Source organism: Diplotaxodon limnothrissa, linkage group LG11 (assembly GCF_057381915.1).
Source record: "Diplotaxodon limnothrissa isolate DT_005_m linkage group LG11, D_limnothrissa_male_GT1.1, whole genome shotgun sequence".
NCBI lineage: Eukaryota > Metazoa > Chordata > Actinopteri > Cichliformes > Cichlidae > Diplotaxodon > Diplotaxodon limnothrissa.
In genome coordinates this window covers 24,858,810-24,930,898 of record NC_140606.1, presented here as the reverse complement: position 1 = coordinate 24,930,898, position 72,089 = coordinate 24,858,810, and the positions used below count along the sequence as shown (strand labels likewise).

Genomic DNA, 72,089 nt, shown 5'->3' with positions numbered 1-72,089 from the left:
CACGTGAAACATTTCCCAGTCCGCGTGATCAAAACAGTCCCGCAGCGCAGACTCCGATTGGTCCGTCCAACAGTGCACCGCCCTCCGGGTTGGAGCTTCCTGTTTCAGCTTCTGCCTGTAGGCGGGCAGGAGCAGGATGGAGCAGTGATCTGATTGGCCGAATGGGGCGTGGGGGAGGGCTTTGTACGCATCCCGGAAAGAGGTGTAACAGTGGTCGAGTTGCCGGTTTCCACGTGTGTTGAAAAGGATGTGTTGATGGAGTTTTGGTGAGACTTTCTTCAGGTTTCCCTTATTAAAGTCTCCGGCTGTGATAAACGCTGCCTCTGGGTGTGCGGTTTCCTCGCTGCTGATCGCGCTGTACAGTTCCCTGAGTGCACGGTCAGTGTCGGCTTGTGGGGGAATGTAAACAGCCGTAATAATCACTGCTGTAAATTCCCTCGGTAGCCAGAATGGCCGGCACTTAATCATCAGGTACTCCAGGTCCGGTGAGCAGAAGGATTTGACCGGGTGCACGTTCGCATAATCACACCAGCTGTTGTTGATCATGAAACACACACCACCGCCTCTGCTTTTCCCAGTAAGATCCTGTGACCTGTCCGCGCGGTGCACAGAGAACCCCGGCAGTTGTATTGCGGAGTCCGGTACTTTGTCCGATAGCCAGGTTTCTGTGAGGCAGATCACGCAGCAGTCCCGCATCTCTCGCTGGAATGAGATCCGTGCCCGAAGCTCGCACAGCTTGTTCTCCAGAGACTGCATATTAGCCAGTAATAAACTGGGTAACGGTGGTCTGTAAGTGCGCCGTCTCAGTCGAACCAGAACGCCAGATCTTCTCCCTCTGCGTCGGCGTTTGCGGCCTCCAGGGCCAGAGAACAAAGGCGTCTCAGGTGAGATGAATGGGGGGTCTGCAAACGGAGCGTCCGTGTTGCAAAACTTGAACTCCGGAAAGTTATAAGAAAGACCGTCTTTTATGTCCAGTAAGGTTTGTTGGTCGTACACAAGGAGACAAGTGCTGCTCGTGAAAAAATAAAGGAAAAGTAAAATTAAACACAGAAGAAAGCCGTTGCTTGGGGGAGCTCGCGACGAGGCTGCCATACTCGGCGCCATCTTGATCATAAGACTTTATCATGGAAAGTTCAAATCCTAATAGCGCTGTAACAGATTCTCATTTATCGGAGCGTATGCACAGAAAACACAAAGACCGTGGTTCACTTATTCAGAAAGATGGATTAATGAAAATGTCACTGGGAAGTTGTACTTATTTACTGAAGCTAAAACCCAAACATCAGGACCTCTCATGGCTCTTATTAACATGCTTCTTGTGTGATCTGATTATAAGTGGACACCTCTAAATTTAGCTGTTAACTAACTCTGGGAAATCTTTGGAGAATTAGACTCAGGCTTTACAAGAAGCCAGCAGGCTTTTTTTTTTTTTTTTAAAGAGTAATGGCTGCAGGTAGCTGACCTGGTGCTGAACACCAAATGCGCTATTGTTTTTCACCACCTGGATCCACATCAGTTGAGTAGGCACCCCAGATCACCTTCAGATGTGATTAGTAATTGGATCACAGTGCATCTTAGCTGTGTTCACACCCGTGCCACCGCCGCGCATGCTGATGCCAGACTCGGCGCACTTTTTTCTTCTATTTAGGAGCCGCCTCTTCCCAAGTTCGGTCACTTAAATTTGTAAGTATAATTACGCATTAATTGTGCTTACAAATTATTAAATTAATGAAATATTACAGCAGGACTCTCAAGCTACTAAACTCTATTCAAATGTGCGATTTTTGCCTTTGGTGTCTGTTGACAGGCAGCATTAATCCGACTACAGGGTTTAAACTGCCATCTTACACCTTTTTATGATGTTAAAGATGCTAATCCCCCCCTAGTTTTCTACAGTGAATTAATGCGTTCAGCCAATCAATACCTTTTTTCTCTCGCTTTAGCAGTAGCTGCTTGGCTTGCAGTGAATGTGTCGTCCTTGCAGACATGACTACTGTATGGCGCACACAATGCATCTGTCAGTCAAAGCGAGCTAGACGTGCGTGGGTGAGCGTGTTCTCTCATTTACCCTTTTGTGCACGCTTAATTATTGCATCTGCTAAATATATGCTAGCTTGGATTATGACATATGATAAAGGATTGAATGCATAAACCTTAGAATGCACACATAAACATGACATGCACATCCGATTTCTCTCTTTGCTCTACACCTGATGAGCGTGTTTATGTAGCAGTGCTGAGATTCCTGTGGTTTGCTGATGTTCCATCATACCGTTCCCTCGCAGTGAGCTGGCACTGCGCCACAGGGACGGTCACGCTAGTATAGACCCTTTGAACTGAACCGAATTTACTTGAAACATGCAAGAAAAGGGGGTGGAGAAGAAGAAAAACAGAAAAAAGAAAAGGAATTAGGAACAAAGACTCAAAGAAAGAAAAAGCTAATGAAAGGTTTTGCCCTCCAGATGAAGACCAGCCAAGTTAGAAGTTTCTGAAATTTGCCATTTTTTTTTCTGTCATCTGTGCTAGCATTAATGATTAAAGGCTCGGATTGGGTCCCGAGATAAGGGCGCGTGACGTCCGCAGATAATGCTCGTTTCAACCTTCTTTTTGATTTTGAAGGTTGTACTTGAGGGGCGCTTGACATCTTGACACGCTGACATTTAAAAAGAGTGGGTGTTAGACTTCTCTTTGGCATTTTATATTATTTTTTAGGAGAGGGTAGTATTACATTAAAGCTAGAATGTGACGAGGGAAAAATATGACTCTGGGCCTGATTTGAACCCAGTCCTGCCTCTCGTGTCAGCGCTGGAGTAGTGCCAGACTTCATAATGCAATGCCGTCCTCTCCAGTCACACTGCACCTCTATCTTTTCCTCCAGTGACAACAGAAGTCAGTCCTGGTGTTGTGTTCCTCTCGCTGTTATCTGTTTGAAACCCAACCCGAGACTTCCCGCAAGATCCAGCTCATCAGCAAGTGCTGATAAACTGATTCTCAGCGATTAGATGTTGATTAGTTATTTGCAGCAAGTTCCAGACTAGCAAAAGGGACATCAAAAGAACTAGATGAATGCCAATGAAACAGTCAATTATGGCGCAACAAGACGTCCAAGAGCATGATGGAACCTGCAGGCTGTGTGCATTAGTTACTGTACCACTGATGAAGCAATGTGACATCTTGTGTGTGGGCCCGTGGCAGCTTCAGGCCTGCAGAGGCTGTCTAGTTCAACTAATGAGGATGGAGAGAGAGGTCAGAGATGATAGCCAATCTAAATAAGGACCTTGATATGACTTTAACACTGTGTCATAGTTTGTTACTGTGTATGTGTGTGTGTGCTTGGAGGTGATGTCCTCCCACCTTCCTGCTGTTATGTTATGACTAGCATCCTCGCCCCAAGCCCACTGTCAACAGGAGGTGTCATCCACGCAGCTCAGCCATCAACACACTGCTGGCTGGATTTGGAACACTGACAAAGATGGACACACCTTCACAAATACACATATATACAATATGTATGCAACTGCATATCAAATGTTCTCTTTATTAGGCATATTCTGCAAGCACAAACAAATAGAGGACATGTGCATGCTCCCACGTGCATACATGCTTCCTGCTCTGTCGCTTCTCCCACTGGCTGTTAGTGAGTGTCCATGTTATGCAAACTCATAACAAAACACTGTCAAAAACTGTGAGTGTATGTCAGCTCACCTGACAGGAACAGCGGGCCATCTTCCATCCCATTTTCACTCTGTCCAGCTGCATCCATCCTGAGACACGCTCTTTACCATGGCTCTTGAAATTCAACTCAAGGTGACATACACCCACTTAAGAGGGCTGCCGACTAAAATTTTATTTGGGTTGTGCTAGAGCACCTAAAAAATGTTTCTTTATCTGCACCCAGAAATTTCAACCCTGCTTTCTGGCACTGCATTGTTATTCCGCGTTGTGTTGTCATGAAGAGGATGCTGTGGTAACACTGTGATCTCTGAGCTGATCTCTGTTTGACGATAACAAATGATAAAGGAAAAACACTCTCTAATAAGCTGCCCACTCCGGCTTCTCTACCACAGGAGGATAGTACAAAAGAGCTGCGAATGTGCATGGACAATGGGTGCGGAGCTAGCAGCAGGCACTAGTTGTTGGTTTATTACCTGTCAATGGTGTGTTCATATTTACTTGGGGGTTGTTGTCATATCGCTTACAAATGAAACAACCTTATGACCCTGCTCAGAACTGATTTCACACCCCTCAGACTTTAGAGTCTATATATATATATATATATATATATATATATATATATATATATATATTTATTTATTTTTGTCATCGTTAGCAAAACCAGACCAAACAAGACTTCTCTTTTGATCTACGACCTCAGTAGATGCTTCCAAGATTAGTTTATGGTCTCAGTTTTACCATCATTTTGTAAACTTGTAAAATAAGATAAATGCTAAACCAGGATATACTTAAGGTAATGCCGACCTTGTGATTGACAAGTCACTAACATGTGAGCATGCACTGCTCTTGGTTTCTTGGTTAATTCAATCAGTCTTCTAAACCCACTCCATATTGTAAACACCCTTAAATATTAGTAGGTAGGGAGGAAGAAACCCCTTTTAATAGGAAGAGACCTCTGGCACGTGTCAGAACCAGGTCCATAAATTTAAAAAGAAAAGACAGCAAAAAGGAGCCTATAAAGAAACAATGAAGAACAAAAACGTGTCTAGTTTCAAAACATCAAGATGACAACTGCTAAAACGCTTCAAAATGCTTCAGGCTTCAAAACCTGTCTTGACAAACCAATGTCACTATGGCTCCGTCCAGTCTTTGCGAACATGGTATCGGAACAACACATGACATGTTAAAGGTGCTGGGGTTGTACTGTATGTACAGTAGGGAAAAGTACAGAAAGTACAGCTAAACCGACATGAACAAATGTCACTGATGCATGCAGTACTGCACTTGTACATGAAGTATGAAGCTAAAATAGAAACCAAAGGAAAGTGAGTCAATCTTAGAGGCCAATCACAAACTATAGAAACACCTGTGAGTCAAAGCCCAGAGGTTGGTGAAGCAGAGCAGAGAGGAACGAAGGACTCAACCACACCAACTCTCAGAGCAGGCAATCTGTGAGAAAACATAACTATCCATACATTTAGGCCGACCTGTTTAATATTCTGTTTAATAAGCGAGCCTGTCCGACCGATGAAAACATTTAGTTGCTGTTGACACATCTTATTTCATAGCAGTCTCGAGCCTTGATTAATATGGACACTTTTTCTTGTTTCTGCTTTGTTTCCTTGTTTTCTCCTGACCTGTCGTGATTTTTATTTGGCCTCATGTTTTTTTTAATTCTTAAACAATTACACGGACACACCGCCTATCCCGGCAGATATGGAGCGAGAGGCGGAGTACACTCTGGACAGGCTGTCAGAGGGTTAACGCAGAGAAACAAACAACCACACGCTCTCATGTCCACACACGGCCAGTTTCAAATCGCAGAATAACCAAACACGCGTGTCTTTAAACTGTGGGAGGAAGTTGGAGTACAATGGGAGAAATGTTGGCTTCCTGTCTATACTTTAATAAGTTTTCTCTGGGGTTTCTTTACTGCGCAGCTCTCATTGATTGGGAGAGCCAGCCTCAATTCCTATCTATACTTTAACGCTGGGCTTAGCAGCCACAGTGGAGTTGTTAAGCACTATTTTGCCTGATTGTTAACCAATACCGCCGAGCCAACAGTCCTCACTGTGAGTGCGCTGTCAGGAACAGGACCTCAGCCCCTGTTTCAAATGCACACCAGACGATGGGCTGATAGAAAAGAACGCAAGTGGCATTCAAACAATTCCCAAAGCTGTTTTTCTAGTTGAAAATATTTTCTGGGCAGAAGGAAAGGATTTGAAAATGTTCTGTTGCTACATCTTTAGTTTGATGATAATGGGTACATTTATGTGTAGGCAGTCACAAATGTACTGTATTCAGCATCTCTTTGGTGAGCCAGTGTTTACAGTACGTTTGCAAACACACTGTGGGGGTACGTGTCAGTTTCCACATGAAATGTATGTTCGCTCCTCGTAATAACAAAGTCCCGATTCGGTACATCCATATGCTGCCTTCCTGGCTTCCCCTGTGCCTATAGTCTGTCAGCTGTTGTTATTTAAGCCTGCAGGCTCCTGTGATAGGATCATTTAAGACTTACTCGCATCAGTGATAGCGAGAGTGACACCTCCCATTATGTGTCCATGTATGAAGCTGTGTAAAGCTTTGTCACATTTATAGCCATCTCACCTTGCAGCCCCCGTCTTGAAGGCATGCACCGCCACATAAAAAGGCTTTACAGTACAGTGTAGGAGTTAAGATTGTTTCCAAAAGTACAAGAATGTGATTTTTTTCTTCTTCTTCTGATACTGAAAGAGAGCACTGACTTTTTCTTTTAGACGCTGCTCCTGGTATAATAGCCTAATTGAGGCAGGAATGGAATTTTCTGTGCGTACGGTTGTGAGACCTGCTGGTCAATCATAGCAACTCACATAGCAACAAGACCTGCGTAGGGCAACTGAAATAGATGAGATGAATCAGTAGCAGTGCTTTACTGTTGGCATGCTGTATCCTGGCCATAGCAGCGCCTTTGTGATCAGTGCTTGTCAGTTTTTCCCCTCATTCTGGGATGGACCACATTGCCAAGAAAAATAACAGTATGAACAAAAGAACCCAATTACATGTTGGTATAATCCAAAAGCGAAAACAGTGTTTACAACATAGATATGGTGCTGCATTTAACTGAGAGCACTGCCTTCACGTCTAAAGCTGGATACGAGCTAGAACGGACACAAACAACAACAGAAGGAGGGCCACTAGCAGCTTTGCCCCTGGTCAGTCTGTATTTGTACATTCCTGATTGCCCGCCATGTGTACAGATGTTCCAGCTGAAGGTTGTTGACCTGGCCACATGGCGTGCTCATGGTCCGCACCTCGGGTCTTTTACACCGCAGCCTGAAATTAAAACCTGAGGGCATTCTTCACAGATTGATGAGAGTTCACAGAGTGTGGTTGAGCCTGGGGGTGAGGGTGGCACAGATGCGTACAGCTAACGGGCACGCTTATGCGGTCGGGGAAGGGGACGCATTCATACACAAACACAGATGGACAGGTACAATGTGATCGCAACCTGTTCAGTCACCCTCACGCAGCCCAGAAGCATCCCTCATCGCTCTTTTCTAGATGGGGTCAGCGTGTCAACTAGCTCACCCTGGAAAAAAAGGGGGAATTAGGGACATTGTGAGTGTGTGTAGTTACATTTTTTGTTAGCATGCTCTAGGCCTTGTTTGTATATTAGGCCCGAGTCCTGCATCACTCATTTCAGCACAACACATCAAAGAGACGGGAGCCAATGCCGCTGTACACTGACCATATATGGTTCTTCCTTCATCATCCAGGCACTGGTTTAGCCCATTAGAGAAAGTAGGACAGAGCAGGGTCCTGATGACCATATTTGGCCGGGTGCTCTGTCCCCTGCAGCCATCTTGCCTGCCTCCACCGCATTGTGCCAGGGCACTGCTGCTCAGTTCCTTCCTTATCGTTGCAGATCCCATTTTCTTCTCTTTTCCTCTCCGTCTTATTTTCCACCGCCAGAACACAACCCTCTTCGTCCCCCTTTCTCTTTCTTCTCCCTCTTATCACTCCTTTCCCCCTCCTCTCTCCGACTCATCCTGTTACTGCTCTGGTTTGTCTTTTCTCCCCAAACCAGCTTCTTCCGCTCATCCACCTTCTCCCCGCTTCACCCCTCTTTACTGCTTCCTTTGTTCTTTCCCTTTTCATTGCTTCCTGTGTTCCCCCTTTTCTCTCTTATCCTTTCCCAGCAGGAAGCAGTGGCATCCAGGTTTACTCCGCCGGCTGTGCACAGAGAGCTGGGTCTGCTGGCCCCTGGCCTGTTCTGGCTCTATCCCTGTGTTCCTAATCAGCCCCGCTGCGTGAGGCACACATGTTTGCAGATTCATTAACGTGCACACATTCTCACACGTAAGCACGGACACTTTGGTGATGGATGAGTTTTTGAGGGTGTTAAGCCTACATCTGCACACACCCACATCCATGTGTTTGTTAATGCATGCGCACTTTCACACACTCCCGATTTGTGTGGGCACGTTAGCACACACACACACACACACACACACACACACACTCCACCTCCTGGCAGCGGGTTTGATCGCCTGGAAAATGAATACTAAATGCAGGGCAAAATGGCTGGCAGGGATCACCTTGGCTGTGTGCAGCTCACCTCCTGCTCTATACAGGCATGAAACTGGAGCACCTCCATACCTGTCTCTCCACTCAGGATATTCTTGGACCTCACAGCTTGGTAAGGAGACACAAAGAGATTTTTGCTTTTGTTAGTAATTTTCCAGTAAGTAGAGAGGATAAAGGCTCATCATATGCCCTGGCTGTGGTATTCCCTTTGAGCTGTCAGCTTTTCCTTTTAGTGCCTCAGACGGGAAGGAAACACATCAGGCTTTGCTGTGCAGAATCTTTAAAAACACACTGTACACACGCACAAACACCCGCATATAATTTAGTGTCCCGTGCGTGTAAGCAAGCACACGACCACACACACATACACACACATACACCTCAAAGACTAAGGAACTGGTTGTGGACTTCGGGAGGTCCAGAGAAGGTCCACTGCCGGTTCAGATAGAGGGGGAGGAGGTGGAGGTGGTCAACAAGTACAAGTACCTCGGGCTGTGGGTGGACAATAAACTGGACTGGTCATGCAACACAGAGCACCTGTATAAAAAAGCCCAAAGCCGACTGTACTTCCTCAGGAGGCTGAGGTCTTTTAACATCTGCAGGAAGCTCCTGAGGATGTTTTACCAGTCGGTGGTTGCTGGAGTACTTTTCTATGCTGTGGTGTGCTGGGGGAGCAGCACAGCAAAGAGGGACTCATCCAGGCTGGAGAAACTGATCAGGAGGGCTAGCTCTGTGGTCGGCATGAAGCTGGACACTCTGGTGACAGTGGCAGAGAAAAGGACATTAAAGAAACTGATGGACATTATGGACAATGCCAGGCATCCTCTGCACACGGCCATAAACAACCAGAAGAGTCTGTTCAGTGACAGGTTGCTTCTCCCCAAGACAAGAACTAACAGACTTAAAAACTCCTTTGTCCCACACGCCATCAGACTGTTTAACTCCTCTCTGGAGGGGAGAGGGAGGGGAAACAGGAGGACAAAGGAGGGGGGAACAACTAAGCTGTAGTGCCTCTTCACCTCACTGTACAATACCTTGTGCAATACTTTTTGTAAATAGTCAACAGTGCAATAGACTCAATACTTGAAATGTGCAATTCACTTGTATTTTTATTTTTTATTCCTATTTATTCTATTTATCCCCTTTGTATATTTTATTTATATTTGTCTCTGTATTTATATGTGTGTGTGTGTGTGTGTGTGTGTGTGTGTGTGTGTATATATATATATATGTGTGTGTGTGTGTGTATATATATATATATATATATATATATATATATATATATATATATATATATATATATATATATATATATATATATATATATATATATGTATGTATGTATGTATGTATGTATATATATATATATAACAATTCTGTAACTGTAACTTCGGTCGTTGCTGTGCTTTTTGGAAGTCGAATTTCCCAGAGGAACCCACCCGAGGGATTAATAAAGTTCTATCTTATCTTCTATCTTATCTTATATGCAGAACTGTTTAATTTCCCCAGTCACAGGAGTCAAAGGCAGTAGCTAGCAGAGGAGTGGGCCAACTGGGAGCAGGTTTTCCTGAAGCTGATGGAGATCCAGACACATATTCACTCATGTGGCTCTGGAGTGTAGTATTTCCCTCAATTTGTTTTCAGGAGTATGCCAGTCACATTTTAGAATGATTGAGTTTTACCTTTCTTCTGTTCTTATAATTGTAAAACCCAATTTCAACTTTGCAATATCACTTTATTCATGATTTTCAGTACAGCGTATTTACCAGTTTGAATACGTGTGCTCGTCTCTTCTCTTTTGTACCATTTTCACTTCCTCTTCACTAAATGCTCCACCTGATCAATGGGTGAAATCTGGATGTACGGAGGTCCAACACACAGCCTTTGATCAGCTTCGCAGACCTCGCCTACGTGTTGTAGCAGTTTAATGTCATCAGGGGCCAGTGACACAAACAAGCGGTCTGTGGGCTAATCTTGATGTTCGGTATCTTTTCGTGGTTCTGCTGCTCGTGTGGAACTCCACTGTTGCTCCTTTTCCCGCTCCAACCCACTTTTCGACCAGTCAGTATTCGACCTACGCATAGCGTCATCTACATCGAGTTACGTGCTGCTGGATCCTTGGAGGACTGCACTCTGGCATGTTTGCATTCCTTGTATACCCCTTAGAGGAGGCAAACACCTACTCAAACATACACAAACACAGCACCTTAACACAATCATAACTCTGCTTTGAACTGATTTGATCATAGAGTCCTGCATGTTTGAGAAACACATTTTGTTCTGTTTCCTCCACACTTACACTAAAAATACCTTTCCACACAACTTGAAAATCACAAAAAAATGAGGCAGTTGTAGCTTATCAACTTTTTCTTAGGTCTGGACTACATTAGCAGACTAACTTTAAGTCTTAATATCCACCAAGCAACCAGCATCCCGTGTAGGGTAAGGATTGTTTTTTATTTTAGCCATGTGCCGAATATACAGATTACTAAATTCGCAGATGTTACATTTCAGTACAAAGCCGTTAAATTTCAGTTTTTTATGCAAATAAATTTAAAAAACAGATGAATGTTAGTCAAACCTGTTAAAGCCTGGCTCATGAGGCAGAGTAAACAGAAAACTTTTACATTTCTTAACATAAGGGAGGAAACAGCATCACTGACTTCATGATGTGTGTTATTTACAGTGTTATTGGTGTGTCAGTAGATGGTGTTTGAATGTTAGGTGTGTGGTGTTAATCAGGCTAAAGCTACCCAGAAAAATAACAAGGCGCTGGGCGAATGGATAGAGCGAGGTGAAACATCCACCTCTTAAGTGCTCCAAGGAGACTGGGTTAGGGGTAGACTACCTCTACCTTGAGCCCTGGATGGTCTGCCAGTGTGTTGGTGGATTTTAGGAGTTCAGTTATCTTTGGAGAGAGCATCTGTCCTTTGGGTCCTTTGGCTCAGGCTTGTTCTGGTGCATCCAGAAGATGCTCAGTTGAATTCTGATCTTGAAAGTTTGGAAGCAAAGCCGACGTACTGGGCTCTTTGAGACTGCTGCCATTGGGGACATGTAGGTGGTCTTCAACAAGTGGTACGAGTCAAAATGAAAGACCCAAGGTTTCCCCAGAGGAAAATGTTTTCATTTTTGTGTTTTATCCAAATTAATTCTTTAAAAACAGGTGAATGTTAATGAAACATGTTATGACTCATGGGGCATGGTAAATAATGGAAGAGACACAGCTTTAACTAAATCTTTCTAATTTACCAAATGAAGGAAAAAAACATAATTGACTTCATGAGGTGTGTAAGTCACAGAGTGTCAGTCATTAGAGTGTTTGGATGTTTGGTGTGTGGCGGTCTGTAAAATCAAAAATAACCAGGCCGAAGCGAACGAATCAAATAACAAGTGGCTGGGCGAGTGGAGAGAGCAAGTGGCTGGAACACTCTTACATGTGAGTACTCCAAGGACATTGGTTTGAGGGTAGGCTACCTCTGCCCTTAACCCTAGGTGGGATGCCACTGTTGGTGGATTTTGATGCTCAGTTGAATTATGATCTTGAAATTTTGGAAATGGGACTGATATCTTTGACTTTTTGAGGCTGCTGCCATTGGGGAGCGCCATAGTCACTGACATGCGCAATAAGGTGTAGTCCTATGAGTCTGAGTAACGTCTGCATACATTCAAAGACCCGAAGCTTCCTAAGGGAACAGTAGATTGTCTCAAGAAGAGCGACACTGTTATCTCCACCTGTCAGTGGGTTTAATATTGCAGCTGATTGCTGTCAACTAAACAAAACTAGCACACTTTGTGAAAATATCCCACAAGTATTCCTCCAAGCCTTTTTTCTTCTTTCTTATTTCTGCATGTGTGGCAGGAGAGTAGCATGGCCACTTGGATGGGGTGTTTACAATGCAGCCATGTCTGTGTGTTTATATGCGATTATGAATCTTTTTATGTATATGAGATGTGCTCGTAGTACGGTGGGAATGTGTTTGTGCCCGAGTGTTTGTGTTTGTGAGCGCGTAGTGTTATCAATCCAGACCAGACGACAGAAGCCCTTTAGTGGAGAGTTAGTTCAGTTTAGCATGAAGATGAGGTTTGGAGGCTTGTGTGTGCCAGTGTTACTTTTCCCGTGTGTATGTGTGTCACTGACTGTGTGTGTGCATATTTAGGTTATTTGTGTGTGTGTGTGTGTGTGTGGTCTTTGATGTCAGCTGGTGGCTGCTGCTGTTTGCAGTGTTAGGTAATCACAAAACACAATCATTCTGATCTATTCCTGAACCTCTGCCATTATATATAGCATTCTCCTTATCCACCCACAAACCCTCTACATTTTTCTCTCTCTCTCTCTCATACACACACTAATTTTGTCTTTTTTTCCCTCTATTTTCCATCTCTCCTCTGCTCTGCCACTCCTCATCTCTGTCCTCCATCTCCTACTCCCACACTCTCTCTATCTCTGTGTTTTGTTATGTTTTGCTGCTCTGTGTTGTGTGTCTCCGGGCTCAGGACATTTTTCTTGTCATCTCTCTTTTCCTCCCGTTCCCTCAACCGCTGCCCCTGAGCCCCACGCACACCCCACTGCTAACGCCCCTCCCACTACCCACCCTTTCTGCCCCGTTTCTCCCTAGTCACCTTCCAACATCTCCTCTCTACCCTTCCCGTCCTCCTCTTCCCCTCCTTTTTTGCCTTCCATCACATATGTGCACGCTGTCAGAGGGGGAGTATATTGATTGCACGCTTGGCTGACAGTCACACTAATGGACAACTTAGTGTGTGTGTGTGTGTGTGTGTGTGTGTGTGTGTGTAGTTTAGAGGGGGTGTTTAAACAGCAGTCTTGGCAATAACTCACCAGACCAAGCGAATGGCCATCGGGCAGGCAGGTGGACTGAGCAGTGCCGCAGCACACGGTGTGGCTTGACAGGCTGCATTTGAAAGCAAGTGAGCCAAATGTAGGGCAACTTTCAAATCACACCCTAGTTCTTCTTCTTCGGGGGGAATTTGTTTTTGACCAGACGCGCCAACGTGAACACACTGGCAATAAAACAGACGAGTAAATTCAGGAACTGCAGCAACCCGTCTTCCCTGGTGTCATTTTATATTGTTTTACATTTATCTCAGACATGCAGGATATCAAAAGTGCCGTTTTCAAAAGCACAGTGCAGTTTGTTTTTGCCAGATTCTGAGCCATGCTCCGCTATAATCACCACTGCAGCATGGACAGCAACAAAGTGTAAGACGTACAATGCAGTTAAAATGCTAATATGGGCAATTCAATTAAAAGTATCTCTTTTCCATCGCCTATAACAGTGTTCGGTGGTGTTTTGTGTCCACTCTTTTATGGATTATTATGGAAACAGAGAGTGGGTTTATTTTCTCTCTGGCAGTTTTTGGACATGGCCATGATGATTGCAGAGCCTAATGCAGCAGCAGCTGCTTTGACAGTAGAAAAGCTTTTGATATATGGTGCTGATCTAATAGAGAGAGAGACTGTGACATTTGTGTTCTGCACAGACACGAATACTGCACATGCATAACTCTAACTGTGCTATGAGCCCTGCATGCAAGCAGCGTAATTATATGATTTCTTTACATACTAGCAAAATGCATGCATCATTACTAACAAACCGCATGTACGTGTTATCATAATTGCCGCTGGCATAGCGTGGAGCACGTACGATGCATAAATACTGTCAATTAAATTATATTGTGGGACTGTGCGTTAGAGCACATATTACATCACTTTCATCCTCATACCTCATGCTTTTAATTCATGTCATTTAATTTGTATTCAAACGTGGGAAGATACAGCTGTTAGGCGTGACAGCGGTGATAGTACACCACGAGTAGTAATTCAGATAAATAAGCAATTGAGTAAACACATTTCTCATGCATAATTAAGTTTAACCTGACCTAGATCAAGTAACATGAATGAGTGATTCTAATTTGAGTTGCCAGTTGTAAACCTTATAAACAATGAATGTGGACATTCATAATTCTGTAGTAAGCTGTGGAACTTCTAAGGCTAATGTACCATGGGCTAACTTAATGTATTATGCATCCACTCACCAGTGCCTGGTACTGATTTACTGAACAATGGAGCAAACAAATGCTAATCCCGCATTAAATATGGTGCTCTTGCATAAATATCCTAACCGACATTGCTTTTAGCATATGCTATGATCTATTAGCATAGAGGGATAACCAACAATTTAGCATGAGAAAGCTGAGCAGAATGTAGTGCAGCGCTGTTTGACCACTGAATGACAAAATGAATCACTTAATTAACCTTGTGAAGGTTACACTCTGGTCATGGAGACACTTGCACAAACACACAGTCTGAATGTGACCTGCATTTCTGCTGCAGATAAGCACAGAGGCGCTTTCTTTTCTTTGTGTATTCTCTGGCTGGATTCAGAGGCAGCCACTCTGCTGTGGAGATGGTTTGAAGAGCAAATTCGTCCCGCTGGTGAGGCACATTAAATATTAACTTGCATGAAGAGGATGATGTGGACAAAATACTCATTTGCCTAATAATTCTGCACTCCCTGTATATTTTATTTTCAGAAAAGGGGCCGCCATTACCAATGAGGTGAAAACACGAAGGAAAGAGACAACGCTACTGACATCGTATTAAAATGTCATCCTCTTCCACCTCACCTCAAGCCTCTCCTGACTTGGCATCAGGGCTCTAACACATGAAAATGAGCATACCCATATGGAAAAGATATATATATAAATATATAAGTTTGTATCTGTCTTGTATGAAAAGCATACGAGAGTGAAAACACATATAAGATCCCTTGAAAAATTATATAATGAAACTTGTATGTTTTGGATACTTACTAAAAAAATATATGAAAGTAATGAGAAAGTGGCCACTTTCATGAGTAAATCATATATGGTTTTACTATTTCTTTTCCATATGGGTAAACACTATTTATGCACACTAATTTCCAATGTTGTTACTTATTGACAACAGATTAGACATGACCCTCCCCTCAGTTGTTGCTGAACAACAGCAACGCCTGGTTATAAGCTAACATTATGCCAGCTGATGTTAGTCTTAAGTGTCCTAAAATGACACTTAAGACAATAAAACAAATGGCAGCCAGAGTTGTTTGTCCTATAGCAGTCACCAGTATATAGGATTGAACTCTTGAATTAAGGATAAGAAAACAGAACAGTTGAATGCAATCTGCAATCTAGTGAAAATTTAGACGTGAAGTCCTGGTTGTCTATTAGCAACCAGGACTTTTAGAACGATTATTCACTTACTTCTTTATTACTGTTGGTTGCAATGTTGCCTCATAGCAAGAAGGTCTATGGTCCGTATCCACCAGCTGGCTGGGGCCTTTCTATGAGTCTTTCTGGAGTTTGCATGTCTATGTGGGTTCTTTTTGAGTGCTCTGGCTTACCCCGATAGTCCAAAGAAATCCCTGTTAGTTTAAATGGTGACTGTAAATTAGTTGTAGTTGTGAATACAAGTGTGATTGGTCTGTCTTAGCTCTGGTGTACCTCCCTGTGGACAGGGTCAGGTGGGAGTTGCTGGTTCAGAGAATATTACAAGATAAAATAGGAAACAGAATGAGACATTTTGCATCCTATCTTTGCAAATTACATTAAGAAGAAGAAAAACTGGGAACCATGGCCCTGATGCTCTCAAGAAAACATCACAAGCTAATTCAGCTCTACGTACTGTTTCCTTGCAGATAGAGACTCAATTTGTGCATGCTGTGGAGGCATTTTTAGCCTTGGTGGAAATTACTTTTTCCTACTGCTAATATTTATTTCATCATATAATTAATATATAGAACATATTATATTTGTTTAACTAAAAACCTTGCATTGCCTCAAATACTTTGCACATTTATTATGTAACACTGCTGAAACCTGATGCCTAAAAAGCTGTTTCCAACGCACCGTAGCACACAACATAAGTGGATGAATCCTCAAAATATCTTCACTTTTGCTCTGAGTGTGGCGTCCTTTTTTGTTTCCCAGCTGGGTCTGAGAGGTACTGAAAATGCCTCCTGCTTGGGGCATCTGAAAACAAAGTGCAGAATGCTGCAGTCGGTAATGCATTTAGCACAGATGGATACACAAATAAAGAGCTGTTTATGCAAAACGGATGCACACCAATGTTTTGAAAGTGTCCAGTCACTCCATATTTCAGTATTTTGCTGAATCTCGCCGCCTCCCCCCTCTCCCCCCCTCTCCCCCCTCCCCAGTCAGTTCCTGTCAGACCTAATAGTGTGATGTCTCGTCTTGAATGGAGATGACCAATTTTAGACTCAGTCATGGGTGTTAGAATCGTACAACATGTTCAGGACACTCACAATACATTCAGGCAAAAAGATTATTATTAGGAGAATCAAATTTTTATAAATATCGACCATTAGCCCCCGGTTAGACCACAAATTTGAAAACGTAATTACATGCCTAATTCAATGCGATTATTATGTATTGCAGATGATTAACCAGCTCAGCAATATCAATCCGAGCAATTCACATAATACCAAGTTTCAATTCATATTGAACAATTAGAATCTGGAGCAAGTAGTCATAGTACATACACAGCCTCAGGATTAGCATAATAAAATATGGTCAGATGAAAGCAGTTTTTGTGGTCAGTAAGTACACATATTAATGTATTTATGGGCTGTTAGGCTTGTAGAATAAAATAACAAAAAAAGGGTAAAATCACTTGATTAAAAGGATAATTTATGGCGCAAACTGAATACTGAAAAGTCATTATTTTTTGTGTTGCCTCCTCCAGCTACGTAGCATTTTCTATGCCACAATCTGACAAAGGACATTATTATTAAAAAGTATTTTCCTGGCATTTCCACTGTTCTGGCTGCAGAAAGAAAGACAACATGGGAGAGAAGGAATAACATCACCCAAGGTCAGGAGCTCTATCCATACCCATGTGTTTTCCAGCAGGAGACACGATGAAAAAAAGTCCCTCAGGGCTTCATTGTGTTATCCAATCGCTTCTGTGACCTTTTTAAAATGGATGGTGCAGTTTTTTTTCTTTTAAATGAAATGGCTCATAAAGAACTTGATCAATTATGTAATCCAATACAGCCACCAGCTTTTTTTCAGTTATCTAAGCACATTTGGGGATAAAAAGTTGAGTCATTTCATTTTTGCCTTTATTTCAGAGGTGGTATTTTTAGACTCAGGTTTTGGCGACAGCGAGATTTTTCCCACTTTGGTAACACTAAGGCCACAGTCAGTATTATCTTTTAAGGCGCAGACTTCAGATTGTCGCTGAGTCAACACAGATTGGCGATGTCTCGAGTCGCATGGCATTATTCACGGCTTATATTCACCATCTGGCGCTAATGCAAAGTTCTCAGCTATTTTAGCAGCAGCTTCAAAAGTAAAAAATGCATTTTTCATTCACTTATCCTCAGGCACAAACTCTCAACGCAACTCGAAAACAATGTCGGACAGAAAAGAAAATCATGAAGATAAGACGACAGATAATTACTGCATTTGTCTTTGTTAAATCTGATTATTTTTTATTCATAGCGCAGTGCCTGCTTCTAAATATATTAAAATAATGAGCTAAACAAGTAAATATGTGGCGAAACAAAAAAAGCTTTGATTCTACAAGGATGTGGAGCTGGTTGGGAAGTACTAGGACAAATGGAAGTTTCTGATTAATTGCCGTTCTTGCGCTCTTGCTAAATTTAAAGTCTCCCCCTTCTGTGATCGTTTAAACGATCAAGTCAAAGGCTGTAAAATGTTAAATGTCACAGGAAGACATTTCATGGAAACCGAAGATGTTTTTACATTGCCTTACAGGCTGTTTGAAAGTCTTTCATAATACCAGCAGTGATTAAAAAAATGCCCTTCATCTAACTTTGAGATGATTCAAGTCTTGTTCATTTATTACAAGTCCAGGCACATGCTTCTTTTTTCCTGGGCAAAGAAATAAAATTCTCACAGATTTCTTTGTAAAATGCTTTAAATGAAAGAGGTGGCTGAAAAAGCATGATGTAAGAGTTTGCTTTCTTACAGGATTTTAACCCTGGCGTTCCACATCGATACTTGGACCTTGTAAGAGAGCACGATCATTCCTGTCCTGAATGGGAACACTGGCTTGCCCTACATATGTGGGTATTTGCATAGTTACTTTGCATAGATGCAAGTGAATCCTTTTCAGATCCTGAACCGAGTCTGCGAAGTGCAGTCAGAGAGAATTTGTCTCTTGCCCGGGGCAGCTGAAAAACAAACCAAATTTGAGCATGCTGCTTTCTGCAGAGCAAATTAGTACAGACGAAAACACAAACCAGAAGCCCCACATGTAAACTTGAATCACAAGAGCACTTTTGCAGCACTTGGTTTCCCCTTTGACTTTTCCCTCTTCTTTTTCTGTTTTAGCTTTCTCCTCTCCTCCTGGTTGCTTTCTGTCGGCGATGAGAGTACGACGGCTTGTCCTGATCTCACACGACCAATTTTAGATTTAGCTGTGTGAGACAAAATTACACAAGCATCTGAGTGGACATGCAGCAAGTCCCGGTCATATATATACTACACACACCTGAGTCGAACACAATGTGCACTCTTGTTCCTGGTCACGTACTAGAAACACATTCTTTCTGTTTCTGCCTCTCACTACTAGAGCGTAATTACTCTCTTTCTCTCTCTCACACTCTCTCTCTCTCTCTCTCTCTCACACACATGCGCACACACACAACCACACACACACACTGCAGCAGCAAAGCAAAGCCCCGCTTCACACGACCAGTGGTCTCTGACTCCCCGATCTCTCATTTACTTGTTCCATCACTTTTCCTCGCTTCTCTCTTTTCCTCTCCTTCGCACTCCCCCCCCTCCTCCTCCTCTCATCCTCGACTCTGTTGCCACGGTAGCAAAACCTGACAATGAGAGAGCGAGAAACGGAGAGAGAGAGAGACAGAGACTGAATGCCATCTGAGTCATTTTATCCTCAACCTGTGTTGGATGTGTTTTTGTAAATCTTGTGTGTTGTGTGTGTTTGTGCATGAGTTAGCGAGAGAGTGAGCGCGGTGCGTGGGTGTCTAAGTGGGAGAGCTGCGTGGAGTCGGTTCAGCGGTTCATCGCAGAGCTGTGGCAGTGCGATGGGCAAACACACCACCTTTGTCTGTCTCACCGCACGTAGCCGGGCCATTTCCGATTTCTATTTCATGTTCGCCGCACGTTGTAATTTTAAAGTAATATCCTCTCAGTCAGACACACAACATTTATAACTCTGATATGCTTTTGTGATGCAACACACTTTCGCTGGCTGTACATAATGTTACATGCATCAACATCTCCGTGTTAATACGACGTCTTCGCGACACTGCATCAGCTCAACTTATGCTAAATCAGCTTTATTTGTATTAAACTGTCATGACATACAAATATCTCAATGGGTTTACATGCTGACTGTGGTGCTCGCACAGCTCTCTAAGAAAAAAATACTACTGACACACACACACACACGCATATAGAGGGAAAAAAAAAATCCTTTAGCACATGAGCAAAAAGAACAATGAAAAGAATCCTCAGGAGAAGCAATCCAAAAAAGACATCCCTCCTCCGTGGATGGCCGGCTGTGCAGTAAGGAGCAGCAGTTGTGGAAAAGGCAACTACTATAAAAATAGCACAAAATTATAACAGTTAATAAAAATTCAACGCTCAAGACATTTCTACCTCAATGATGGGGACACACTTACATAAATTCCTATAACTAAACACGTAAAATCAGTTTATGATGAAAGCGAAAAGATTTTATATCCACTCTGACGTCCACCCAATAGCCTCCACTGATTTAAACTGACAGCGCTCTATTCTTACTCAGACATTGTTCTCTTCACAGTGCCCTGCGCAATAATATCACTCTTATACATTCCAAGGCTTTGCTCTGAACGCAAATTTTAGCTCTCCAAACAAGCCAGGGGGCGAGTGAGTTCAAGGAGAGCTCCCTAATTGTGATTAAAGTGCTGTGCTTACATAAGCCACAGTTGCAACAAGTGGGAACTGCACTGACAGCTGGATACAGTGAGCCGCGCATCTTTTTGCATCGTTTGTGGTGAAAGCAGTGAACTGAATGTCACACACACACAAACTCACGCGTGCACACATGCCTTGGCTCTGATCTGAACAGCAGGTGGTACATATGCATGCAGGAGGGCTGAAATGTAAACTTGCTGCTGGCGCATGCAAACAAATAAAACGAAGACGCGCATCGGAACTCGGACAAAGAAAAAACAAATCAAATGACGCACTTACGCGTGAGCAAGCAAACACACACACACACACACACACACACACACACAGAGTTTTGTTTGAGAGTTTGGGCATGTGCGTGCAGCTTTCGGGTGCCTGTGTGTACGTTTGTGCGTGACATACTCAGATGTGACAGTGTCACAGGAGCACGGTGGTTCCCCAAGCAGGCGGTGTCACCGACTGAGGGCCTCTTTGTCAAGGAGAACACTGGGAAGAATTTATCCATGTTCAATGAACAGAGAGGGAGAGAGAGGGGGGAGATGGGTGAGGGGGAAAGGAGAGGCTGTAACAGAGAAAGTGCACTGTCGAGATTGAAGAGACCGCTGAGAGCTAAGATGGGGAACGAGAAGAGAGGGGTCAGTAAAGAGACAGGGGTATAGAGTGTTCCTGAAGATGAGACAAAACAGATCGAGGCTGAGGGAGAGGAGATACAGGGATGTGGGAGAAAGCAGAGAGAGAGGAGAAGGTGAAAATGAGAGCTCAAAGTGTCTGCAGCACTGCTGAAAGAGGACAAGGTGGAGACATACGAAATATATGGAAGTATCTGAGTGACTTGCGTTGGCCACAATAGTGGAAATACCTGATGCAGTCAAGAAAGCCATGCAGTAAATCCTGCTAGTGGAATAGTGATGATGATGATGATGATGATGATGAGGGCTTGTTTTGCTTTCTTTTTGCCAATCTGCTTGATTATTTGTTGCCTTCACATTTAACAGAAGCTGGGGTAACATCTTCAACTTTTTCGTTTTTTCTGATCGACAGCCCAAAATCCATTTACAGTCAAAGGAAATTGCGAAAAATCAACACTCGATTTGCTGGATCCTGCAGTGGTTTGGCATTTATTCTCAGAAGGGATTATCAAGATTGATTAAAGATCTGCAGAAAATGAAGTTGCCTTTCTCAGAGACTGTCAGCACAGAATTGCCTGTCACAAATTTGGACAGTCATGTGTTAACGGTGCAGGATGAACCGTGCCCTTTCAATTGCAGCATCATGAATGGCTTTCTTACAGGAAGCTGCAGGAGTTCAGAGATTTCATCAATGCAATGACGAAATAAGTGTTTGCTTTTTAAAACCTGTAAGCCCGGTCGATCCTTCGCCTCAGACTGTGGGGTTTCAGTTGCCTTGTAAAAAAAGGGTTTTAAAGATGTTAGCAGAAGTTGATGTTTTTGCAGAAGCTCTAATGATAGGGTTGATTTAACACATTTTTTTCAGATTGCAGTTTGCAATGTTGATCTCAAATGAGAGAAACTCTTAGCATAAAACAAAAATTTAGCACCGTCACTTTTATTTCTGCACTATTTCAAATTTGAATGATTTACTATAGCTGTTCATGTTATTGTGCCCACTGCCTTTGTAAGGTTTACTTTGCATTTGGAGTAGTTTTAAAATATGAGTGGAAGGCTCACTCTTTGTTATTCTGTGTGGCCAAACTAATATAACCTTTTATCCACCATTCTCCAGTCAAGTAAACATTTTCAAAAATCAAACTTCAGATAGACGGCTCACTGGTAGGCAGCGTCACATGAATAAATCATGGTTTCTCAAAATGTTCAACTTCACCTTGAAATCTTCAGCCTAAGTTTGAAAGGAATGGCAACGATAATGTTAAAATCCTTAGAAAGAAAAGTGCATTTCTGAAAAGAGGAAGAGAGAGAAGGACAAAGCTAAGCTAGAAGAGAAAGTCAGAAATGGGGAGATTAGAGAGGTGCATCCAAGGTAAAGTGAAGGGGTCCAAAGCCAAAATGCTGAGTCAATGCGACCAAGAACATGTGCTTCTGCTTTGATATTAGATGCGACACAAAGAGCTCAAGACATAATTCTGCCAAGAGGGCCAAAGTGAAGGGTCCCTAGTACTTTTCCACCCCCACTGTACACAAACTACTCACACACACACATGCACACAAACACACACACATTAACTAGACCGACCACTCAGCTCATTTTTGCTGTCCTGGGGTTAACGAATGCTCTGAAATGGCCTGACCGCGCTCATTCAGGCACGCTAGCCCAGCTGTCTGCAAACCGGCCGGCTCTAGTCAGCAGTGACTGTTAATTGTGAGAAAAATGAGCAAAATAGCACTTGTGTCCCATAATGGCTGGCGGTACAGTCTCCTTAAATCCACAGTCACTGAAGCCGTTCGACTTGCAAATTCAATTATAGGAATGATTCATCCTTCCATTATGATAACTGTCAGATTTTCTTGTGTCATACAAAGAGGCAGAAGGGGAAAAACAAATCATTCGCCAGCCCACCCCCTGCTGAAACCCTTCTCCTTCTCCTCTCCCCCCCCTCAAGCTGTATTTCTCCGTCTGATTTCTTTTTCTCTTTCTTTGCATTCCTCTATTTTTCCCCCCAACTCCTCCCCTGCTATCGCTCATCCCGCTTTCTTTGCCTTAGTCTCTGTTCATCTTCTCTTCATCTGCCTGGGGGTGCGAGGCGAGATAGCATTCCCTCGTTTTCTGATTCTCTCCATACGCCCCCCCACCCGTCCCTCCCCTCTCTCCTACTCTGCCATACAACCCACCCACCCCTTCTCCCTCGTGCTCTCTCTAGATAATTAAGATCTCTGATTTTACGGTTTTCTCTTTCATAATAGGCTCTGCAGACACTATAAGCGAGCCGCCAAGTCTGCAGCATTTACACACAAACAAAAAGAAGCACACACAAATATGCATATGTTTTCAGACAGACACACACACACACACAGTAAGATGAATGCATGCACCAAACAACTAAATCTCCAACTGGAATGAACGTGCTCCACTCAAACTCTCCATTTTCCCCCTCTCTCTCTCTTTTATACACTGTCCTGCACACATGCACAAACACACACATGCACACAGAAAGTCAGGATATTTATATATTTTAGCTTTTGTGTATTTGTCAGCGGTGCCAGCATGTGGGGTGACTTACAGCAGGGTGCAGAATGAAAGCGAGCTAGGGGAGCTTGAAGCAGTGTTTTCTCTACAGCTCAGACTAGTCTGGCTCTGCTCGGCCCTCTTGCTGCTTCAGCTCCCTGCAGACTGACACCCGACTACTACAGGGACTCATCCATGTACTACTGTAGCAGTGGAGCTGGTACGGCCGCCAGAAACACAGCCCTCGCAAATTAAACACGGCAATAGTCTCTCAACATTTGCTCTCTATTTCTTTCTGACTGTGTGTCTCACCAAATTCCCCTCATCCTATTCTGCTGCGTTGCAGCCGCTTATTTTCTTTCGTTCACCTGCAGTGATGGAAGAGGTGCTCAGACCCAGAATTTCATGCCACAGTTATTGCGGCAAAAACCATCATAGGTAAAATGTATTGTTGCAATGATAATCAGAATTTCCTAGAAAACCATGAGTGCTAAAATACAGGTTCATACTGTTTTCTCTGGATTTCTATCGCCCGGCAGTGAATTGTATGTTGCACCTAACATTACTAACATAAAATGCACTTGAAACAATAGAAACAAAAAGAGGGATTTAAAACATGAATTTATGTGTTTGAATTAGGTGTTTATAAGTTTAAATGTATTGAATTGTTTGTATAAATGTTACTGCTGCACACCTATAAAATAGCGCTGTATAAGCTACATCCACAGTAACTAGAACTGGTGACCTTAGTTTTGATCACTGTTTTTCTCCTCTGGATTATTAAACATAAAGCTGTTTATAATGTCAGACAGTAATCAGACTTGTTGGTAATGTGACAGTGTTTCACTGCTGATTATTGACTATTGTAATATCACTCATATATTGTCAGTAAAAAACCAAAATTCTAATATGGAAAAGAAATGTAAGAAAACCTTTGGCATTTTTAACATTTAATATACAATCATGTAAGTTTTCACTGGACTCTGTGCAGGTCTTTGAAAATCTAAGTACATCCTTCTGTAGCTCTTAGAATCACTTATAGCAGCAATAGCTTGAATTCATTGTAACTATTTTTACATTAATTCAGGTCTGTGTGATTTGACGGTATCTGTTTGTGTGAGCCAAGATTTAAATTCGGCTGAGTTTTAGCTGTTACGGTCGCTCATATGACTTTAGAACATTTTGGCATTCAGAGGAGTTCGTGGTTGAATCAATGACGGTAAGGTACAGAGGTCCCGTGGCTGCAAAACAAGCCAAAATCATCAGCCCTACACAACTGTGCCTGCTAATTGGTATGAAGTGTTTTTGTTAAGGTGCTGTGTTTTGTTTCTGCCGACGGTGGTGGTGCTGTGGATTACGGTTAAACATCTTCCACTTTGGTCTTGGCTGTCCAATTGTTCCAGAAATTTTGTGGTTTGTTCAGATCCAACTTTGCAAATCTGTGCCGTGCTGCCATGTCCTTTTCAGAAAGAAGAAGCTTTCTCAGGTAACCCTTCCAAACAACCACACTTGTTCAGTCTTGGTCTTATTGTACTGTCAGCTCTAACTGTTAACATGCTCACTGAGGCCTGTAGAGTCTGAGCTGTAGCTTTTGGGCTTTTTTGCTGTTTCTCTGAAGATTGCACATTATGACCTTGGAGTGAATTTTCTGTGATGTCCACTCTCTTTAAGATTGTGGCTCTGTGTTAACACTCACCTGAATGCTTTGATCGGTGACAAAGGGCTGCTGCTTACTATCCTAATTCCTGTAGACTCAATAAGAGTGTACTTAGTTTGCTACAGAACTGCAGCTATGAAATTTTTTATTTTTCACGACTGGCCTCTTCGTCTTTTTTATCTTTCAGTCACTCCCTTTAGAGGTCCCCACAGTAGGGTGCCTTCATCTCACCCTATCACTAGCATGCTCTTCTGTCACATCAGCCCTCTGAATGTCCTTCTTCATTACATCCATGAATCTTCTTGGTGGTTTAGCATTACCATCCAGTAAATCTTTTCTTGTTATCTTTCTGTCTTTTTTACACAACTGTAATTCTAAAAATAAACATTTTGCTGTATAAAAAACTAGCAAAAAAGAGGCTGCATTAGTGGTACATGAGACATATGACTCTTTGTCGTTTTTTTCTACTTCTTTTGTCTTTGGGAAATAGTAACCATATGCAAAAATGACCTTTTATGTATGATAGAATATATTTTATTATATGCACCACATTAGAGACTAGTTTTTGACATACAGTGTGAGTAGAATTTTAATGGTGCGGTTAGGTGAGATAATTAAAAATACCCACTTTAATGTTGGGAGCTTATTCTACAGCAATGAGTCATATTTGTTTTACAGTGTGTTACACATTTTGTTTGATAATTATATTCCTTAAAAACAAACTATTTGATGTCAAACACATGTAGTGAAAGGAAAAACACACATTTCCCTTTAAATATAGTGCAAGTATGAAGTAACTTAGATTAAAAAATACTTGAGAAAATTGGAAGTACTTCAGATTGATACCTGAGTACAGTCCTTGAGGAAATATACTTTTTCACCGCTGCCTTTCTGTCTCTATACTCCTCTGCGTCTCCTCCTGCAGAGACACTTTCCAATCTCTTCTCTCTGTATTCAATTTTGCTCTTTTATTCCCTCATCGTCACAAGCCTATTCCCTCGGTTTGATTTTTTTCTCTTATTCTCCTCTTATTCTACTTCTATCGCAGATTTCCATCTTCTTCCTCACTCCCACTATTCCTCTCCTTGGAGTACAGAAACTATAATCTTCTCTGTCCAATGCTGTCAATAGCTCTCAATAACAATGAAATAGCACCAGTTCCTCCCCATCACTGATGAAGGCATAGCCTCAGTTCGGATCTTATTCGTCATCAGGGCAATCTGCTTCTTGGTAATAGCCAATCAAATGGCTCCTGTGAAATGCAGCGCTCCCATGATAGGTTCCCCATTGTTTTGATTGACTGCACCTGAGGGCCCGCCACTTCGGCTGGCCTCGATCAATACCCCATCACGCACACGAGGAAAGCGCACGCTCATACTTGCACTGGAATAAACACAGGGACACGCACACGTGCACACACACAATTTGGTGAAGAGTAAATTGAGAAGGAAACCACTGGTACGGCAAGCAAACAGAATACAATAGTAAAAGCCAGCAAAATGGAGTACTTGCAGCACCACACACAGTTGCGTTACAGCAGTGTGCCACGCTGAGCTCGTTGTGCGCTCAACTTTGAATTCGTGCACACAAACATGATGACAAGGAGGAACTTTAAACTGTTGGTGAACTACTTACTAGTTTCCATCTTTGCCGTGACACACTGTGTTGAACAGGAATGATTTATGGAAAACAATGAGATGGAAAATTGCTCCCATATTGTGCCTCTTATTCTATGTTGTGTCACACATACAGATGGCCTCGCATAAGCTCTGCCTCTGTTCACTTTGAACTACAGCGACCATAATGAGAGCGGCACAGCCATCTGCACGGTATGGTGTATGTTATTAGTATTACAAACATGTTGACGCGCACATTTGCCCACCCTTCGATTGCGAGACATGTAAAGTCAGGCAGGATGAATGGGAGGTCGGTTATTGCATAAAGAGCAAAGAAAAAGCAGAGGAAAGGGGAAGTGTGGCTGGTTCAGAAGACTGTGAAGATAGATTCAAAGCAGAGGGTTGCAGATTTTTTTGATGTTCTTTAAACATCAAAGTCAAACGAGTGTTGGAAAGGTGAGTGAGGTAAAAAAACAAAGATAACATGGACATCTCAAAGTGAATATGGCTATTAAAAAAAAGGACAGAGGGTGGAGGCGTTTTTATTCAACAAAGACAATCCTCGTGATCTGTGTCTTTGATGCAGACACAGTGTATGCTCCAATAATACCAGCTCACCCCTGCATGCATTCGTCAGGGTCTCAGGTCAGCCCCTATGAATCCATCAGCCCCCGTTCTCAGCTGCAAGGGTCAATTCAAGGTCCTGAACCTGAGTGTCCCTGCTGTCTGTCAAGACCTCAGACCAGTGAACGAGATGCTTGAAACAATCCCAAGTCAACACCCTCTACCACCATAACCTCCTCACCAACACCCCCCTCCCCCTCCCCCTAGCCTGGCTGTCACACAGCACTCCTTCCCCTCTCCTCTGTCTTCATCCCTCCCTTCATCTCTCCATTCTTTCACACCGCCTTGTCATGTTGTCAGTCAGAGCAAGGATGTGTCACTCCTGGAGAGAGCTGCTTAGCACCACTGGAGCTCAGCTGAGCTCCGTTTCTTTCTTTGTGTTTGTGTGTCTGTTTGAAGGTTGTGATGGAGGTTAGGTTACAAAAAAAACACGTAAATGCGTATCTTGTGTAGTGGGGGTGTAAGGAATATACATACACTGTTCAAGGCAGTTGTCTTTGTCATGAACTCTGTGTTTCTAGCGTATTGACATATCTGTGTGTTTGCATTTGTTTGCGCTTGTGTATATATGTGTGTATGTACAATAAGGATGTGCATGACTGACTGCGTGACATCTTGCGTGTCAGCTGTGATGTTTTCTTTGAACTGCCTCTGGAGATCCCTTCAAGGATGCATCCTGTCACTTCTAAACGGCAGCCTTTCCACAGGAGACGTGAATAGAGCTGTGTGTACTGTATTTTATGATTAGACAGGCTGTATGCATAGGACTGGGCTGCCTTGTGAAGTGACAGTGAACATCTTCATAGCTGATTTTTTATTGTATGTGCTGTCGAATTACAGGTGCTTCCACTCCGTGGGAATCTGACAGTGCAAATTGAAGATGAGCTAAATCATGACAATTTGAAGAGAGACCTCTTTAAAGCCAGGACAGTGATTTTTTTTTTTGTGAAGTAACATGTCGTGTATTCCTCCACTCCTGCAGGTGGCGGTACAGGCAGCCAGCAGACCATTCTCCATGAGGAGCAGTAGAAGATGCCGGCTCTGCCAGCACTGCTGCTGTCAATACACTTCCTCTCCTTCCTGCTAGTCACCATGCCGCCACGCTCCCTCAGTCAGGCCCCTCTGCTCTCCTCTGTCCGCATGGGTGAGTGGCCACCTGTCCTGCCATATCCACATAAAGGGGTCAAACAACTCTCATCAAAGACACACTACTTCTTCTTCTTCTTCTTCTTTTTTGTTGTTCTATATTGTTGTTCTCTATATGTGGAAATTACACAAATTCTATTGTTTTCTCAGTATTTCTGAGCTATTCGAAGGATGCTGTCAATCGGCACCACACCACAACTCATCCGTGCCCAAAATTAATATCATGGCAAAAGGAAACTTCTTGAAGAGTGTTCCATCTATCTATGCATCCATGTATCCATCCATCCGGTTCAGTTCAGTTGACTTCCATTCAGTTCAATTCATGAAGTGCCAAATCGCAACAGTAGTCACTTCAAGCCATTTTTTTTATATTGTAATGTAAAGACCCCACAATAATACAGGGGAAAAAAAAGACAATCAAAAAACACCCCTTTAAGCAAACACTTGGCAACAGTGGAAAGGAAAACCTAACAGGAAGAGACATCCGCTAGAACCAGGCACAGGCAGGGCAGCCATCTGTGTAGAGTTGAGGGACGAGAGAAGGGACAAAAAAACCACACCATGGAAGGGAGCCAATGATTAATAATACTAATGATTAAATGCAGAATGGTGTGTAAACACATAACGAGAGATCCATCCAATCATCCATCCATCCATCTTCTTTAGTACCTACTTCCATAATGCAAGAGGAGGTATACAGCCTAGAGAAGTTCCCAGTCTATTACTGGGGCTAAAGGTGTGCCAGCATATGGTAAATGTGTAAAGTAATGTTATCATCCATGTACAAATGTGTGCTGAGGCCTTGATCCAGGTTCATAGTTAGTAAAGGTACACTTGGTTGCTTCCTTATTTCCCACAGCAGATGGATCCACATGGGCTTGGGACCAGCATTAGGAGTCCACTAACCTGTGACCCTCTGAGGCTGGCTTTGTGTCTCCCTCCAGTCTCAAACCAGGCACCACCTTGAGCCACTTAGATTTATCGTTAATAAAACAGCATCATATTCAGTGAAAAAACCCAAATGATGATAATATGTGTCCTCTCATGTAGCGCTCAGAAGCAAATCAAATAAGCACATTTCCCAAAATGTTTGATTTATGATGTTGTTTGCATCTGGCACACATACTAATCTGAACGAGGACGAGTACCTCATTCCTTTGGCAGTCGGTGGCTGTGATCCCTTTATCAGCCCCACTTGTCCACCCACTACACATTCCCACATTTACATGAGGATGGATAATATTGTTAACTCGTCTTCCAGCTTTACGCCTTGTTATGTTTTTAGCTTTCTCCTCACCTCCTCACTACTCACTCTCCCACTCTCCACTGCCCTCCATCTTCATCCATCCATCCATCCTCTCCTCTACTTCACCTATCTCTCCCTCTCTAGCTGCAATCCTGGATGACCAGTCTGTGTGTGGGCGTGGGGAGCGGCTGGCGCTGGCCCTGGCCAGGGAGAACATCAACAGCGTGATGGAGGGTCCAGCTCGAGCCCGCGTGGAGGTGGACATATATGAGCTGCAAAAAGACTCCCAGTACGACACTACAGACACCAGTGAGTGGTGTGAGAATGACCACTGTGGCAGAATCACATTCCAGCAAACACTATTGTCCACTGGGACATAATGCCCCACAGAGAGTGAAAACTGGGGATACAAGAAGGTTTTATTGGTAGTCTTTAATATTAACAGTAATAGTGACAAATAGAGAGAAGAACCAGGAGCAGCAATATTGCAGTACTTTAATTCTAAAACACTTCAGAAATGTGCTGTTATAGAGTTATAAATACATAAGATTGCATTTTCTCAAAAGCTGCCTCTTTAAAAACAAAAACCTCAAATGATACATAGGGTGATAAAACACCAGCACTTTCATGCAATTAGGAGCCAGTAAGGGATTTTGCTGATTAGTTTACATGTCATTGGAGACCAGTAATGGGCCACTAAGACTGTCTCATTAAAAACAGTGGACCTGTGCCCTCCAGTAACAGCTGGCGCTGTGTGCTGTGCAGACCATGATGAAAACAAATCATCAAATACTAATACAGATCAGCAGTACAGGCAAACAGAACGCAGCAGAGAGGCTGCTTCATGAAAATTGTATTGATATAGAGAGTGTGCAAAGACAGAAGGAAGCACTGCTGAATCCAACCACTGAAGAGATAGAAACCCTGCTCCTATTCTAATCGGTCAGCGACCCTGCCACAAGCTACTGGCAAAATGTCTGTGTGTGCTTGAGAAGGGTTGTGTACATATGTGCATGCTTGAGTTGCAGGGGTGTGTGTATGTGTGTGTCCTTGACCAATGGGCAGGAGACTCTGACAGGCTTGTTTGCTCAAAGCATTTTTTGGTCTCTGGATCAGAGAGCTCGTCATCTTACGGCTACAACTGAGGTGCGCATGCACACACTCAACCCACACAGGCCTTTACACATGCATGCACACACAAACCCTCTCTGCAGACGCTTATGCACATTCACACACAGGCACAATATGAGCATATACTGTAAGCTCGCACATTGGAATCAATTAATACAACAAGCTAATACACAGTAAAGGAAAATAATCACAGTTTAGTCATCAGGCATTTTTGATGTGTCTGTGAATAATTTTTAGATGGATTCACAAAAACATTGTCATTAAAAAAGAGCTTAGCAGGGATTAAGAGAGAGAGTACAAAAATCTGTCAGTAGGTATTTTTTAGCCTCTCAGTGGATAGCATTCCCAGTGTTGCTTACACAATATGGACACAAGCATTGGGCTAAACCTGTTAATCTTTGAATTTAGGTGGGGGTTTTTTGCCACAGGTGTATAAAATCAAGCCCTAACCATGTATTCTGCCTTTACAAACATTTGTGAAAGAATGCATTGTTCTAAATGTGGTATTGTAAAGATGCTACCTTTGCAAATAGTCAATTTAGGAAATTTCTTCCCACTAAATATTCCAGGATCAGCTGTTGCAAAGTGGAAATGTTTAGGAACCACAGCAACTGAGCCACAAAGCAGCACACCACGTAAAGTTACAGGGCGGGATCGTTGAGTGCATAAAAGTCAAAAAGCTTTGCTGACTTAATAACTGCAGAGCTCCAAATGTCCTGTGGCGTTAACCATTGTCTGTCACGGTCACTGCTCAGCACAAAGTTTTGATTATAAAGGGAATGTTTAGGAAATAAGTCTAAATCTCGGCTTTGTTTCCCATATATTGAGCTATATGTTCAAAATGACATTTAAACCTCGAACAGATTAGCGAACCCTGCATTTATGTGCTCCCAGGAAATTATATATATTACACAACCATTCTCAAGCTGTTCTTTGACTTCATGTGCTTTTAACTCAGCATGTGAAAACCAAATAGAAGCTAAAATAAGATGCAGTCATTTTTATAAAAACAATTTTTTAAATACATGATTCCAAGAAAATAACTACCTTGGCTGAGGTGTTGTCAAGGTTACGGCTAATAAATAACTCTTCCAACTAACCATGGTAACTTTGTATGGATGCAAAGTAAATGTTACAAGTGTATACCACACTAGAAATTAAATGTTAGCGAGAAAGTTGATATTTATTAAATTCGTTTCTTTTTTTTAGTGTCCGCAACACATTTACTCTCTTCTGCCATGTTTTTATTTATGGCTGTGCCAACTGTTCTTGTGGGTCACTCGTTTTATGGGGTTTATGTGCAGGCATAAAATAGCAACTTTTTTTTACACTTTTGCTTTGATATCTGGGCTCATTCTGGGAACTCATCAGCTAGTCTGCCTATGTAGTCTCAGGGAATGATTGCCATTCCCGCTGTGAGGATAGCGGATAGTTTGAGACTTCCTTTTTATATGTGGTGGTCATTTTTTTCCTAATGCTGTATCCCATAGTGTAGTGGTTTACGGTGAAAGGTCCATGGTTTCATCTTGGGAGGAGAGAAAAATCCCTTGGGAGTTGTATCAGGAGAGTCATCTGGTGTAAAAATCTGCCAAATCAAGGATGCGCAGCTACCTGCTGTGATGACCCCATGTGTGAATAAGGAAGCAGCAGAAAGTGGCTTTTAATGGAACGTTAAAGAACGTTAAAGAATCCCCAAATGATAGTTGATGGCTTTAAGATTGCTTTGCGGCAATCTTTTGTCCTCTACGCTTACTCAGACATGATTGGTAAACAATAAAAGCCAGAACGCTTCAGATTGTGTATGTTCATATTCTTTATCGAAACGATTGTGTGAGCTGTAGAGAAGCTAGAGTGGAAATTTTCCTTACATTTCAACAGATTTTAAACCAGTTCAGTTATTTTTGTCTTTGTTAGGTGGGAATTCAGATGATAATTATGATCAGTAATACTTCCAGGTCTGTCCATAAGTGAAACTGTTTTTTTCCCTTTACGTTTTATGTATATGAACCTAGTTAGTGTATTGTAGATAGAAAACTGTAACAGGAAACACACACACGATAGACAATATAAATGTAAACATGGATACTGAAATTCAATATGTCAAAGGAATGTGAATTATACACTAAATACACAGTTATAGTGAAGACATCTGTTGGGGTTTGAAGTAGTGAAACCAGCAGTATGCTTGATTGTACTGCAGAAATAGTGTTTGCTTGAGCCATTCCTGAGCATAGAACTCTTTGAGTTAATCGTCAGATAATTTCATGAATACTTAATGTAATAGACAAATGTGTAAAGCTGTTTCTCCCACACTAATGTCCTCCTCCAAACAGGATTAAAATGCAGACTGGCGTTTGTTCATCGAAGCCGACCACCAGTCTGTTAGTATTGTTCTGATTCCAGGGGTACACTAGAGTTGTCTTGAAAATCATTAAAGCCGTTAAAAATGACTATCTAAACAAGTGAATAATAGCAGCAGGCATCCTGTGGGCTGCCCTGTTGTAGTCCTTGGAGGATTTCCCTCAAAAATAAATCAGATTATAATGAGGCAGATTGTGCTGCAACAATACAACGAGTGGTTAAACTGAAACGGTAATGCGTCCTCTGAGTTCTTGGTTGCATTTAAATTTCCACGCTTTTCCCCCTGACTGCAGCCCCTTCAGTATGCTAACGCAGCACTGCCTTCAAAACAAACCAGAAGAAAAGGTGTATGTCTGCTTATTCACTGTTTATCTCCTTTTTTGTTTTGTTCCCTTTCAGTGTGTCAGATTCTACCCAAAGGCGTTGTCTCTGTGATAGGTCCCGCCTCCAGCCCCGCCTCTGGCTCTACTGTCAGTCACATATGTGGGGAGAAGGAGGTGAGGGGTGGAAGATAAACATGTCTCATAGCTTTTCCCGTCCTGTTTGCTACCATTGCTGCTCATGTAGGTCTGATGAATGTTGACTTGCTTGTTCTGTTCCTTCTGATATAATTAAGCTTCACCCACTACTTCGTGCTGCTTTCTTACTTCTTTTTATTAAATGCATTTTTTGGCGTAGGTCCCTCCGTTTTCTGCCCTTCCCACCTTTCTCATCTCCGTTCTCAGCCTCTAGCTACTCAAATGAATCATCCTTAATCACCACAGATCTGTGTTTTCTTGCCTTTCTTATTAGTTTCCTCTCCTCTCATCAGATTCCTCATGTAAAAATTGGACCCGAGGAAACTCCTCGCCTGCCGTACCTGCGCTTTGCGTCTGTTACTCTGTACCCTAGCAACGAGGACCTGAGCCTGGCCATTGGAGCCATCTTGCGCTCATTCAGCTACCCCTCAGCCAGCCTGGTCTGCGCCAAGGCTGAGTGTAAGTACATGCTGCGTGTTGTATAGTTAAACAGTTTATTATGTGTGACTGCGTGGCTGTGTTTGTATTTAGGTGGGTGTAAATGCATCGGCAGTGTTGCTGCGTGCCCGATTACCTCACGTACTGTATGTGTATGTTTGTGTGTATGTGCAAATTGCTCTGTGGGAGTGTTGGCAGATTCACTGTTACACTGTTTGGGCGGATATGACTGTTTGGCGCTGCTGGACATTCATTTTTGACAGTCTGGTCATGAAGTTCTGTCTGTTGTCAGAGTTCAGAACATGGCTCATGCTGCAGCCCTCCCAATTATTACTCATGCTCTTGCACACTGTCTCTTATCCACCTCAGAGGGTTGTTAGGCCAAACCAGTATAATAAATATTCTTGTTTAAAATGCTTTCCAGTATTGGAGGAACTTAGGGGACATTTGATTTAACTTTGCCCGGCACTCAGAGAGCTTTAACATCACAGGGGATTCAGGGCTTAGCCACTCGCCCTATTTATTTTCATTTTGAAAGAGTGTGTTATTGATTTATAATGCACTCCCCAAACCAGAGCCTAAGGAATTAAAGCGCTTGGCAGGATGATGACTAGTATTAATAATAGTATTGTGGTATTCAAACACTTTGTGATACAAACACTTTTTTTTTAAATAGTAGAGGTGTAATGGTTAAAAAAAATAACAAAAGAAACCCCCGCGGTCTCTTGCTTTTCTGTTTTCCCTTTTTCTGATAACCTTCCTGTTGCTGTAGACATAAAAAGTTAAGTGCAGCAGCTCAGTGCAAGAATGTAAACGCAGACAAAACAGAAGGATTATGTGACAGAGACACCTCGGGAGGAATAAGTGACAGTTGTGGCAGAGAAGAGGAGGAATCGCTTCATCATTATAGTAAACTGAAGGTTTAGGAAGCTGTTGTTTTCTTGTTGGTATAAACAGCATGTTTGTAAATATATGATGGGTAATAGTGGTTGAGAAAAGGCTCACGTGTCCTGTTCTTATGTTGTTTGTGCTAGTTAGCCGTGTGGAGGTTCTGTGGCAGTCTGGTAGAAGCCTAAATGTTTAAAGATCATAAGAACATAAACTCAGTCTGTTAGTTTTGTTAATATATAACTCATACAAACATGATAAAATGTCCTCCTCCTGGATATGAGCTGTATACTATAAACTTAGCAGGCACTTTATTAACTACACCTGTTAAACGATTGTTTTTTTTTTTTTGTTTTTTTTTTTTTTTGGCCTGTCCCGTTTGGCTCTTTTGCCATCAGAATTGTTGTCTAAAGGCAAAGAAAGATGCCCAACGGATTTACTTTACCAAACTGACCATCCCAGCCTTGCCGTAATGGTCCATTTGATTCACCTTTTATTGTTTATTTTATTTTCACTTACTGAATACGGGACAGACTTGACTGGGGGAAAGAAGGGGAGAAAGAAAGAGGGAAAGAGAAACAGCTGAGAAGAGGGACGGGGGAGAAGGGCAAAAGACAAAAACCAACAGAACGGGCAGAGAAAAAAAAATGCATATATCAATCACCTGGATCACCTGCTGAGAAAGAAAAAAGAAAGCAAGCAGAAGAGAACAAGAGTAATAGAATAAACAACATCACAATGATATATGGGAATATGACAGTAAATACTAAATGTTAAACATTATTGTGCAGCACATAAGATCAACAGAACACAGTGTGCTTTGAGGTAGGAGCCAAAAAGGGTGTAGTTTGTGGGTGTGATCACCCGTGTGTACACCTGTGAGCATGGACGCGCTTGTTTTTTGTTTTTTTAAAAGGTTCCTTCATGTAATAATCTGCTAGAGGGTGTGGGGGGGCCACAGCCCCGTCCTCCAGGGCGTGAAGCAGGTGTGGAGGAGATCAAAACTCCAGACATCCAGAGGCCCCCAGAACACAAGAGACCAAGGAAGACCAACAGAGGGGCAGCTGCGCCACTGTCCCGGAAAGAGCTGAGGAGAGTCCCAGATGAGGGCTCACTCAGCAGCCGCGGAGCAGAAGCCAGGGGGAGTTGCAGTGACGCGCCCGTGAGCTCCGCCGGCAGCCAGCTGCGCCTGAGTGACCGAGCCCCAGGCCGAGAGGCCGGGGGCACCCCACCTCCGAAGTGGCCCGAGCGAGCCCCAGGCTCCAGGCCCCGATAAGCGGCCGCCAAGGAGTGAGCCGGTGTGTACCTGGACGCCCATCCCCGGACACAAAGAACCACCAACGCACCGATGTCTGAGGGGGTCCGCCACTGGCAGGGGAAGTGGTGGTAGGGGGAGATAGGCCTCCAAACCTTGGAGGGCCTGAGATGTCCCCAGAGAGGTGGCGCCTGACACCCAACCTGACATATAGACACAGACATACAGGCACACACAGATACAAACATCCATTCCCACCCTCATGCTCTCATATGCACTTACTCCACACTCAACCAACGTGGAGACATACATAAAGAGACGTTGTACACACGATCACACTCCCCAAGCATACTCTACAAACCGGGTCTAGGTGCCCCCGCCCCTGGAGGGGGGAACTGCACCCAGACCCAGGTGGTGTTTCCCTTTTCCCTGCGGTGGGGAGAGGCAGACCGCCCCGACTCCGCAGCAGCAGGAAGGCTCCACACTCCAGACCGCAGTCGGACGGCCAACTCCTCCTCCTAGTCCTAGCCCCCCTGCTCCAGCAGGTCGCAGAGAACGGGGGTGAGAGAAGACTCCGAACCTCCCTCCACCCGCTCATTGTAATGTTGATGCATGTGTGTTCTAAGGTGCATTTAAAACCCAGGAGGGCATGGAGCTACCTGCCAGAGAGCAGCAGGTAAGTGCATGGTCCCTCCTGCTAGCCCTCAATGTCTACGTGTATTTAAAATTGAGAGGTGGGCAACGATGCCAGGGGTGGGGTGTACACCCTGATGGTACTCTGGACTCCGTGTATCGTGCCCACCCCCAAGATCCTATATGTATGTGTAATGAGAGTGTGAGTAATGTGAATGTCTAAGTTGTGGGATAAAATTGAGGCAGAGGCAGCCAGAAGGGGACAGGGGGGGGGGGGGGGGGGGGTAGCCTCCTCTGCACCCTGGTGACATACCCCTACTCCAAGGCCCTGCATGTGTGGGTGGTTGTGGTGGAGCGGGAAGAGGGAGGCAGCTGGAGATGGGGAGGGAAGGAAGGGAGGGGCTGTTAAACGATTGTTAGTGTAATTATCTATTCAGCCAATCACATGGGAGCACCTCAGTGCATTTAGACATGTAAAGATGGTCAAGATGTCCTGCTGGAGATCAAACTGAGCATCAGAATCTACTTGAGTCTTCTTACACAGTCATCTCCAGCGTTTACAGAGAATGATCTGAAAAAAGAGAAAATATCCAGTGAACAGCAGTACTGGGCGAAGATGCCTGTTGATGTCAGAGGTCACGGAGAGGAAGGTATGCAGAAGAGCATCTCTGAAAGACATGAAACATTGAAGCTCCAGCAGCAGAAGACCACATTGGATGTCACTCCTATCAGGTAAGAACAGGAAACTTTGCATGGGCTCACCAAAACTGGAAACAACTGGTTTCTTCAGCATGACTGCAGTCAAATGGCCTCCACAGTCATGAGACTTCAGTCCGATAGAGCACCTACTGGCATGTAGTGGAACGGGAGATTCACATCATGGATGTGCAGCTGACAAATCAGCAGCAACTGTGTGATGTCATGATGTTAATATGGATAAAAATCTCTGAGAAATGTTTCCAGCACCTTGTTGAATCTGTGCCATGAAGAATGAAGGCAGCTCTGAAGGCAAACGGGAGCCCAACTTGATACAATTCAATGAGATCTTTCTCCAGTTTCTAATCTCATTTATTACAGCACAATGATCAGGTTATAAATTATGGTCTTCATTAGAGTCACAAAGGAGGGTGATTCAGAAAATGCTTTGGGGCGGGCTTACATTGTGAGTGACAAGTCACTACTGCACGAGAGATCCACACCCTGCTTGTCGTGTCTGCTTCCAAAACAGGTGACAGCAGAAATACTCGAGACTTCACTAACGGGATGGTTGTCATCACTGTGTCTTTGTCCTTCTTTTATATGCAGTCTATGGATATGATGCAAAAATGTGGCTCAGAGATCAGTGTATAAATTGAATCATTCCACCCCTATTAAATACATGACAGAATATGCCTACGTTCTCTGCAAATCCTAATTTTTCCACCAAACTTTTTGTCCACTTCTCTGCAAAAACGAGTTGGTATAATTTGTTTTGCAGCTTTTGACTCCTCACACCAGCCACGCGAAACCGTCCAAGAACAGAAGGGCACTTACATAAAGAATTAGTGGGACCACTGAAGTCTGAACACATCCCTCGGCAGTGTTAAAAGGGTAGTTTTGACAAACAAAAAGCTCTGACATTATGAAAAATTGATTCAATCACTGAGATGCTTTCATTATCTTTCCAGCAGTTAGCCAGCGGTCCCCTGGTTTCCTGAAAGTAAGCTGAATTCCTTGTGGACTTGTCATTTCATTGAACCAAGAGAGCTTTGAAATGGCATCAGACACCTTTTTCAGTTTCGATCATCTGTTGAATGGGTAGATAAGAGCCTTGTCTTTTACCGGGCTTTTTCTCTCATAATAATTAGAGGCGGCAGATCGCCTGATAGTTACCGTGTGGGTCAAAATGCACAGCTTTTATTGGTGGAGGAACTGAAGAGTGCATTTTTGTGTAACATATTTGGCTTGAAGGTGATCTTTACAAGGTTATCGCACTCACAGACTCTGACCCACTTGGCTGCGCTATCTATCGCCGTGGAGCTGGTTGCCATGGCTGCCGAATAGGTGCTAACTGCCACTCAACAGGCTTGTTCCACACTCTGAACAACTGTGTGGGTGTGTATGTGACACTGTTTGTGTGTGTTTGATGTCATTGGGTTACTTGTATGAATGTCAGCGTGTGCTTTTGTGTGCGGCGGCTCTGCTGTGGCGCTGCAGAGGTTAAACATCAGACAATGTTTACCGCTCAGCCCACTTGTTTTATTCATCATGTTTACACCAGTGTAAAGTGAATTCTGTCTTTTATTTTTTATTTATTTATTTGGCAGCAAAGTAAGTAATGCGCAAAGTCACACATTTTGCTTACACCCACCATAGATGCAGATCCTAATTAAGGCGTGTATTTAGAATCGGGTCAGTTTTGCAACAGCGTCCTAATGGCTTTAATCTAATTTATCCGTCTTTTAGCCAGATATTCTGTTAAATGAGTCAGAGATTTTTGGGTCATTTCTGATGAATCCTTCTCTCGCTGTGCCTGGGTCAGTACTTGCTATCTGAGCCTAATTCCATTATGCAGTTTTCATGAGATGGATGAGGTTAAGGACAGCGAGAGGGAGAGACTGAGCACAAGGAGCAGAAGACGGTGGCAGTGTTGGAGCAAGATGGATAAAGACAGAGAGAAGTAACTAGAGCACAGGGCTAAGACAGGAGAGATAGAGAGGTTAGAGCTTCTCTGCGCGAGAGAATATGTGAACGAGGGAAAGTGAGAGAGGGGAGTAGAGGAAGCTGTAAAGTGCATTGATTTTTTTTTCTTCTTCCCCCTCCTTCCTCAAACTAATTAAAGTTTTGGCCTGGTTCAGTGATTACCCCACTGCTTACAGAGGCTTTCTCCTGCTGAAGGGCTCTGTGTGCTACCTCTTCCCTCCTCTGCTCCTTTCTCTTCCCTTCCCTTTGTCCCACAGATGCCTGCCCCACCATTTATTTACATAGCTAGGGGTTCTTTACTATGGAATTACAATTAGGAGGCATCAGAGCTGAGTTTCTAGTAAAGGCTTATTCCACCCATGTTGTCAAGTGAGTCTTGACATTGGTTTGACTCATATTCAAGAGGAATTTGCTTGAAGTGTTTTAAGTACTTTATTCCAGTCTTTCAGCTTCTCTTTCTGCCCATCTTCTTTTATTTTTTTTGCCATAGGTTTTCATGATTATTGCAGGTCCAGTTTTGCTATTGGAGTGTAAGATTTTCCATTTTTCGAGCACATGCTGTTGTACTCAAAGTGCATAGTGTACATTACGCAGAGATCCGAAAAGCATTAACTGAAGGATGAGACAACGCAGGCAAAGTGCATTACAAAGCACTCAAAGAGCACATAACTCTGCTGAGGCTGCACGACCTTCTGAATTTATTATTCTATTAATAAAATGTTCGGAAATTTGTCATGTTGATTGGTTGATGGCGTCCATCAATTTTGGAGGATACCTAAAACCTGTCTGGGAATATTAGGGCTTTGAACAGAAATAAATTTCTATTGAGGCAGACTCACAAGAACCAAGTTGTGTGTGTGTGTGTGTGTGTGTGTGTGTGTGTGTGTGTGTGTGTGTGTGTGTGTGTGTGTGTGTGTGTGTGTGTGTGTGTGTGTGTGTATATGAGTTATGTTATGTCCTCCTGCTGCAGAAACATAGACTGCACAAATGGCTTTCGGTTTTGCATCCTTTCGATATAGATTTATATACAGATAACTGCATTTCTTTTCTGGTTGCAGTAGTATGATGCATTTAAATGCATCAATCCATTTATGGTCTTTATCAATATTTATCAGTTTTTTTAAAATATTATCGAGGAAAACATACAGTACTGTGCAGAAGTCTTGAGTCACCCCTCATTACTTAATGTTGCTAGGAAAATGGGAAATAGGTGCAGAGATTTGCTCAAACATATGTATTCATATGTTGCTCATATACATCCCGAGAACCAGCCTATTCATTTATGTCCTCTTTGGGTTGTATCTTTTGACCTTATTGAGCTACCCTACCCCTAAGTCACCTAAAGGTTCAATGGGAAGGTTTGTTTTCCCTCTGTTCTCAGGAGTATATGCATATGTATGTTGCACATATATCTTTGCAAGTACATGATAACGTAAAGTCTATGAGGCAAAATTGAGTTTGTGCAATTCTAGAGAGCTTAAAGTTAATATTTAGTGTGACCACTTTCAAGCTTATGATTTCTTTCAGTAGTCTTCAGGAATAATTCTGCAGGCTTCTTGGAGGACATGCAAAGTTCTTCTTTGGATGTTGGCTACCTTTTATTCTTCTCTCTTCCAAGCTGATCTCACACTGCTTCAGTAATGTTGAGGTGTGGGCTCTGGGGAGGCCAGTCGATGACTGATAGCGTGCCATTGTGTGTTTTTCTGTCTGGGTAAAAATTCAAATTTGGATTAATCACTCCACAAGACCTGTTATCACTGATATTCAGTCCATTCCTGAGTAATTTGTTGTACCTCAGCCTTGTTTAACCTTTTTAAGTATGGCTTCTTGACAGCCACCCGTCCACTGACGGCATTTCTGACGAGGCTTCAGTGAACAGTGGATGGATCAGCTTCATCTCTCAGGTCTTGGTTCAGATCTTTGATGGATTTTTTTTTTTAAATTTCTTAACAATATGACTCTCTGGTACTGTTCATCAGCTTGAGATGTTTTTTTAGTCCTCCACTTCCTTTATCTTTCTTGAGGACACACTGCACACCATGCTGACATTAAGAATCAAACTGTTGGTACAAAAATACAATTTTATGCCTGTCAAACTATGTTATCTTTGCCGTGTTTCATAGGTTTATCTGACAAATGGGAACGATTTTCTGTGCTGTTGTGTCAGGCTGCCAACAAAGTGCCTAAAGATACAATTTAAGATTAGTTTTTGCTAATCCCAAAAAGTTGAGTCTGTTAATCTGGACATGAGTTAGAAGTCTTTTGAATGGTTTGAATGGTTCATAGGTGTGTGTTAAGTAACAAAAAACATTCATGTGAAAGCTCCCAGATACAAGGACTAGACTGAAAACGAGTGACAAAGCAGCCAATGTCCAAAGAAAAACTTCAAAGGACTTTCAGGAGAATTATTGAAGAAAACCATGTTAGCAGATTACAAGATAGTCTATCTCCTTGGAAGCAAAGCATAAAGAAACGAGGGCTGATTCAAGATTTTTTTTCACAACACCGTAAATATAAAATCTAACTACATGTAGTGAAGATAGAGGTGAAAAATAACACAAATCCCCATAACTTGTTAAAATGCATATCTGCATCTTTTATGCACGTCCGGATTGATGGAATAACCTCTGCATAACAATTGTCCCGAACATCCCTGGGTGTAAACAGACGTACCCTGAGCTGACAGATTCATCTGGAGTCATAGATTTATTGGAAAATAAATGCAACCTTTGAGTCACAGTTGAGGTGTCGCGAGAGCACGGTGGCACTTATCAGCATCGAAAACAAATCACTTGTTTTCCGCATAATTCTTCTCCATATTTCTGTAAAATGCCGTATGTCAAGTAGGTTGTTAACTAAGAGGGAAACAAACAAACAAGGCAGAGCTGATAAGAAAAATCTTTTTTGTCGGAATTACAATAGATAAAAAAAATAAGTCCTAGTGAGAGATATGGTTAATGGGAACACGCGGCAGACTTCATATTAAATGATATTTCATTTCCTGGGGATTTAGACAACCCATCAATCATGCTTTGCAACGAGACACTAATATATGACCATTCCAGGATAAATCAGATTTTCAAATGTCCTGCATTGGTTACGTTTTGAAAAACACGAGTCGTATCTACTGATACAGACACTGATGCGCGCCTCGTCCCTGTTTTCGTTCTCCCTCAGGCCTGCTGAGATTGGAGGAACTGGTTCGCCGCTTTCTCATCTCCCGGGAGACCCTGTCAGTCAGGATGCTAGATGACAACCTGGACCCTACGCCTCTGCTGAAGGAGATCCGTGACGACAAAGTGGCCACGATCATCATTGACGCCAACGCTTCCGTCTCCTATCTCATCCTCAAGAAGGTGAGTTCGCAAACGTCAATACGTTCCCCAGAGCCACCTACACATTTTCAGGAGTCGAAGCTACTCTTGCATACAGTGCAAGCAGTATGTCTCAAGGGGGTTCGCGTATATCTCTCTTTTATGTACCCACATGAAGGGCATGCGGAGCTCACCATCTGTAAAATAATAAAACAACTCGCTCGGAGCTCCACAGGCTACACATTTGTTGTTGTTACTGAATTAACATCTATTTTTACCTTCTCTGCCCTCCAGAGCTGCATAGGGAACAATATTTATGCGTGTCTGCCAGCAACGATCACTTACATTCTTATGAAAGTATTTGACAAAAGAACATCTTTTGCTGGTATGTGGTGCAGATGTTACCCAAGCTTGTTCTGATTCATGGTACGGCTTGTAACGCCGATAGCCAGCACAGTGAGTCATGGCTTGAATGTGTATGGGATGTTTTTACTGGGTATATTTGAGCCGCTGCCCGCCCTCAGCGAAATGTCCTAGTGTTAGCCTGATGATGTAAAACTGTGATTAACGTATGCTCTCTCCACCCCCTCCCCACTTTTCTCCCTCACACCCTCTCCCCTTTTGTACCCCGACTGCTTCCTTTCCTCTCTGCCTGTCCAGTAGCTCTCCTCCTTTGCCCCCTCTTTGCCTTTATCAATCCGTCCATATCCTCCATTATTCTACCGTTTCCGCATTCTCCACTTGTTTGATCTTATTTCCTCTCCCTCTCTCTTTTTGTCTCGCAGGCGTCAGAGCTTGGGATGACATCAGCATTTTATAAGTACATCCTCACCACAATGGTAAGAGTACGCAAATTGTTCCCCTTCCCTTCTTCTGTCCTCTCTTCCTTCATTTTTCCTCCTTCCTCTCTCCTGCTTTTCCTCCTCTTTCTGTCCCTTTATGAGCCAGCAAAGGTGTTAACAGGAAGAAAGTACTCAATAGGTGGAAGTACAGAGAGGTGAGGGAAAAAAAGAGAGAGGCGAAGAAGAAAGAAGAGGGAGACATTTGAAAAACGAATTACTGTATGAAGATGTGGATGTGCAGAGGAGGATGGTGGGAGGAAAAGAGAAAATAAAGTGGGGGTCTGGGGTGGAGGTGATGACAGATGTGATGTGCCCTTTTTCTTCTGCCACCCGCCACCTTCCCGAAGCTTGCGGTGTTTTCATCCTTCTCCTTGATATGCTCCCCTCCTTTTCAAGCGTTTGAATAAATGTACCATTTTATGTTGCGCGTCTGATTTTTATTTTTTCACTTTCCTCTCTCTGCCCTCTGTGCGGGATGTGGTCCTGTGCTTTTAGATGTACTTGTATGCATATTACTTTGAAAAAAAGAAAGAAAACTCTGTTCCATTAACCTCTATTTTCCTTGTATCTCAGTCTCCGCTTTTCTTCTAGCTCTCCATCAGAGATTAGATGCTGTCACTCCCCGTAGCCTCTTTTTTTCTTTACCACCCTCTTCTATTGCACAGTATTTTTCTTCTGTGCTAAGATTTGATAGCCTGTCAACATCACCCTGTCACACACCTCAATTTTCTCTTTTTCCTGCAAACACCCTTCCCACTCCTCCTCCTCCTCTTCCTCTGTAGGACTTCCCCCTGCTGAGACTGGATGACATAGTCGATGAGCAGTCCAACATTGTCGGCTTCTCCATGTTTAACACCACCCATCCCTTCTATTTGGAGTTCATCAGGAGCCTCAATCTGTCTTGGAGGGAGGGCTGTGACCTAACGTACCCCGGCCCTGCGGTCAGTATCTCGAGCCCATGAGTACTCATGCGTGCACGCTATTAGAGCTAATTTTTAATGCTTTGTTTATATGCCACACAACATTAAGCTACTTTATTCCTCACACTGATTCATGGAGCACTTAAACGACTCCAGCTAGTCTTTTGCTTGTATTTAATGGGTATTGATGTATCCATCTTTGTTTCCTCCCCATTGGTTTACTCGAACCTCTACATCTTTTCCCTCCTCTTCTTATTTTCCTGCCTTCTCCCCCCCCCCCCTTCCCCCCATTCCTTGTTAATCTTTCAATCCTCTCTGCACCTCTAATTCCCGTTAACTCTTTTTTTCTCTTTCTCTCTTCTTGTTTCTATCCATCTCACTTTTCCCCCGCCTCCCCTCTCCACCTTCCACAGCTTTCTTCAGCGTTGATGTTTGACGCTGTGCACGTGGTAGTGGGGGCAGTGAGGGAACTGAACCGCAGTCAGGAAATTGGAGTGAAGCCACTCAGCTGCACCTCACCTCAGATCTGGCAACACGGGACCAGTCTTATGAACTATCTGCGCATGGTAAAGCTCCATATTTACTATATGTCCAAAGCAGGAAACAAGATGTAACATCAGTTTAATCTTCTTTTTACATTCACGCTTTTCTTAACATCCTTGAGTAAACTGCGACTCCTATTTATTAACGCTAGTAAGATTAGTGTTGCTGCAATTAGCATTTATTTTTAGAGTAGGTTAAACTTGAGAAAACACAGAAAATACTGTTTTAAAATTGCTATTCTACAAAGCCTCAGGTGACATCTTCAATTAGAGCTTGAAACAGTTACCGCACTTGGAGTACTGAGTCGATGGAAATAAACCTACCATAATTTTTATAGCCAGTTAATTATTGGAAAGACTAAATATGAGCTGTTTCCAGCCATAAAAAATTGAGGATTTTCCTTATGTGAAATTAAACTGACTCTTAATGTTTGGGAATGTTGGTTAGCAAAAACGAAATATCATTTTGTGACCATCTGCCGCTCCCATCAGCGCGTTAATGATCCACCCCACTCGCTGCTCACGATGTGGATTTTGATCTCAGACACACACCTGTCACATTTTGTGCCTGTAACTAGGTTACAGTGTTGGACAAATTATTCAAAACCTCCTTTATGATGTTTTCTGCTAGAGCTGAGTTCTCCAAGACTACATTTGGAGAACACACACAGAGAAAAACAGACTCCCAGGGGAAAAACAACAACAAACAGTTAGTTTGATAAGTATTTGGACAATAACACAATTCTTGTGATTGTGTCTTTGTACACCGCCACAGTGGATTTTAATTCAAACAATTAAAATGTGATTGAAGTATAGACTTTAAGCTTTAATTCACAGGGCTTAACACAAATGTCACATTAATTGTTTAGGAATTACAGACACTGTCAAACACAGTTCCCCTTGTTCAGAGGCTTAAAAATAATTGGATCAAATAACACAATTTCAAATTTGAGAATTGCTTTTAATACATGGCTGAAAATCCTTTGACTCCCAGATATCTGGAACCCATGGACATCACCAAATGCTGTGTTTCCCCTCCCGGGATGCTCTGCCATGGTTTATCTGGAGCCACCTACACTTGCTGCTTGTTTGTGGGGCTCCCTGCACTTGGTTTTACCTTCAGTGACTGAAACACTGCTCTGATGACCTGTGATCACGAGATTTGGAGACTTGGCTACTCACAAATATCCTATTTCTTTGCCTTGGAAACTCTTGGGATGCTTTTGCAGTTTGCTTCGGGTCATTATCCATTTGCGCAGTGAAGGACCGTTCAATCAGTTTTGCAGCATTAGGCTGAATCTGAGCAGAGAGCGTAGCCCTGTACACTTCAGAATTCATCCTGCTACTTCTATCTGCAGTAACATTATCGATAAACACCAATAATGTGGTTCCCATGGCAGCCATGCATGCTCATGTCGTATGCTTCAGATGATGAGCTGTTTCTCTCTTCAATACTGATGAAACAAGTTCTTCATGTTTCATCAGTCTGTAGAATGGTTTTCAAACCAAACTCTTTCAGATGTTTTCTCTCCAATCTTGCCTTGTTGTTCTTGAGTGTAACCAGTAGTTTGCAGCTTGTTGTAAACCCTCACAAAGGTCTCTCTTGATTCTGTCTTTGATAATGACACGGCTATTTCCTCAAGAGTTGTCTTGATTGGTTTGATGTTGTGAAGTTGCTTTTCTTAACCAAGGAAAAAATATGCTCATCTACTTTATCTGTCTTTCAGGCCTATTATTAATAATGATGATAGTAATAAAAACAATAATGACAATAATAGCTATTTTATAGCACTTTTTACCATTGCAAAGTGTTTCACAGTTCGAATAAAAACCATGAATTAAAGATAAATATGAATGTTGTAGCATACAGACACGTAGTCAAACACTCGGTCTTGCATTCATTAATACAAACACACTTCCATACACACATTAGATGTAAATTATGGCCAAAGAAAGATGCTTTTTCAGATCACCTCTCTGACTTGCATTGGCATCTCGTTGGACCTCATACTGAGAGTTCAAGAAAACGGATAAAAACTACAATCAACCTCCACTTTTATCTGCTTAACTTGTCAAAGGAACACGGCTCATCTGGCAATGAAAACTGCTTGTCAAGCATCCAGTTACCTTTGGACCTCTGAAAATGTTAATGTAATACTTATTTAAACTCCTTGAATTAAAGCTGAAAGTCTGCACTTTAGTCACGTATTGAATGTTTGATTTAAAAGCCTCTGTGTTTGTGTAAAGACCCACAATTACAAAATTCTCCAAAAACTCGCTACAAAAACTTGGTACTTTGTAGCATATAAAAAAACTGAATGAAAAATCCAATAAATAGACTTATTCAATCTCCAAACATAGGTGTAGTATAAAGACACGCCACAGCAGTTTCTACACCGTCAAGATCACATTTTACCATAAAGACACACAAAAGAAACAGACAGATAAAAATGATGGCTTCTCCTCTTCATAGTGATTAAAAGCAGAGAAAAGCAAAGATGCTACCACTTGAGAAGGGATTGCATTAGCAGCATGTGTTCAGAAAAGACTCATAATTATTCATGACTCGTCATTTTGTTTAGTTTTCCTTTAACTGAAATATTGATAAATGAGAAGAGTACAGCTGAAATGTGTATCATCCTCATCTCATGTTGCATGTAACCTCTGTGTTTTGTTGTTCTTTGTCATCTCCCATCTCTGGTCGTCTGTTTCTCTCATCGACGACCTGTTGTCAAGGCAGCTCGAGTCTCATCTCTCACTGCCCCCGCCCCACCGGCCCGACATCTGTCTTTGTTAGTCAACATCATGGTGTGCTCCATCTTCAGCGCTGCGCCATTCATCATAGTTCTCGCTTACTGTGCCAGCACCTGGCTTTTGAAGAGAGGGAGCTGAGCTGTGAGCTGCAGGTCAGAGTCTTATTAGAGAGCTCTTGACCCTCTCTGCTGCTCTGCCTGAGCCTCTCGTCAGTCAGTTTCTCCTAGTTGATCCAAAACTGATCATCCTTGTCTAGTCCAGCCTCAGATGCTTTCTCTGCCTGTCTTAGTCTTTTTCCCTCTCTTTCCTCCTGATCACTGGTGATACTTTCTGTCTAACCATGACCGCTAGTGAGAAGAAGTATGTTTGCTTTATGCAGAATGCTGGCTTAGTTTATTTCTCCACATCTTTTCATGTTTTCTGTGTTCTCCACTCTCTGTTTTTCTTACCTTTCCTTCTCTCCTTCATGCTTCTGTCATACTTCCTCACCTCACTCTCTGTCTACCTGCCAGGTGGAGTACGATGGTTTGACAGGGCGAGTGGAGTTTAACAGCAAAGGTCAGAGGACCAACTACACCCTGCGGATCCTGGAGAAACACAGAGGAGGCCACAAAGAGGTCAGAAGTCACTTGCTATCATGCAGCAGCCAGGTCACATTGCCCTCAGGTTCTGGGTTAGTTACAGGTCACTTGTCTCATTTCAGAAAGCCTGCAGCGGCGTTTAACACGAGGTCAGCTTCATCACAAACTCCACTGATAGCAACCATATCTTTACTCTGTGATATACGTTTTATCTGAGATGCGGCTCATGTTTGAACAGTGGTTTCAGTTTGAATTAAATCTACATTTCACTGATTACAAATGTGGAGTGTTAAAGCACGGGAGCTATTTTCCTAAAGATTTGCTCGATTATTTGTTTTCTGATCTAAAAATTTAAAACCTCTGTGTCATAAACGACACATTTATTTTCTTTTTATGTTTACAAACAATAGCTTGACATTGGTTTGCAAAAATCTGTGTTTGATATTTGCCTTAAGCTCAGTGCACAGCAGACAGGTGTGCAGCTCTGCTCTGGTGTTTGTTTTTGTCTCGTATAGAACTGGATTTGCTTTAGGCTTAGTTTTAATCCGTATTTGATTTGGACTCTGTCCTTAATTGAACTCTGAGCTGGATTGTAGCTTGCAATAAGCTACACTAATGTGATCAATGATGGTTCCTTGAAAATCTTGTGCTCATCTTTTTTCACAGAAATGGATCAGAGGTGTAGGTGTAGTCTAACAATCAGATAGGTTTGAGTACATTAAAGGCTGGGCCATGAATCAATATCATCTCCCATTCCCTTTCAACAGAAATGTACCTTCACAGTACGGCCATGTTGGACAGGAGTAGAACCGAAGTTAGCAATTTTAATGAGCTAAGTTTTCACAGTGAAATGCAAATAAAGCACAGCTCATGTGGAGAACTCGGGGGACACTCAATTAAAACAATTAAAACAAAAAGCACACTCTTAACAAACCTACCTAACTTGTCTTGTTAAAATGAAGAAAAAATGAATTCTGTGCTCCCTTTCCTACTCTAAACAAACCAAGAGTACAGAATAGTTTTTCTAAACAAAGTGCAGCCTTAACTGTGGTAGAAGGAATATCAATGAGCAGAGAAAACAGGTTCACCATTGGCACGGTCTCCAGGGTGCAGCAACAGATTACAAAACTTCAAAGAGACTAGAATTCACTGACAAGCAGTGTGCACCAAACTACAACCGTCCTCTCGAACAGAGACACGCTCAAAGGGGCGGCACGGTGGCTCTAAATCACAGGAACAAGTGAAGGCACCATTTAGCAGCACACTCTAATCAGCATTTAAAGCCAGAATATGGGAACAAACTAATTAATGCTAAAAGTGAAAACATATATTTAATGTGCCCCTGCTTTAACTTTATTTGACTGGCAGTATGTAGATATAGTTATTGGAAAGCAAACACTGAGTATTGTGGATGATACACAGCAATGTGTAGCAGGAAAAACACTGTGTTTACTTGACAATGAATATAATTGAGCAATAGTGTTTTTTTTAATTGCTGAATTTGTAATAATAATAAAAATAACTTTTTAAAGTCTCATGCTTCGAGTTTGATCTCTTGAACTAGTCAAGCACAGGCCACAGCAGATTAGTTTAGGCTAGTTGGACAATGCTACCAAACTGTTGGCAGGCCCAGCAGCAAATGAGGTGTTCAGGAGCATTTTGGTACATTATTGTGACAATGCAGTCCACATGAGTAAGCTAGAAGGAAAGGTGAGGGCAGGTGGAAATCTAAGTGCATTCCACCTGCATTCACTAAATGAAGTATACACACCACTGCAGCCTCCGACTGAGGGGGAATTACGCTGCAGTTCATTGGCTGGAGGAAACACTTATTTTTCACCTCCTCTTAATGTCTTCCTGGGCTCTGCACTTGGCCAGCTGTTTTCCATGTTAACACAAAATGCCACCTGCTACATATACTTAGAGGTAGACTTTTACTTAGTTGAGTGTTAACTCGAGGTAATGAACATTTTAACTCTGCTCCTCCCCTCTCTCTGCACAGCGGCACCCACACTCCAGGCAGGCAGCGGTGGATCACAGATAAAAAAACTCCTCTTAAATGTCAGGGCAGGATAAAGAGTGTCACAGGAAAGCTGTGATTCTGTCTGTGGAGTCATTACCTCTTCTTTGACCTATTGAAAGATGTACAGTAATATCTCCTGAAGAAATGCCTCTGCGAGCTGCTTTTCCACCCAGCGGATTGGTTAGGTCATAATCACACACTTATGTACCTAAGTGACTTTACAGTCTCCATAAAATGGAAATATGGGAACAGTATTTATGCAATTTAAAAAAGGTGTGCGTAAGGGAAAAAAAAAATTACAGTGGAACTTCTGATCATGAATGCCTTTCATTACCGCCTTTGCCATCTTGTCCCAGCTCATTGCTCTGCTTATAAACAGGAGCTTTTTTTCCCAAAGTGGTGCATAGTACTGCGAGTACATATACGGCTCCGTGGGGAACAATTAACTCGTTATGCATATGCAGAATCTAACAGTGCGGAGCCCAAGTCCCAAAACATGAAACGTGCAAAAGGTGTTTTTAACAATAAAACAGCTGCTGTATATTATTTATCTAACAATAACAGCTTATTTTTTGTCACGCTTCTTCTTCATGTTAGATCGGTATCTGGTACTCAAACAACACCCTGGCAATGAACTCCACCAGTCTGGATATTAATGTCTCAGAGACGCTGGCAAACAAGACCCTCATTGTCACCACCATACTGGTAAGGTCACGGCTGCTCTCTGACGCTCCACATTAGTGAGATCAGAGTTGTTTTTTTGTTGCTTCCCAGGCTGTGCCGGAGCTCGTGCTGTGTTGTGGTCTGTTTCTGATAATTTTGCTGTCGCTGCTGTAACTGTCATAGAAACTGACAGATCAGCGAGGGAGATGTGTAACTAAAAACCAGACTGCTACAGTCCTGGTCTACTGATTATGTCCAAACCCAATAAGCTGTCTCCTTGTAGGGTTTGGACATATGATTGATATCTACAGGTTGGTGTAGAGATGTGAAAGAAACACCCAGAAAGATAGATTCAAATTCACTGAATCCTAAAATACTGTTAACATCCTGTGATAGCACACTGTGTTAGCTAATTAGCCTTTTCTAAATCAGTCTGTTGATTGTTGATGATGCGTAACTGTTGAAGCCAAATTTCATAACAGCGAACATTACGCCGTTTATGGGGGAAATTAAAAATAAACATGGAAAACATCTGAAGCAGCTCGAGCTTTAGGACAAAACAAGAAAGAACAAAAAAAGGAAAGGAAAGGGAAAGAAAACATCTTGTTTCTGTTTCTTGGGTTGTGTCAGATATGAAGATGTTTAGCAGTAAAGAAAAAGCCATTTTGCTGTATTCTCCCAAGATGTAGACAAATTCACTGTTGTTTGTGTGTTAGAGGGTTTGGGCTGGTTTAGACACATGATGCAAGCTTTATGAAACAATTGTTGTTTTTTTTTTTTATGTCAATACATTTGGCGCACTGCTCAGATCTGCAAGAACACCGCCTGCCTTCCCTTGATACCCTGGTTTTTCTGCGTCGATCCATTTCGTGGCTAGACAGTGGTTACTGAATGGTTTTTTCTACCCTTACCTATGTCTGTAGCTATCGTCCACAATCCAATTTATGTCTTTTAAACCAATTTAGTATTGGACTTGCATAACTGTAGGGGACTCACAAGATGGACATAAAAATGGTCTAAATTGATTCTGCTCAAGCTGAGATATCTTGACTTTTAGCACTGGGCAAGCTCCAAGAACAACAACTCTAAAATTCCCAAGATGCATCTGTGTATTGTTCTTTAAAAAAAGCTTTCTAGCCTTTTCAGTTAGGAAAAACTAATTAATGCACCTTTTGATAAGTAAAATGATTACAATGTTAAATGTCTTCTCTTTTAAGTGCCTTTAATTTGAAATGACTGCCAGAGTTATCTTTGAAGACACAAATTCAGGCTTTTACAAAATTGTCTGTGATTCCCTAATAGAAAAGTGCTGGCATTCCCATGTCGCTGGAAAAATGGTTATTTGGCTTGTTGCGAAGAACACAATACCATACGTGACTGTGGAGTAAATATAAAGCCAGTTAGCGCAGAATAGCATAGCATAAGTATTGAGGTTTCTCACATGACATCATGGACACATTACGCCACCATACTGGATGTGAGAAAACTACTGGTTGCTAGGGAAACCTGTATTACCAGACTGGTTGCCTGTACTGTAGTTCCTGTAGGTTTCTGGCTTTTGCTGGATGAAATTGGTTGCAAAGAAGATGGTGCACCAAAAACTTTCTAGTGATTACTTTGTTTCTTAACAGGTTGCCATGGATGCCTGTAGCTTTTCACATACTTGCTAGTACTGTACTCACCAAGCGGTAGTACAGCTTGATAAAGCCTGACACAAACCAGAAATAGAGATGGCTTGCCTTCAAAGTAATAAGTTTTGCCTCAGCACTGCAGTTAGCGTGTTTCAAAGGGCACAACTTTTACTCCATTTCCAGCTTGCATCCACTTTTCAGTTTCACTACAGCTTGGAGAGTAGCTGTACTGTGTTTGTAGGACGTCCGTCACTTCCATGCGAACTACAACTGCAGCAGAATGCAAGTTGTTTTTCCCCCCAGAGCTGGGTTTGGTGATTTGGCAACTTCTAGCAACCACTTGAAAATGACATGAGATGAGATGATGAGATAGCCTTTATTTGTCAGTTGCAGTTGCCCACAACCGAGATGACAGACCTTGCCGACCGTACATACAATACACAAACATCACATTGGGGAGACAGGTCAGGCTAGGTAGCAAGGGAAAAAAAAACTCGAAATGTGTAACACAAAAGGATAATACAGGAATCCACAGGTATCAACACACCATAACACAATAAAACACAGACAAGCAACATGGAAGAGTATTCCAGTGTGTACAGCTGATCTGGGACCGCTGCAATCTTCTATTGCGCCTCCAGCTGATCCGGTGTCCACATCGGATGGGGGGTAAGCATGGGAGGAGGCGTTGGATTCGGGGGAGGGAGGGTGATAGTGAGGGTGTATCAGTATCAGTGTACATGTTTTGTCCGTGTTCAGCTGAGAGGAAGTGTCACCACGTCCGGCTAAGCAAGGTCAACAGTGTCCAGTGGACCCAGGTGGCCTTGAAGGAGGTACAAAGAGTTCTGACAACAATCCTTTTATCATGGGAAGAATTTGTTGTTCCAGTCAGCTTCAACCTTGGCAGGCCTTCAGCTGGCGCCAGGGGGGCTGCATGAGTGGAGATGGTGGATGTTTGAGTTTAGTGCGAACAACTGCATCCAATTTTTACAGTTGGTCTAATGTCCGTTACTGGTCACCAATTATCTCAATTCCCGTTGTTCTTCTCCAAGATCTTATCCATATTGCGTTCAAAACTCAGTCTGAGTACTCACACCCCTGCCAATCGTCTATCATGTCGGCCAGCCTTATGGGATTTTGAACAGCTGTAGCCGCTTCCTGTTCTTTGATAAGCAAGACCAAGCAGGTCCAAGCCAGCTTCAATCAGCCCGAACTCTGTTATTGTGGTTCCAAATTGGTAGATGTCGTTCATTGTCCTCCATCGAGAGTGTCGCCAGACACACGACGCAACCGACCATCGAGTATCCGGCAGCAAATGTCTCCGCAGGACAATCGGGCTCTTCCAAGCCCAGCAGGGTGTCAATTCCGTTACGGGACCAGTTGATCAAATCCATAATTCTTTAGGTTTTAGAGAACAAGACTGGGAAACTCTTTGAGGGTTAGAGTTAGACGAGATTAGACAAACACATAGAAGCAGCAGCTGGGAAGATAAGAGAGGGAGAGGGGGAAAGATGCGTCCGCCTCCTCCGAGAGCCAAAGAGAATCAGGGAATACTCATTTTCCCTCATCTGGTGGTTGCCATATGGTCTAGGCCCAAGTGACTGTGGGCTTACTCACTTGATCCTTCATTGTCACCATTATTGTCACACCAAAATAGCAGATAAGTTAACATTATGTTGTCAGTGGTCATCTTTCTGCATAAACCTCAATATAAGTGAACTTTGAATGAGTTGTAGGTGAAACTCATTGCGAGTTTCATCGTGTTTCCGGCCTTTTGCTTAGCTGTCTTTTATTTTAGTGAACTCAGCTCTGATCCAGGCAGATCAGCTGATCTCAGTGCTGGCCCTCTTTGGCTCTACTGTTCACCTGACACCCTCCTACACATCCAATTGGCTATTTCATTCGGGGCACGCCATTGAAGCTACTATAGCCTGCAGACCAATCCTCAGCAAATCCTCTCTTTCTTTCATGCTATATCTGACATAATCAGCGCTGTATCTTTCTTCTTTGATGCCTGCTTTGTTTTGTGCTGAGGTTCTTGCTGCTGTTCTGCGGGCCTCTGACGTTCCACATATGTGTATGAAGGATGGCCCACAACAGAGCTATGTCATCAAACATAAAATCCTGCAGATAGAAATATAAATCTCCCTTTGGCTGTAGTGATCCTGACTTAACACTCTAACTTTTTTCCTTTCTTGTGTGTCTTCATGCCAGAGAGCAAATAAGCCTATTCCCCCAAACTTTCAAGCCATTGCTTTAATCTAGCAAATAATCTCTGATCAAGCAGATATTTATAGTTTTGGACTGAGACCTCGTCATGTGTCCCTCATGTTCAGGAGAACCCATATGTGATGCGTAAAGACAACTACCAAGACTTCCAGGGAAATGACCAGTATGAGGGCTTCTGTGTTGACATGCTGAGGGAACTGGCAGACATCTTGAAATTCTCCTTCAAGATCAAGCTGGTGGATGATGGCCTGTATGGGGCCCCAGAGCCCAACGGCTCTTGGACTGGCATGGTTGGAGAGCTAATCAACAGGGTGAGTACTCTCACTCCCTCTCCAAGTGTTACACACACACAAACACAGACACATGCACATGCACACTCCAGAAACACAGAAACATGCACTAATATTCTAAGCAGTTTCCCTACAAAAGGAGGCGTATAATGAGGGGAGTAAGACTCTTATCTAGGACAAAAGCTGACTTGATAATTCCCCAAAAGAGAGTGGTAACATAGCCTAAAAATCGTCTGCACCATCTTTCCTCTCTGTAACACCCCCCCCCCCCCCCCCTCCCCATTTCTTTCTGTCCAGGCCTAGTGTGCCTCTGATAGACACTCTGGTTGAGGCAGGCTAATGAGAGCCCCTCTCTGCTTAATTACCATACGGTATACTTCAATTACCAGGCTGTGGTCCCCATGTGGGGCATGCCACACTGGTGCTCCCCCAGCTCTCCACGCTTCCTCTCTCCCTGCCCTCCCCACTGCCTGATCACTCAGCTCTAATTAGCGGTCCATGTTCATCAATTAGCTTTTAATGGAAGAGATGGAGAGGAGGCAGTGCAACCAGAGACCTGCAAGGTTTTATACAGGTGGAAAGACCAGTCACCCAGTGCTTACTCGCAATTAGCCTCATTTTTATGGTGGGTAATGGGTGTGAGGCAGAGTGCACTTCTGTATGTTTCTGCAAATGTATTTTCAAGTGCATAGTCAAACTTTTAATTTTTCATCATTCAAATAAACATTTTGAACAAGAAGAGTGCTACATTAGTCCGTCTATTTTGCACTCCTACCTGACCATTTGTTGTTGTTTTTTTCTTGCCTCTCATTCACTTTCTCTCTCTCTCTTTCCACAAATCTATCTTCACAAATCTTCCAGAAAGCAGACCTGGCCGTGGCAGGTTTCACCATCACATCAGAAAGAGAGAAAGTTATCGACTTTTCTAAGCCGTTCATGACCCTGGGGATCAGCATCTTGTACAGAGTTCAACTGGTGAGGGTGTTATCTAGGCCTGTGCACACACTGGCTGATACTCGCTACAGATCTTGTGCTGGATTTTATTTCTTTTACCTTCACTGCTTTATTGCCAACTGGGTCATACAGAGAACGACAACTTGCACTTGTTAAAATGAAGCTTAAGGAATCTTATCTTCGAAGCTGATGATTGTATGTCTGCAGTATCCTGCAGGCTGCATCCACTAAGTCCACACTGAAATTTATAGGTATAATTCATATTGCTCAATAAGTCAGTGTGCTGTAACTGGGCAACAGCTTTACATTGCTAATGAGGCTTTGGATCTAAGCCAAGTATGCTTCAGCACCAGGCATTGTGAAACAGAGTGTTTATGGATTGTAGCATTAGCACTGCAGACTTTAGTATCAAAGTGCAGTGAAGGACACTGCCCTCCTGTGGTGCAAAGGGGACTCTCCCTGACAACTGAGACATTGAGACCTTGTTTTCTAACAGATTGTAGCTTCCTGTATGTCCATTAGTCACCATCTGTCTCTGCTTCTACAGCTTTCTACTTTTCTTTCTTCTCTTCTATGCACCAGGGTCGGAAGCCCGGTTATTTCTCCTTTCTCGATCCCTTCTCTCCAGCCGTCTGGCTCTTCATGTTGCTCGCCTACCTGGCTGTCAGCTGTGTGCTGTTCCTGGCTGCAAGGTCAGTGCATTACATCACACACTGTACTGATTGTCTGCAGTTCACATCAGAGCTCCATCATTTTTTATCTTGTTGAACACAAGTCACCTGTCACATATTGAAATTTCTTACCTTATGCAACCTACCGCAGACAGTTTTGACAAAGGTCGAGTGACTGATTGGAGATGACTTGAGTGATGTGACAGAGGTACATTACTGTGTTGCAGCTTGTCCTCGAGGTCACCTTACTTTACCTTTATTTTTCGCATCAGGTTAAGCCCCTACGAGTGGTACAATCCTCACCCATGTCTTCGTGAGCGCAGAGACATGCTGGAAAACCAGTACACTCTGGGAAACAGCTTGTGGTTCCCTGTTGGAGGCTTCATGCAGCAGGGATCAGAAATAATGCCCAGAGCTTTATCCACCAGATGTGTTAGTGGAGTGTGGTAAGTTATAATATGATTACAATGCATTTGTTTGTGTTTGTCAACCAGTATAAAGTCCACGCCTACTCAGAAATATGTCTTGCATTCATTGTCTCTTCACTCGTAAGTTTGTCCTTCACTGTTTAGAAAGCTGTTTATACTGAGTTGACATTAGTAGGCTGATTACAGATTCCTCCGCTGAAGGGAAAAGTTTCTACAATATAAATTTAAGACGCGGCTGGATGTGGAAGTGAGTGAGGAAGAAGGAGTCAGCTACTTTATTGATTTTCTCTTTTTATAACACAGGCACAGATTATTATTCAAAGCAGCATTCAAAGAGTATTTTTCTTGAGGGGATTTTGGCCTTTTTTATCAGACTTTTGAGAAATTGTGTAAAAGGTACTGTATGATGTTCTAATACATTTTACATGTTGCCAAATGCAAGCTATCAATTATATTTGAATAGGATTTGGTTGCGCATAGGTCAGTAGTTTGTGTGGAGAACAAAACAGGATTTACCTTTCCCATCATTCGATCTAGAAACCATTAGCAATCATAGCTATGATGATGATTTAGCTTTTTAAAACGTATCTGATTTATAAAACACTGACAAGCACCAAAACCTAGAACACTGGCTGCACCAGAAGGCTGCATAAAAATGGGTTGTTACCCACAGAGACTAAGCGAGCAGAATAGCTGATGCTTGCATGGGTTTTTGCTAAACACAAACCCCCACCACAAAACAGTAACTACTGAACAGTAGAAGCAGTGAAGATAATAGGAAAATAATACAATATTAGTAAAGTTCAATATTTAAATCATTTAAAGTTAATTTGTATATCACCAAATCGCTACATCAGACATCTCAAGGGGTTTTATACTGTAAGTTAAAATCCATACAGTACTTTGGAGAAGATCATAGTAATCAAATGACTCCCTGTGAGCATGAACTTTGTGATATTGGGAAGGGAACCTTTAGCAGAGTTGGGCTCAGGAAGGCTGCCGCGATGGCTCGGGGTTGAGGGGAAAGAGAACACAGGGAGACAGGAAAAAACACAGACTAGGAGAGATTGCAAACCAAATTTGAATTGCTGAATACACACGGGAAGTGAAAAGAAATGGAAAATGGAGAAGAAATACTCAGTGCATCACAGAAAGTCCTGCAGCAGTCTGACCCTATTGCACCATAACCAAGGGATGGATCAGGGCGCCCTGATCCAGCCTTAACTATAACCTTTAGCCAAAAGGCAAATTTTAAGTCTAATCTTCAAATTAGAGAGGGTGTCTGTCTCCTGAATCCAAACTGGGAACTGGTCCCAAAGAGGAGAGGCCTGAAAGCTGAAGGGTTTGCCTCCCATTCTACTTTTAAAAACCAGGAACCACAAGAAAGCCAGCTGTCTGAGAGCGAAGTGCTCTGTTACAATATGAAATTATGTGGTCTTTAAGATATAATGGGGCCTTTTATGATGGGAGATTTTAAATTAAATTCTGAATTAAATAGGGAGCCAGTGAACAGAAGGTGATATTGGAGAATTATAAACTTTTTTCGGATCTCTCTTAGTGCTCATACTGAAGGGGTTTGCATTAACTGGGGATTTTTAGAGAACTTCTTGAGAAACATGACAATGATGAATAATTCTTCAGCATCACTTAGCCAGGATATTTTAATTTTAGAGATGAACAGATAAGACCTACATGTTTGTTTAATATGTGCCCTGAAGGAAAGAAATGGTCAAAAATGAGTGTTACTGGAAGCCAAGATAATGCCATCCTGAGTATCTGGTTAGACATGTTTCTAATATTTTTTGGGCTAAGTGCAATTTAGATGCAGGAATTAGGAGATCATTCACGCCTTTGTGTCTTTAAGACATGCCTATAGTTTAACTACTTGATTTGTATTATCTGACTTAATCTAAATAGCAATGCAAATATATGCTATATCTTCTAATAGCAATGTCTAAGAGTATATAATAGCAAAGGTGGGCTCAGATCTCTGTAATAAAAGTTTGTGGTCAACAGTATAAAATGCTGCACTGACGAGCACAGAGATGAGTCCACTGTTATAAGAATATCATTTGTAACTTTCACTAATGCTGTTTCTGTGCTGTGATGAATTCTGAATCTTGACTGAAACTCTTCAAATAAACCATTCCTCTGCAGATGATCAGTTAACTGTTTTACAACTATTCTTTCAAGGATTTTGAAAAGAGGAACGTTGAAGATTGTTCTATAATTATCTAAGACAGGTGGATCAAGTGGTGGCTTTTAAGTAGAGGTTTAATTACTATTACTGTAGTACGTAGCCTATTGATAGAGCTAAATTAATCATATTTAGAATTGTAGCTTTAATTAATGGTAAGACCTCTTTGAAAGTCTTGTAAGAATGAAGACTGACAGAGATGTTGATGGTTTAAAGGACGAAATGACTGAAGTTCGTTTAGAAGGATTGTTACAAGAGAAAAAGTCTAAATAAATATCCATAGTATTGGCTACAGTGCTTAAAAGAAGGGTTGGAATTTTCCTGTTTTACTCAATCTGTGACAAATAGCTTTACAGAGGGCTTTTTATAGAGCAACAAACTGTGTTTCCATGCAAAGTGAAGAATTTCTAGATTAGTGAGCTCTTTAGCTGAGTTATCTGTTTTAAAGCGTATGTTTGTGGGTTATAGCAGGGAGTCAAGCATCTCTGATTTGTTGGTTTCTTTACAGAGGAGCCACAGTAATCAGGGCCATACACAGTGAGGATATTAACAAGATAATTAAGCTCTGGGAGTAAATTTTGGGTAGCTGTTCTGCATTGTGTTGTTACAAAGCATTAAAGAAGATAACAAAGAAGAAAGCACTTCTTTATATTTTGTTACAGCACTTTCCAAAAGACATGCAGTGCACTGAATTTGTTTTCCAGTGCTCTGTAGTCCATTATTATTTAACGCACTAAGTGTTATTAAGTGTTATTAAAACAAAAGGAGGGTTTTCAGGGGATACTGCTCAATGTTCAGTTTCTATGCTATAAGTCAGGACAAAAGCCAGAGTGTGATTAAAACAGTGAGTGAGCTCATTTACATTTTGAGAGAAGAAAATTGAATCTAATAATAAATTAAATTCAATGTTGAGGCTGTCATTTTCAGCATCTACATGAATGATCACTCATTATAATTATTTTAACAGAAATGAGAACTGAATGCTATAAAGAGGGCCAAGTGGACGATGGATGACTACAAATAAAACAGTTTTCTTGTATTTTCCAATTAAGGTGTGCAAGGTTAGGAGTAAAGCTTTTGAATTAATTTTTAGTTGATTGATAACCTAGAGTGACAGATTGCTGCCACTCCTCCTCCTCAGCCTGTGCTTCAAGGAGTCTGATGCTTGATGTGACTTTGGGGTGTTGAGTTGTTTAAACTAATAAATTATGCCTTAGTAAGGTTCCTGTGAGGCAAAATAAATCAGTATTTTATCCATTACTAACCATTTTTATAAAGTAAAAACACATGTTAATACTTTATAATCACCAGATAATCAGGTTCCAAACAATACATGATTTTCCTTGTTAACTATTTTGAGTATACGGTATATATTTTAAAAAAAAATATGGTAAATACAATTTTAAGGCCCATGTCTGCAAGAGAATAGTTCATTTTTTAATGTCATTTAAAACATTTTACTGGATGTGTCATTAAAAAACTGTTTGAGTCCCGTAGTTTTATGGAAACGGTTAACAAAAGCTCACTAAGCTCACAGAAATACTAGCCTGACGGCACTCCAATAGTGAGAGTGAATGTGAGAAGAGGCACAAGAGAACGAAATAATAACCACTAAGAGCTGAGGAGATAAAGGAAGACAGGAACAGCTAGATTACAGGGAGGTGAGCAAGATGTTAAGCATAGTCAGTACATGATGTTCTCTTTGAATAAAGTTTGTAGACATGCAAGAAGTCCCATTTTCAATGTTATTAGTGCGGAGTATCTAAAGTGATGGGAAAATAGATGTGAAGCTACAATCATTGCACTGAAGTGTATTATCATTTGAAAATGATTAAGTGGGGCTATTTTACTGTGACACTTTTTAAGATGTTCAATTTGATAAACGTCCTGATGTGTCAGGTGTTTCCTTTGCTGGGTTAACTCAAACCCAGCAAAGTGTCTCTACTGATATTCGCCAAAATAACTGGTGTATTATGTATGAATTTTGCAGCTTATCAATACCATGATGGATCACTGTTGCCACTCCAGTGGTGCTTTATCTCTCCCTTCATCTCTCTTTTTCCTCGCCTTTTTCCACCTTGCAGGTGGGCTTTCACCCTGATCATCATTTCCTCCTACACGGCCAACTTGGCGGCCTTCCTGACTGTCCAGCGGATGGAGGTTCCCATTGAGTCTCCAGACGATTTGGCCGACCAGACGAACATCGAGTATGGCACGATCCACGGCGGGAGCACCATGACCTTCTTTATGGTGCGGCTCCGGTTGTGCTTGGGTTCGGAATTTGGGAATAATTATATGTGTGCTTTTATCCGTGTTAAATATTTGTTTGTGTAGCTGTTTGGATTGACTAACTCCCTAAATCGCTCTGATAGCAATTCAGGAAATAGTTGTTCATAAAGTTTTCTATGTGTTACATGTAATGGACCGCAGTGCTTCTCTCTTCATTGCTGAGAACAGAGTGAACGATTATCCTCATATTTGCCACTCTGTCTCTGAGTTTCTCTCTTGTTTTCTTTATGGCTGTTTGTGTTTGTGTTAAGTGGCTGACTGCCTGTGTTTGCTTATGAGAATGCTACCGGCATCTGTGTTGACATCTGTGTTTGTCATAGTGTGGGTGTGCGCATGTGTGTGTGTGTGTAGGTCTTGTATTTGTGTGTGGGTGTGTTAGTATAGAGGAGTGTGTGTAGGTGAGTGTTTAAAAAATGTATGTTTATATGTTGGTAAATGGCAAAATGCCAGTTAGAGTTTATTTTTCAGTCACTAGTGTTCGTCCAAATGGCGGATATAAGAAAGAATGGTGTGTGTTTGCCTACATAAGCCAGTTTCATTGCCACAGTACATTACCCCACTCAATACCTAATCCACACACGCATACACAATCTCATTGTTGTACACAGATGCTACCATCTATACCCTTTTCCTTTCTTCTCCCATACAAAGAGATACTACATGTAATTGTACATTTAATCCTGTTTTGGACCTTGCCATTTTTTGTTAAGTGCTGAACCACCTCCTGTGTGCTGATTTACTTCCATCTGTATGAAAGATGATGCATCAGCTACGCTGTGAGCAAATAATCTGTTGCTTTGCTTCACTTTCCTTTTTTCTCCCTCCACTCTCCGCGCTGCTTTTTCCCTCTGTTTGCTATTGATATTTTTACTCTGCTTGCCATTGTTCACACCTGATTTTCTCTCCTGTGTGTACTTCCCTTCCCGTTTATCTTTAATGCATCTCTTTCATATTCCTTCTTGTCGGGGAAACTTGTATATTCACCTGTAATTACTGCTGAATTGCCGTTGTTGTGTTCCTGTTTCCTCTGCAGAACTCAAGGTACCAGACCTACCAGCGGATGTGGAACTACATGAACTCCAAGCAGCCTAGCGTATTTGTGAAAAGCACGGAGGAAGGCATCGCCCGTGTGGTCAACTCCAAGTATGCTTTCCTGATGGAGAGCACTATGAACGAATATCACCGTGGCCTGAACTGTAATCTCACACAGATCGGAGGCCTGCTGGACACCAAGGGTTACGGCATTGGCATGCCACTAGGTAAAAATACTGCATCACAAAAAGGTCATGCAGCACCTGATAATGTATTACCTACTTTAAATATTTCTGTACGCAGAGAAATGTCTTAAAAATGTATCTCATAACTTTTTTAATTGCTCCAAGACTCCAAATATATCTATAAAGTTATGAAAAAGCAACTGGGAAGCTAGTAGAGATGTAACACTGTTCCCTTTTTGATAATTACAGACATTGCTGACGCATTTTAAAAGTGCTGTTTCACAGCTTGTGAACTAAAAGAATAACATGATGTAGTATTTAAAAAAATTATGCATGCAGATTTTTAGTTTTAATTATTCTGAGTGGTTCAAGTTAAAATATAACTGATAAAAAGCAACAGGTTAACATTTCAAATCCCCTTTAATGTACCTGACATGTGACTTGAGTTGCATCCATGTCATCAGCTAATTTGATGTTTGCATTAATGAGCAGTTGAACAGGTGTACCACATAAAGCGAAATACTGTGACTGAGCATCTACAACAGAGACCAGGCTGCTTAATCATAAGTGACAAGGAGCTATCTCGTTTCTAAAATTATACAATTATTTGACAAAAAGAAAAAAAAAACCTCATTAAATGACAGCGTGAGAAGCATGAGATCAATTATGCTAAATAGACACATGTAGTTGTCTGTGATTTGTGAGATTAGACCTGAAAATTGTCTTGTACGTGGTCGGTTTATTTTTTATCTGTGGGATTAGCAGCTATTTCAAATGGAAGTAACGTGCACACAGTTAATTGCTTTTCCACTCACGCCCAGCGCTCGTGATGCCACTTTTTAGCACTTAGATGAGATTGTCACTGAATCACAGTAATCTGTTCCTATGAAGAGTACAGCCATATCTCACTGTCTATTATTGACCAAGGCTGTGGAGGAATGGAGAGAAAAAGCAGACACAGAATAAAGAAGGAAAGACCACAGATGTGAAATAAGGGACATAAGAGGAAAAAAACCAAACATATTATCCCACTCACCTCCAGGTAAGAGGCTGTTTAAATTTAAAGAAATAGACAGATATTTTTACACTTGAATAATTTCTTGCTGGGAATTAGATGACAGATCTCCTTAAGGATATGCTATTAAAATCTCATTAGGGTGTCTACAGTTGCTGTTCATCAGCAAGCTGCTTGGCAACCCACCATAACCTCTGTTCTACCTTTTCGTGTCCTGTGCGTTATAACTTGTACCTGCTTTACTGGGTTGTCTTGCTGCATCTCTCCCAGCCTCCAGCTTTCTGTGTATCCACATAGAAGCATGGGAAAGTGGTGGGAGGTGATGCCAAATTTATATTGCTGCAGTCATTAGTTGTCCTGATTGAAATCGTTTTTTTTCTGGCGGGAGGTTGGTGTTCTCCAGCAGTGACTTAGCGAAGGAGGCATGATAATCACTGAACAACTGTCAACACTTTCTATAGAGACTGTTTATGTGCAGAAGGCCTGTCTAATAAAAGCTGCCTGTTGATTATCTTCACAGCTAAATACCATTATGCTAAAGAAAACATATTTGTCATTTGCACAGACGGAACCTTTAAACCCTCTAAATCTGGTCCAGCATATCTGGTTTGCTACATACTTTGTATGCTATTCAACCAGCTGCTGAACCACTGTGTCCGTCTAGTTGTTATCTTGCTGTCTATCTCTCACTAATCCTCTCTTTATTCTCACCATAAGATCACTTCTAGCCATCTCCAAGCTGCAGCGGCAATTCTCTTTTTCTGCTTAGTTTCTTTAACACTTAATCATTTCATGTTTTTCCCCTTTTTCTGAAAAAAAAAATCTCTCCCCTGTCTGGTCTGTTATGCTGCACCTTGCCCACCACTTGCTCTTATCCTGCCTTCTTGTTTTTTTCCAGGATCTCCATTCAGAGATGAGATCACACTGGCCATCCTCCAGCTGCAGGAGAATAACAGGCTGGAGATACTAAAGAGGAGGTGGTGGGAGGGAGGCCAATGTCCCAAAGAGGAGGACCACCGTGCCAAGGGTGAGTCGACCGCAGCTGTCTGCCTCCGTTGCCTCCTTCTCTCTAATGTCCCCAGTAATAGTCTCCTCACTCTCTGCTACCGTCCAGCTAATGGCTAATGCCTAACCTAATGTCCTTGCGAAGGGTACTTAGCACAATCTACTTTCCCAGATGTCTTCTGTTTGTCTCAGGTGGTGCATAATGTGAATTTTATTGGAGACAGTGTATCTGTTTACATGTGTGTATTAAGAGTGTGTATATGTGTGGGCAAAGCTTCTGCATGAATGACAGAGATGATGAAAACATCTCTGCGTTTATGCCACTGATGTCAGATGAAAATCTCTTTTAAAAATTATTTTGCTAACAAAATGCTTCAGTTCAGGCATTTCAGTATTGTTACACTTTATCAGTGCAGTTTATCTCAAACCCTTCAGGGCCCTATAATTCTGTTTGTCACTCAAGCACTTCATTCCAGGCAATTTAAATTTGAAACTCAGATGAAAGAGTACTGAGTAGTGATTTAGGATTACACTCACATTAAGTTTTTGGTTATTACTGTGGGTCAAGCTGTAGAAGATGGAAAGTCTAGTACTTTCCACAACGCAGCATGGTAGCATCTTTGTTAGACCACTTACTTCCAGCAGATTATCAATTAGAAAATATGAATTATGCAAAACTTACATTATGAATATTATGACAATTAAGGTGTTTTCTGATACTTAATCAACAGCTGAAATAGAAATCTGTACAAGAACAGTAGCATCAAGCTAGAGTCTGGTTAGCTTAGCTTAGTTTAGCATAGCGCAAAAAAATAGAAGATAAAAATAAGCAGCCTGCGACTATCAGCAGGTTTAAAGTGCACACCATTAGTTCTCCCATCACATAGTTAGGTCGATTTGTGTTATTTAACCTCTGTACACCACCACAGTGGATTTTAAATAAAACTGTCAAGATGTGATTGAAGTGCGTACTTTAAACTTCAATTCATGTGGTTTAACAAGACATTTAATGAGTTTAGAGATTACAGCAACATTTTATATAAAGTCACTCATTTTCAGAGCCTCAAAATTAATTGGACTAACATAATTTGAAATACAGGGACTGTTTTTAATACTTGGATGAAAATCCTTCAAGCCATTGACTGTCAGAAATCCATGGATGTCATCAAATTCTGCATTTCCTCCTTTAAAGGACTCTCCCAGGCCTCTGCGGCAGTCACTTTCACTTGCTGCTTATCTTTGGGTGTTTTATATTTAATAAAAGAATGCTCTGTTTGGTTTAGATTAGGTGACCAACTTGACCAGTGAAGAATAAACCCATTTCTTTGCCTTGAGAATTTCTTGGGTTGTATTTTCAGCATTAACTTGTGAAGCACTGCCCGATCAATTTTGCAGCATTTGTCAGAATCTTTCTTTCTTTCTTTTTGCTCTACATTTTTCTTCCTTTCACTCTGGCACAAGTGAATCTAAGTTTTCCCGTTTAAACATTTTTTTTCCAGATATCTACAGACTCTTTATTTGTTCTGTGGAAAATACTAATCTGGCCTTCTTGTTCTTGAGTGTAACTACTGGTTTGTAGCTTATTGTAAATGCTCTGTATTTGCATTCATGAAGGCGCCTCGTAATTGCAGACTTTGACAAAGATACACTTACGTCCTCGCGAGTGTTCTTGGCTTTGTTAGATGTTGTGAAGATGTTTTTCTTAACCATGGAAAAAAATCTGTCATTATCCATCTTATTTGTCTTCTGTGGGTTTTCAGGCCCTCTGGTGTTGCAGAGCTGACCACTCCAACACCAAAAGACAGACTTAATTCTTCTTAAGAATGTATCAGATTTTTGATTCGGCCACGCCTAAACTTTTTGCTCTTTATCTAGGTTTATTTTTCTTTGTTCAGCCCAGTGATGGCCTCCATTACTTGCACTGACAGCTCTTCAGGCTCTATTTAAAATGACATTGAAAAGCTATCTAATGCGAATTCAACACTTTGAGCCAAAGTCAGATATTATGTTGGCTTCTTTTAACATGAAATAATGAGGGAAATAATAATGCGGTGGTGTACAAATGCAAAGGTAGAAAAATTGTGTCTTTGCCCATTATTGCCCTCAGTGTTTGTACTTGAACCTTGCCGTACACTGTTCTCTTCTCTACATTCAACTTAAATTGCACGTCTTTTTGTTATTTTGTTCCTGTTTTCTTTAGTTATTTTTCATCATTATCTAAAGTGAGCCTAATGATAGTTGTAATAGTTGGTGCTGTATGTGGTACAGATGGCAAAGCCTCTTGAGGCAAATGAACAATTAGTGCACTGATAGCAAAACAAGGCAATTTTGGCCTCATTTTTTTAGGTTAATGATTTTAAAAGTCAAGCTTTTTCACCGTGTTTTATTATAAATTAACTTAATTGTTTTCAGTTAATGAGTTATGTTTTACTAACCTCATGTTATTAAGTTAACCTAAAAAACAATTATAGAATAGAATAGCCCTTTATTGGCGATGTACATGTACAATACCATTATGGATAAGTAACCTAACCTTGATATGTTTTAGTCCCTTTTGCGCAAAGGCCCATGGCATCATGATCTGCATTTTTGCTCAAAATTTTAATTTTTTTAATTCAAAGTTTAATTCACAGCATTGTACTTTTAAACTGAGCCAAACTTCATTCTCACCAACACGGCAGGTCATCAACCCTGCAGCTCACTTCCCTTAGAGTATCACAGCTGTAACAATCTAACATGAAAGTAAATGAAACACAACCTTGATGCTTTAACAATAACAGTAACAAACATCAAAAACAATGTCGTATTACATAACATGCTTAATATTTCAGCTCTCTTTGCTGACACACTCACTCATGTCTGGGCTTATTAAAGCACAGACTACAGCTGACAAACAGGTGTCGGTTTATCTTCCTTCCTAGTCTCGTTTTTTGATCGTATGTACAATCGTTTCTATTTAGCATGCACAATTTTGAGCAGCTGCACATTAATACTTTCCTATTATCCTTCATCACGTGCACTAACTGAATATCAGTATGCACACATTCAGAATAGTCGAATATAATCATAAATCTATTCAATCATTTATAAATAAAATTATATAAGTTAAGTAAGAGACAATGAATCATAATTGCCAGAAGTGCTCCTTCAACTATGTCTTTTTTCACTGTGCTTGTAAACCTCCTTTGACAATAAACAGTTGCCCATTATGATGCATTTGCGCACGTATGTGCTAATCTTTGTCTCCTGTGGCCTGTTGTCAAGGTCTGGGCATGGAGAACATTGGGGGCATCTTCGTTGTGCTGATCTGTGGCCTCATTATCGCTGTGTTTGTGGCCATTATGGAGTTTGTGTGGTCGACACGCCGCTCGGCAGAGACTGATGAGGTATGCCCCCATACCTGCCCTCGCCGACCCCACAGACACACCCCAGTAGGTTCCCATGGCATCCCGCCATCCCTTTTGATTATGTTATTTGGTGTGTGTCCCTGTGTTGTGTTCGTGTGTGTGTGAGAAAGAGAATGGATGGGTTACTTTTTCAGCTTTTGCCTCCATTTGTATGTGTTTGTTTGTGCCGTAACATTCAAGGTTCACTGTGTTTTGTGCATGTGAGATGAGAGGAATGTTTAAGTACGTGGCTCTGACCTGCTGTAGCGTTCGAATTTTACGACAGCTAGAGAATCTAATCGCATGTTCTGCCTGTTTTGATTTCACTGTGCCCTTTTAGTGTTCGGTGTTTAACAGTATGGCAGCAAGTGTTTGTGAGCTAAACATGATAGTTGGATAAGCAATATTGAGAAATGCCAATATTTGCTTGCATAAAGAAGTAGTGTGAACTTTTTTCCCTGGCATTAAATGTCATGATGTATCTTCTTTTACATGCCTCACATGTACGCTGGTATTCTTCGTTTCCATTGTTGTGTGTATTGCTTCTCACTCATGTCATTGTGCGTCTCCCTCTGTCTCTCTCTCTCTCAAACGCACACACCCACACACACACACACACCCATGCACACACACACACTCTCCTCCTGTCATTCGACCATCAGTGTGTGTTCTCCAATAACGAGTACTGTTTCTGTTTATGTGAGCACATGACTTTTTATAAATCATGCTTTCATTGAGAATGTGGTTGGCCTGTAGTGGACACGTTGATGCATTTTGTTAGTCATGTGTGCGTATCGCAGTAGTCATGCAGCTGGAATGATGATGAGTATTGGTGGATGTGAAAGTTTGGTTTAGAATGTGTTTATGTGTGTGTTTGTGTGTGTGTGTGTGTTTGAGGCTGTGCACAGTTGCTGTACGAGTGAATGCTTCTGTATTTGTGCGCCTGAGTGTGCCGGCCTGCCTGTCCGTTCATGGTGCCATAATGAAGTGCCCATAAACTAAACATTTTGCTGTTCCGTGTGTTTGGATTGTAATAACTCTCTCTGCTTCTTGGATATTCTCCCATCTCTATCCATCCACACATCCTTCCTATGACCTCTCCATTTATTTTCAAACCATCTTTCCATTTGTTGGTCTCTGCGCCCTCGCTTCTCCTGCTCCTTTTTGTTTACCATGCCCACTGTGTCTGTTCTGCCTTGTTGCCGGCTTGTTCTTTTTGTTTTGCTTTTCCTTTCAATTTTCTTGTTCTCCCTCCGCTCTCCTATTTATGTACTGCCTTACCACTTGTCTTGTTCTGCTGCCTGCCTACTTTGTGTCTATGGCACCTCCTCCCCTGCCTTTGCCTCCTTTCCTCCTCCTTCCCTTCCGTCTTTCTTCTTTCCTCCCTCCTTCCGTACGTCCTTTAGGTGTCTGTCTGTCAGGAGATGATCACAGAGTTCCGAAACGCCGTCTCCTGTAAAAAGAGCTCTCGAATGCGCCGCAGACGGCCCCTGAGCAGCTCAGCAGCCTTGCGTCACCCTACCCGCATTGCTCTGGGGGCCCCTCGGCCCCTGCGCCTGGTCCGGGAGATGCGGCTCAGCAACGGCAAGCTGTACAGCGGAGCTGGCCCCCTGACAGGTGGAGCTGGAGGGGGAGCCGGAGGAACGGGGCAACCAGATCTGGGCCCTGGGCCCCAAAGGATCCTAGATGATCCGCTTGGAGCCAACACCACCCCACCTCCACCTGCCCCCACCCCTGTGATGCTGCCTGCGCGCAGCTGCACCCACGTGAGGATCTGCCAGGAGTGCCGAAGGATCCAGAGCCTGAGATCAGGTAGCAGTATAGGATCAGCGTCAACAAGAATACCCCCTTCATCCGCCCCGCTGCCCCGGATACCTCCACCCCCACCCCCATCCTCGTCCAATACAGACAGTGAGGGTGGAGGCGTGCCCAGCCCAAGGCGACTACATCACAGCCCCCCAGCTCATACCCCTCGACCCATTCCACCTCCGCAGAGCAGCAACACCTCAGACCTTCTTGGGGACCAGGACTGAGGAATGAAGCGAGTGAGGTAGAGGGGTGAGATATATGGGTGAGGGACATTTGCGCTGCTTAGAAAAAACACTGTTTCCACTGATCAGATTCATCCGAGAACTGAAATGTTTGAGATGAGGGAACAAAGGAGTAAAAAAAAAAAGAAAAAAAAAGAAAAAGGAGTTGAACTCATGATAATGCCAGCCAACACGGAGCAAGAACGAGAAGAAACATGGGGGACCAAGACTTCATCCACTTCAGAACTGAAGACACAGAGAGGTGGTCATCGGTTAAGTGTTTGCATTTGGCTAAGAAGAACAGTTCAGTTTGGATAAAAGAGAGAGGAGATGCACATGACCACGCGTCAGTGCCCGCTGGCCTCCTTTTGTCTCCTTACTCCCCTCTCGTGTCACTTCTCATTTGAGGGTCCTGGTTTTCTTTCACGGACACTTCACTGGAAGCTAACCAGCCCTTTACTGAAATGAAGCCTTGCTGGTGGACATACTGTATCTGTATGTGGTTTTAAAACAGCAACTGACTTCCAGAGAATTTATTCCTGATGTTTTTTTTCTGTTGTCTTTTTGTTACCATTGTTCTAAGTGGGAATTTCAGAGTTAAATAACAGACTACGTGTGACAATATGGTGGATTATAACATACCAAGACACTTGACAACAGCTAATTGTGTTCGAGAGTTTTGTGCCCCTCCCTGTGCCCCATAGCTGCTTTTTGGATGGGATCGGGGAAGCTGGATGAAACGACTTCAAGGCAACGTAATGCAAACGGTAGCAGAGAAAACTGTTGGTCTGCCTTTCTTTACACTGTGTGTGCGTGTGTGTGTAAAATTTGTGCTTCCTGTAAGTCTGTCCGTAACTGCTCAAAACGAGGAGAACCGTGTACCCAGCAACAGCTTCTTTCTACCAATGTTAGATATTCAGACAGACACAAAAAGGGAGAGAGAGGGAGCGAATGAGCGAGCGAGCAAGAGGCTTTGAAATGTGAAATTAATGTCCCTCGTTATCCTGGGTAACGCTTGCCAAGCCCTTACTTCTTTTTCACCTCTGTTCACACCATGTAGACAAGATAGAGAGACTGGGCGAGTCAGAGACAGAGAGGCAAGATAGAGACGAGCAGGAAAAGAGGAGGTGGAAAGAGCCAGAGAGTTAAAAAAGGACACTACTGAATTTGAATAAGAATTCCCTCACTGAACTACTTCCATTAATAGATCTGTCCTGATCTGTTAATTCTGGGCATCTTTTAAGGGGCTTGTTAATGCGCCAGCAGACTATAAATGCGGCTTCCTCCCATCTCTCTGTTCGACAGGCTATCTTGGCCGTCCACAGCAGCGGCTCCTGCCAGTATGATAGACTCAACCCAGCCTTGTCAATACCGTCTCAAGCTTTTGATCACCTAATTACTCCCCTCAGTGGCTGGGGACCCATTCAGGAGGGGGTCGAATGCAGGGAAACGCGCTGATAAATAGATGTAGAAGAAATGTTTTTTCTCTCTGGCTGGGAAGCGAATCTGTTTTAATTATGTTGTTAATGTTATAGCCTTACAGTTTTGTGAAACT

General features: G+C 42.3%; 1 protein-coding gene across 1 annotated transcript; it reads left to right on the top strand.

Annotated features, from left to right (window-relative positions):
- The first annotated feature begins 28,287 nt into the window (after positions 1-28,287).
- grik5 (glutamate receptor, ionotropic, kainate 5) lies at positions 28,288-70,537 on the top strand. Its single transcript, XM_085365437.1, has 19 exons — positions 28,288-28,399; positions 29,792-29,956; positions 33,539-33,636; positions 33,951-34,116; positions 42,731-42,909; positions 43,653-43,706; positions 44,492-44,650; positions 45,043-45,195; positions 48,438-48,542; positions 51,127-51,234; positions 55,160-55,363; positions 56,204-56,317; positions 56,879-56,988; positions 57,240-57,413; positions 61,677-61,842; positions 62,915-63,140; positions 65,012-65,140; positions 68,383-68,549; positions 69,911-70,537. Exons 1-19 carry the CDS (start codon positions 28,288-28,290, stop codon positions 70,535-70,537), a joined length of 3,216 nt encoding a protein of 1,071 aa, XP_085221563.1.
- The last annotated feature ends 1,552 nt before the right edge of the window (positions 70,538-72,089 follow it).

Coding starts and splice junctions, on each gene's coding strand:
- grik5 (XM_085365437.1), top strand. CDS start 28,288: ATGCCGGCTCTGCCAGCACTGCTGCTGTCAATACACTTCCTCTCCTTC. Junction 28,400..29,791: donor GCTCTCCTCTGTCCGCATGG/GTGAGTGGCCAC, acceptor CTCCCTCTCTAG/CTGCAATCCTGGATGACCAG. Junction 51,235..55,159: donor TCATTGTCACCACCATACTG/GTAAGGTCACGG, acceptor CCTCATGTTCAG/GAGAACCCATATGTGATGCG.